Genomic DNA, 72,089 nt, shown 5'->3' with positions numbered 1-72,089 from the left:
ATTACAAGTTGAGAAATATGTATATATCATAGTCTCCATGAGGGTGCACTACCTTCTGATGCACAGTCTCTGACATTTTCCATGTGTGGTTTCTCCCTGCCTCTCTCCTTCCCTTCCCATCTCCCTGCTTTGCTCCTTTCCTCTCTCCTTCCCTTCTTTCCTTCATTCGTTCCTTACACCCTTCATTCCTTCAATACTTCTATTTTCTACTCTTTCTTTTGCTGTTGAGGCTATTTCCTGCGCTCATCTCTTATTGGTCATTTACTCTCAGTTCTTATTGAGGTCCAAAAATACACCAAACAAGAGGAAACGTTTCTCTGCTGATTGACTTAAAACTTTTAACATTTCTGGCACTGTCATTAGTTTAAGCAGTTAGATAAAAGTTGAAATGTTATTGCTTCAGAAATTTAGCTCATTCTGTTTACAATTCTAACATTATTATATATCATTAATATGTATTATAGATAGATAAATAGATATAGATACTGATCTTCCTAATAGAACAATTATCTTCCTTTAGTCTTCCTTTGCTCTTATCTACCTACAGCTACAAGGTACCTTTAAATTAAAGAGATCCACAAAGTCTCAAGTATATGCACACATGCACACACACACACACACACACACACACACACACACACACACGTGCATCCATTGCAACACTTCTTCTGGCAGTTAACTTCTCTCAGTAGAGCATAAGGATACTGAAATATATAAACTTGATGACTCAAAATCCAAATACACTTGGTTCATTTATATTTTATCTCAAAACTATGGCCCTACTTTTGTTAATATACTGCTCCACATTGTCTAGTGAGACATATGTTTGATTTACTTAAACAGAGAAATAAACAAGTATGTTCGTTATAAGAGATATAAAAGTCATCTTTATGACAGAGAATCATCTTCAAAAACTTTGAAGAGCATCTGATCTTGAAGAGCTCTTAGTTTTCCTCAAGAAAGAAATCTCTCCTCCTGCTCTGACTGTTTTTATAGTCACTCATGTTAGTCATTTTGAAAACCTTAAATAATATACAAAAATCACATGTCAATTTAATATATTTTTCCTTTTCGAATAGTTTGGCAATAGCTAAAATATAAATTTCTCTGAATTTCAAGTAGTCACATTCATTATATTTAATATGTTTATTCTTATTTAATATACTTATTATTAAGAAATGCATGCTACATAGTATGTACACCATACAATGCCCCTAAAAAGACATCTGGTAATTTCACACCTGAAACCCAATAATTATAAGGTTCTGATAGACATAGACATAGACATAGACATAGACATAGACATAGACATAGACATAGATGTAGACACGGCCTACGTCAAACAACTTAAGAAAAAGCTAAACAAACAAACAAACAGACCAAATAGGCATCAAAAATGCTTTTTAGCTTTTGTTTCATTTTAGTTTAATATTACAGAAACCTAAAGTAAATAAATGGCCAGCCTGTTTATCATCAGCCAAAAGAAATACTTTAGTCTAATTTTCTTAAAAATAACATGGGGAAGAATAATGTATTTAAAAGAGCATCAAAAAGTTAAGAGTGCTAATTCCAGGTCTGTTCCTAAAATACCTGAAAGTATTCTGCAAATAGTTCTGGAAAGATGCAAAAAATGTAAGAGTGAAACAATGTTTTGTACATTTGATGAAACAGACTATACATTATTTGATGAAGAGCAACCAACTAATAGTTCAGTTTTCAGTCAAGGGAGGCAGCTGTAACACAGAAAATGAACACTGTAGCTATCATATGGGCTTGAAACTGTGTATGGCAAATCACCCAATCAAATACTGGTAGTGAACTAGTCATACTTTCTTTTGATGTAATTGTTAGAAACTAGATAATTTGAATGTCATGGATTCTTATTTCAAACTACATGGATAAGCCAGCCCTGTGATCTTAGGTTCCTTTAGCATATGTAAATCCACCAGAGGGTATAATGCAAGGATTATTTAATCTTCCCACATTGATATTTTGCCTATAAATATCAGTGTTATCAAGGGAACCATCTCTCATTACATTTCCATAATGTTAATTGAATCACCCTCATGTTATACATATAAATCAGGCTTCCTAATGCGTAACAATAAACTCTACAACATTTTCAAGAACTTTATGGCATACTACCATTTTGTTTCTTCTCTAGAAAAAAATTACCCCATCAATAATGTTTCCTTTCCTTCCAATTAGTTGTTAATTTGAAGGGATAAGTACATTTTGATGTCATAAAGAATGAGAAGGAAGAAGATTATTAAATTTCTTTGTATTTGCATAATAGATTTTTTATCTTTATTTTTCACTCAAGTTCAAATTCTCTGAAATGGTCATCTATTGCTTTGCATCATACAGTGCACAAAAGATGAGGTGAAAAAAGTATTTTTCTTAATATATTTTTGTAGGCAACACACACAATGATACTGATGCTAAGAAATGATTTAAATTTGCCAGTTTAACCTCTTAAAACATAGAACATGAAAGCTGACTTACATTTATGTGGTTCACAATTTTATTTCCTATTTCACAAATAGGAAATTTTATTTCCTATTTCACAAATAGGAAATTTTATTTCCTATTTCACAAATAGGAAATTTTATTTCCTATTTCACAAAAGAAATAAAAGGTTTCATAGAAAACTAGTGTAGTGACCGGCGCAGTCCCCGCAATGAGACAGGAGACGCTCTTGTGGGTGATAGTTAACTGCTGCTTTATTTACGCGGGCTCTGGTTTATATATTTGGCCGTGACCAATCACAGGCTGCCACGAGGAAGCAGGGCGGGAATGGGACGCAGGCTCTGGCTAATATATCCAGCTGTGGCCAATCAGGGGTTGCCACAGAGTCGGCACGGGGCGAATACGGAGTGAGCACGAGGTGCGCACGGGTTGGCTAATTTAAAGAGGGACGTAGCGCATTGCGGAAGCTGACGTGGTCTTATCATCCCGGGCGGGGTGTGTTGAGCGCCTGCGCCCGACATGTAGGATTATATTTAAAAATCATTAAATATTTAATGTGGTTGTCATGTGACATTGCTACTTTTAAATGGACAGTGAGAAATATGTAAAAATAAGGTACTGAGTAATATACTCATGCTATATGTGATATTACAGAAATAAAATGTAAGCCAAGCTTTAGCTGAATCAAAGGAATATGAACAAAAAAGTAAATTTAGCTATATAAAACCTAAGATGCATCATATTAAGAGATAATCTCTTCTTTTTATTTGACATTATCTCCTGATTTGAAGTATTGAAATATTCTCTAATCCAGTGTTTTACTTTCTATCATTTCAAATGCAGTCTGGAAATCTTAAATGGAATACTTCACAAACAACGGTTAAATTTTAAATTGTGTGCCATTCAGAGTAGCATGGTAAAATGTCTTGACATCCCATTTCATCCAGGGTAGAATGGAAGCCAGTCCCTTATCCAGGGTGTTTGTGCTATGTGTCACATGTCCCTAGTCACTTAGTGGCCTTGTTGGTTATTAGATCCACTACTGTGGGCTTGTGGTACATGTATCCAGGGAACCTGTTTTATGTAAATTCATCCAAAAGTATAATAGTAGTGTATAAATAAAGTATAACAATAGTGTATAAATAATAGTGTATAATAGTATAAAATAATAGTGTATAAAAATTAAACTGCATTATAGGTGTCTGTTTGTAGAAAAAAATAATAGAAACTTTGTTATTATCTTAGATTCAAATATCAGCAGAGTTTTTGGATCTATTCTCTGTGCATAAGAAGAAACTAGTGCAATCTCTGATATATTGCATACTCTAAGTTTTCCCTTTCCTTTCTGACTTCTTGGGATTCTTTCCCTGATTTTACTGTTCTTCTAATTCATGCTTAGAGACTGAATTGCAGCATTAAATAATTTTATTTTGAAGTTGAATAAGTTAGTCCAGTATTTATGGTGCTACTGAGTTATAAAGAGTCATATTCAAAATATAAAAGAAATAACCAAAGTTTAGGGAAAGGCATAAAATCAAAGGGAAAGTGGGTTAAATGATGTTTTAAAAGAAGATACTCAAATGGTCAAAAAGAACACACATAGGTCCTTAAAATTTCCAGTCCCATTATAAGGGAATGACTTTAAGAGCCTACTAACATTTATACTTTTATATACATACTCAAAATTCTTAAAATACAGAAAATATATTTACAAACCTCAAACTTAATAGGGCTACAAAATGTTGGCTGCCTTGTAAAGAAAGTCTGTGCATATTGTTTATGCTTTTAAATATTTATTTGCATACTTTGGAGGGTGTTTGGTATTATTTATTATAACTGAATATCTGGGTGCCCAATGACCCAATAATTCAGTTCCCATGTAAACACCAAGCAGAAATAAGTATACTAATAAATCTGAAGACACATACTAGATCTAGGGTTTTAGTTTGCTACTAGAGAACCTGCTTAGCTTATGTGAAAACATGGATTTTGTCCTGAGAGCTGGAAAAAAAAAAGATATACAAAACATATTCAAAATATTATAACAGTGTTACGTAGAAGAACACCAAACTGGGAAGAACCCCGATACTTGTGAATGGATAAGGTGCACAAAGCCATGTAATACAGCATCACAAAATAGATCAAATTCTTGCAATAACTTGAATTAATCTCACAGGGACAAATACTTAGCTTATTAAGTCAAATAGGGAAGGATATCAGAAAGGTGGTGAAATAAGAGACCCTAGGGTTCATTTACCAACAGGAACAATGACTTGACAATAGAGGTTCAAAAAATCTTCATGAAAATTCCGGAAATCAATAAAGAAGACGATAAAGTTTGAAGTTGGCTAGAAAAGCCATTTTGTGTTTCATGGTTTCAAGTCCTTGATCAAATTGGCACAGCTTGTGCTTGTGAGGAAAAGACCAACTCAGAGCTTCTCCTCTAGGAGGGAAAGAAAGTCCTGAAACATCTTGCCAAGCATCTGGCTTTCTGCAGAATGCCCAGAGGATGAGCTTCCGTTTTACCTCCCATGGATTACTGAGGAAAGATAGACATGTACCAATGCCTCAGAACCCAGCATAGCACAGGGCCTTAGGTAAATGCTAGAGAAAGTGTGCGGCTACTGAGAGAACAGGTGTCCTGTGCACACATGGAGACCACAGAGAACACAATAGTGTGGAATGAGGCAGTGCCAGAAAATGTCCTTTATTGTGCAAAGAGGACAAGGAAGAAAAAAGAATTAAACTCTTAAAAACAAAACAGAACAAAATCAAGCACAAAGAACAGTAATAAAAAGTAAATCTTCATAGTTAAGTGATTGTATGCAGAAACTCAAAAAGACGCAACCTCAGATAATATTTGCAAGAATTTCCAGATCTCTAGCAAGGCTGATTAGTCTTTCTCTAAACAAAAGCAATCCATACACATAAGTAGAGATAAATGCTTACTCAAGTGCTTTACTTTAGATCCCAAAACAAGTTAAAAGACATGTGAAAAAATATGAAAGTTTGCCCCAACTAAAAAGCAAAAATAAAGCTTTAAAAAAATGCACTAAAAAAGTGAGAGAGTGGTGTTTGAGGAAGTATTTTTTATATTACTTGACAAAGAATTAATCATGTAGTTAAAGCCTGCATTCATAAAGATGCTCAGTCAACCCAGAAAAGCAGTGCATAGAAAAATGACATATCAAGTCTATGAAATAGAAAAAAAATTAAAATTAAAAAAAGATTTTGTAGTAGATGACCACACTGAAGTAAAAATTCACCAGAATATTTCAACACTTGATCAAATAGAAAAATATGCAAATCAGAAGAGACATCACTGAAATCAGCCAGTCACAGGAACAAAAAACATAAAGAATAAAAAAAGAATATAGAAACGAAGGGATAAATGGGACACAGTCACGTCCTTTTTAGATCCTAGAAGGAGTGAAAGTAGGAGTAAGAAGCAGAAAGCTGGTTTGAAGAAATACTTACTGAAAAATTTTAAAATCTGGAAGCAAAAACATGCATTCAAATTTAAAAAGCTCATGGACTTCAACTAAAACAGACCAGAAGCATTACATACAGAAATTTATAATAACAAATTATCCAAAGTCAAATATAGGGTTAATTTTGTAGGCTGCAAGAGATAACTGAGTCATGTAAAATGAATTTACATGGGACGGTTCTCTGAAACTAATAGCCCAAAAAGGAATGGAATGATGCATTCAAAGAAAAAAATACTATTGTCAGTCAAGAAAATTCAGTGAAATTGTCCATCCTTATCTCTCTCACTAATCCTTATCTTTATCTTTCATGAACTTGTTGCCAGATAAACAAAACATGAAGGATTTGTTAACTACTACATCTTTCTGGAAAGAAATGCTTCACGTCGGGAACAAAAAGACTAGGTAGCAACACAAGTGCCTATGAAATTATAAAGCTTGTTGGTAAAGAGAAATATTTACACAATTACAATACAAAATAAGGCAACACTGTATCAGTGGTGGTGCATAAGTCACCTCTATTTATGATGTCAGAATTAAATATAGTCAAAACTATAATGATGAAAACTGGACTGATTTTGTTTTGTGATGGCGAAGATCAAACCAGGACCTGTTATCCAATTTGAGAGAACACTATCGACTGAGCTACATTGTAGGTTTATAAAAACATGCTAATTGAGGTTGACATAAAAAAAATATAAGTTGAGTGTACTGGCACATTTCTGTAATCACAGATATTGGGAAGATTGAGGTTGCTCCGTCAATCTCATAAATTCAAGATATCCCTGGTCAGTTTAACAATATTCTTCACTCATAAAATGAAACAAAAATATGCATTTTATGATGTCATTATGTTATGACAAAGTGGGGAGGAAAAAGAAAAGAGAAGTTTTTGTGTGCAACTGAAATTAACTTATAGGTTAAAATGGATTGCTAGATGTTTTGCATAAGACCCATGCCTATCATGAATTAATATCTTTAGATCCAGTAAGAAAATGAGAAAAAAATAAAAATTTGCCACTATGAAAAAAAAAACACAGCATGTAAGTGGTAAAACATTTAAGAAAATAGGAAAATAAAGTTGAAATTCTTCAAGACAGAAAACAACAAAGTGGTCTTTGTCAATAATAACTTTAAATGTATTAAACGTTGAAAAAAGTAATTGAAAGACTATGAATTCTTTTTTTAAATTTTATTTAAAGATAAAAAAACAGAAAAAGGGTACAAGTAATACAAAATTTAAAAAATAAACAGTAAGAAATCACTAGTTATTAGATTACATATTCTCATCTCAGAAATAGTTGTTCAAGTTATATAAAGTGGACTTTCAAACGGTGAGACTGCAAACAGTTTTGTTCAATGATCCAACAAAACTCAGTAATATGGTTGTCTATCTTATACACTTAAACATATATGCAGTTATAACCTTTAGGGCACTTTCTTTTCTTTTGAAGACTGTGAATTCTTTAAAAATAGATACAAGTAAAGGATTACTTTAATCTGAGGGAACAAATGCTAAAAATAAAAGGATACAAAAACTCTTCTATGTCAAGGATGATCAAAATAAAGCAAGGTGTGTCAGATATTATGAACTTTATCTTAAAACTGTCATGTTATCAAAGACAATGATAAATGTGTCAGTGCAATAAGTAAATATAAAATTATACATATATACATCCAACATTACTGTAACCAAATATACGAACCAAACACAGACAAAACTGAATGGAAAGACAGCCGTACCATAATCACAGATGATTTCAACATACTAACTGCATTAACTGCATCTAGATGTAAGATCCCTAAGGCAAAAGATATATGAAAAGAAGTCCAATCTCACAAATCATCGGGCAATGCAAATCAAACTGTCTCATGATGGGAAAGTAAGTAATGATGGGGAGAACAGATACCTGAAACTTTCATGTGCTCCATGGAAATCTAATTGGATGAAACCACTGGGAAAATGATATGGAAATTCCTCAAAAAAATAAAATGAAATTCATTCTGATTAATGATCCTATTATTCAGAAACTCTACTTTTGGTTTTTATTCAAAGAAACTGTAATCAGTGTCTTGGTTTTAAGCTTTGTTGTATGTCTTATTTTGTACTGTATGCTTGCAATACATAAGTCACATTTCCCTGGGGAGTTTACAGCTTTATCCAACATATCCGGGTCATTTTCCTACTTACTCATGGGCCCATCTTCTGAACCCTCCTCAAGCTCAAAGAAGTCTGCTTTGTAATATTTCTCCTTTATTTTGTTAATTTATATTTTAGAGTTCATACTTGAAAAACATGCCACGTATAAATTTCTGTGTCTGATTTATTTCACTAACACTTTCATAAAAAATTCTTCTGTTTTCTTTCAACTGATATGATTTCATTTTTCTGTATTGATGAATAATATTGCATTTTGTTCATATGCCACATTTTGTTCAACTTTTGTCTGTTGGTGGAATCAGCATCTAGAAGAGACACCTACAATTCATTTTTATTGCAGCATTATTCACAATAAAGTAAGAATTGGGAAACAATCTACATGTCCATTAATGAGTAAATGGATAAAGAAAATTTGGTACACACCCTAATATATATATATATATATATATATATATATATATATATATATGTGTGTGTGTGTGTGTGTGTGAGTGTGAGTTGCTCTAATAATATATCTTACTGTAATTTTATATATATGTAATGCATATATGCATTACATGTCTATACAATGGGATAGTATTCATCCTTGAAATATATTTGGCTATATATGAACACATATAATATCATAAATAAAAAGTTAGTCATAGAAGGGCAAATATGCCATAATTTACTTACCTAAAGTGCTAAAAGACTAAAGCTCTCAGATACAGAAGGTAAATTAGTGTTTTTCAGAAACAGGAGGAGGAGAAAATGGAGTAGCGGTGCCATAGCTACACAGCTGAGCAACATGTAGTCGAATATAGTTTATTGTTTTCTTAAGATGTGAAAAGAAGGTAACTTTCATGTTAAATCTTTTCGTATTATAGTTAGTAGACGCATAAGATAACTGCACAATTCATTGATTTATAGTCAAAATATGGAAATATAAAATGTAGAGATGTATAAATCTGAATAGTGGTGTTCTTGTTTTATCTAAAGGAAAAAAAAAACAATATAAGGGTTCAAATAATACAGAATTTCAAAAAAACGGTAACAAATCACTAGTTAATAGATTACATATTGTCACCTTAGAAATACTAGTTCAAGTTACAGGATTAAAGCATACAAAGTAGACATTCAAACAATGGGACTGCAAACAGCTGTGTTCAATGATCCAACAAAAACTGAGTAATATGGTCATCTATCTTAACACACCTAAACACACTTGCAGTTGTAACCTTTAAAGCACTTTTTTTTCCTCTCTTTTTTACAACAAAATTTACACATTTTAGGTTTTATTACTACCATAGTTCTTATTGCTTTTTTTGGAAGAGAATAAAAATGAAATATAACAAAACAAAGCAGTCAGTAAAAACAAAGGATAGACACAGCACATGATGTAAAAACAGGATACAAGGTGAACAAACAGTGGTTATCATAATGCCTCTTGCTTCCTTAAAAAGAATTGCCTATATCATTAAATTGAACAAAACAGTACAGAACAAGACCAATAAAACCTAAACATGGAAATATTACAGGACTTCAAAAGAAGATAATAGTCAACCAGAATGGGCATCATAGTGAATCTTATTGCCTTCAAAGTAGTTGCCTATACCCTCAAACTTGATACTATCAAGCAGAACGGAACAGAGTAAAATCAGTCAACACAAGATAGTGGGAGTATTATAGGACTTCAAATCAAGTTAATAGGAAATCAAAAAAAGTTTCTATAATACATCCTGTTAATTTTTTTATTTTTCTCTTAATTAAAAAAATAATAAAAAATAAATAAATAAAATTTTTTTATGAAAAAAGGGGAGATTGAGATAAAAGAAGACATAACAACATAACAATACAGGTCAAAACATGACAATTTCAGCAACCTAGTGCTTCAGCACCAAATAACCCGACTTAATAGTAGTTACCATAGTGTCTCTTTCCTTGAAATATTTGAATATAACTTTGTATACTATAGCATCAAACATATCAAGACAGTGTGAAACCATTCAAGAGGATGAAAGTATTTAGAACCAGCTGATGGAAAACAAACAACGGTTTCTATGTTATCTCTTTACCTATAAAAAATTTTGTTTATACTATCACATATAATAAAATCCAGTAAGATACAACATGATAAAACCAATGGAGACAGAAGAATAATAGTTTGGTGGGACTTCAAAACATGATGATATTAAATCAGTACTAGCTATTATGATATCTTGTTTTCTTCAAAATAGCTGTTCATACCATCATAGGCAATAATGTCAAACAGCCTGAAAACAAAATATTTAATATCATGGAATGTTAGCAGCAAAAATTTTGCTAAAACTTCAAATATTTGGAGTCTGTAAGTATTTTAAATTGTTCTTGTTTTGTTGAACATAACTCATTAACATCTTATGTATAGAAATTAGTGACATATATATCAATGCAATTGCACTTGGCATACTGCATTCATTGTTACATAATTTAAGAAAGACCTAATGAGATATAATAATTTCCATATGCTACATATAAGAATAAAATGACTCAAAATAATTTTTTTTCAGTAGAGTGGGGGAACTGAACTCAGGTTGCAAAATTGTAAGAAAAAGTGGGAAATTAAGGCTAAAAGGTGCTAATATTGGCACCTTTGTCAGCTATTTGATGATAAAGAAGAATTAGCCTTCAAAATCCCCTAATTTAATAGTTTGAAAGCATACATTGTATTCTCAGAGAAAACACAGAATAAGATTTCCCCTTAGTGAGATAATGATGTGGTTTCTTAGATTTGTCACTCTGCAGCAATATTGTCTGTTTTTTGGTGCATAAGCTGTAGGATTTGACAGCATGGAGCTAAAGGAAGATTCAAGTTCTCTCTGTAATGTGTACTAAACTGGTTAACTTCATTTAACTATCTCAGAGCCAGGCATGGTGGTGTACTCCTAGCACTTGGAAGGCTGAAGCTAGAGGATCGCAATGAGTTCAAGTTCAGCCTGAACTATGTAGCAAGACATTGTCTCACAAAACAAACAACAAACTGGGTGTGGTGGCACATGCCTGTAATCCCCGAACTAAGGCAGGAGGATTGTCAAGAGTTAGAGGCCACCCTGGGCTACATTGCTCAATCTGTTGGCAAATTATGACTGTTAAAGAAAAGCAGACGACCTACAAGAACAGAATATCCTTGAAGGGCCAACTTAAGGTGGATAAAGCATTCCTCCAAATTCCTTGGAGTTTTAAAATGGCAGATAGAATTTACAGGATAAAACCAGACAGCCAAACAGACCCTTAGTCATCTATCTTCACTCACAATTGCAGGTCACTCATTGTTACTGTGTGAGTAACAGTGGAATACCCAGAAGTTTGTTTTGTTTTGTTTTTCATTTGTTTTTGTTTTACTTCCCACTCAAATAAGTCTTCCCAGGATTCAAATGGACATAAGTTTGGACATTGTTCAAATGACACCCTGCATTTGAAAAATCTAAGTCTTTCTCATATCAGCCAAAGTAGATATAAACCAAGTCAAGTCTCACCCACAAAACAAGGGCTCCCAATTAGGTTTCTTCACTTCATTTTTTAATAGTAAAGATTATAAGAAAGTAGTTGAATCGATGTATGTGAAATTTTCAAAACAAAGATTTTGAAATGCTTTCAAGATCCCACGAACATGTAAGAACACAGCGCATCAACATGTAAAATTTCAGAGCAATGAGAACAATTACTTCATTTTACATATTCATGCAGGTGGGAAGGGGTAATCAAGTCACCAGTAGAAAGTCTACACTGTTTTTAGAAGATTACACATTAGTAAGCCGAGACAGCAGCCAAGGCAGCAAGACCTTCAATGCAGTGAGGGAAAATTAAAATTAAAATTACATTCTAAAATCATCAGTCCTGTGGAATGACTAGTAAATTTTCAAACTTACCCAGTCTCATGAAAGTAAGGGGGCAAAAGGGGACTGATCTAATAAGAATATTAAACATAAATAAAGTAGAAGAAAAGTATGTGCTCTAGGAAATTCTCATAAACCTGAGGGCTGTACAGTGACCACTGTGCAATCAGCCTGTGTCGCAAATCATCCAGGTATGGAAACATAGGACCCCTAAACCCTGAATTAGCAGAGTATAGAAGGTATACAATTTAAAAAGTTGAAAATATGATGAAAGCATTTCTTTCTAAAAATATGTTACTATATTATTCTATCTACTAGGATTTGGATGAAATTTCATAAAATAGGAAGACCATCTATTTGTTTTTTTACTAGCATAATCAAAACCATGTCCACTTAAGAAAACACTATTCCCCAAATGCCTTCTTAAGGTTTGAGAGGATGCTTTAATTATACTCATAGTTATTTCTTGAAGACATTTTAGATTCAGTCTATATTGTTGCCTATTTATTAATTTTTACATGAATTCTTAAATTCTATTTATTTTTAAACTTCTAAATTTTTCTAGCTACAATATGCTTTTTCCCGTTACCTTTTATTTCCCCATAAAATAATCAATTAACATACTATTTTGCAAAATTTTCTTGTCATTGTTTGTGTTATTAATTTTCAAATATAGTATGACTTTTAATTTTTAGTATTTCATGAAGAGTCTGTAGAATCTTACTTGTTTCTCAAAGACACATGTTCATTTAAAAGAAAAGCTAAAATTAATATTCATTAGCAAAAACAAATCAACTTTTAGGACATAAGCCATTGCTTAGATGAAATACAAAAATAAGGAAATAACCAACCTCACTGTGAGGTCAATATATATTTCCTTGATCTTATATTTATATATTTTTTACACTCTTGGTGGTAATTTAAAGTACCAAAGAATTTCAAACATACACAGATTTTGTTCTGGCTGATTTTCTTAAAGTGAAGTCACAGATATCATAAATTGTTTTAAAAGGATTAGGTTTTATTTAATTTACTTAGTTTTATTTAGTTTAGTACAAGGTGTTACTTTCATTTATACAATATTTAGTCAAGTGCCATCATCCTGTCTAATATAAGAGGTTAGATGTATATGTACTTGAATTTTGTTATTTCAAAAATACATTTAAAAGATTGATATGGAGAAAAAGCTTGTCTCAGTAATATTTTAATAATTATGGGCTGCAATTGTAATTTACCTTGCGGGTGCTTTCCATTGACTTGTTTTCACTTTTGGATAAGTAAGTATGGTCAGGATACTTTTGTTTAAAGATCAAAAACAATTACAAAGCATGTGATAATTCTCCCTATTGGATTAACCAAATTGCCTATTACATTGCTTATTTATTTACACTAGGAAAAGGAAATAAACAGTGACTCTGTTACAGTAAGGGCTCATAGGAATTCACACCCTCAGAATCCATTAGTATGCAATCATACCTCTTCTTACCTGGGGTGCTGAGGAGCAGTGTATTTGGGGCCTATGTTTGTTCTAAGAACTAGGATACACTATGATGATATTATCTAGACATAAAATTAGCAGTAAACATTCACTTTAAAGTTGTCTGGTTTGTGTAACTTTTTTGTTCCTCCTACACACTTGCTGTTGTCTAATTGTTATATATACCCATTGTTAGCAGTAGTAATGGGAAAGGCAATATTACTTTATTTTTCTTCATTAAGCCCTGCTACCATGTTCTGTGTGTGTGTGTGTGTGTGTGTGTGTGTGTGTGTGTGTGTGTCTTTCAGTTTCACCAGCTGCTAGTGGACACTGACTCTCTCTATATATAACACTCTAAATCCTCCACTGAAAGAAATGTTCAGATTTACATTAATCACTTTTTCCTTGTCAGAGAAAACATTCGTTACTACTGTTGTTAGAATTTATTTTTAAATAACAAATAATAATTGTATAGCTCGAAGGAGTACAATTTAATATTTTAATATATGTATATATTGTGATGCAATCAAACATGCTAAAAAGCATGTACATTACCTCTCTAATTCATGTGAGGGAAACATTTAATTTACTTTAGTGATTCAAAATATATAATGCATTTAAAAGCTTTACAAAATCATTCAACCAACCCATAGATGACTTTTGATTGAGATTGGTAATCTTTTGTTCCTACTAGCTTCATAGTAGGAAGAAATGTGTTTGGGAATATGGGCAATGATGTATTAATAAACAATCAGAGCTCAAGCAGCCACAGGCCAACACACCCTGAAAGACATTTTATAAATAGGAGACGTTACAAATCTTGTCCTACTTTTCACAAAAGTGACTTAAACATATTTTGGCACAAAATTATCTTGCTCAATATTGATTTGAAAGCACTAATGTTTTAGTGGAAAACCATAAATATTGAATTAGCCTTTCAGAAAATTCAGATCTAGTGCACTAATATCAAAATAACTTCAGATGTCCTAGAAAATCAAAACATTATTTCACAGACAAGATGAAAATTGTTACAATTGCATATGATAATACAAAATTTTTCTTTTGTAAAGCTAATCTTTGATGGCTCCATTGGGAGAACATTTCTATTACTGTTAATATTGTTACACAAATATTATAAATTCCTTCTTGAATTTAAGCATAGTGAAAATCAATAATTCAGCACAAATAATTTAATTAAAGTTCTACATTTGCACTATTAGCTAGTGAATGTGATTTATATATTGAGATGATACCATAATTATGAAAATCTATACCAAGAAATCTAATAGAAAATGCTACACAATCTTATGTTGTAGTTTTGCCCAAATAACAACAAAACATTGGCAATATGTACAGTAACTGGTACATGCCAAAGAAAAGTACATATATAGATATAGGCTTACTTTTCAAATTTTTTAAGAAAGATGAAATTCTAAAGATATAAAAAGAGTATAGAAGTATACTCACTCAAATTCTGTGAAGATTGCTTGCAAACCTAAATTAGGAGAAGTAGTTTTATACTAAATAAATATTCCTAAACAATAAAAGGCATAGTTCAAAAATTATTTTTCAGTGTTAATCTAATAACATTGTATTCTAAATGCAGACAGAATTATAGATAATGTAAGAGTTTTAAATTCTTTCTCATGTGAAGAAACTTCAAAATTACAATGAATATGATTACCATTTTCCTTGCAGAAATGAGTGTAGTCTGATGCAAAACCACAGGGAAAAAGCAAAAAGAAAGACAATGACACAGGAAAAAATACAATAGGAACACGCTCTTTGGGGAACTTGACAAAATATTGCAGCGGGTATGGGGATTTCACACTGAGCTTCATAAAAAGTCTGTAAACAAAAAATAGCATTGTTGATTTTAAGAATATACAAAATTGTCAAAATAACAGTAATTTTAATCATTTAAAGGGAAAATAGTGCTGGAAAATTTTTACACCTGGTAAAAATGTCAAGAAGTATGAACTTTCTGACAATGTATAGAATATTTTGTGAAACTTTCATATCAAATCTGATTTGCAAGCTATGAGTAGTTGAAATGTAGTAGCTATTCTGAACATAAAAGCTTCCTTTGTAAGGGAAGCAAAATTTTAAAAATATAAGGAGATAAGATTTGAGCTATGCTATGTATGAAAGATGGAATTCTAACTATTATTCATGGAAAAGGAAACATACATATTGAATATAGTCTAATCTATGTATAGTCAATTTCTAGCTAACATACATTATATAACTATATAAGTTTAATACATTTCTTTCTGTTCTTATATATTGATGCTCAGATATTTTAAAGAAAAAAATTCCCTACAGGAAAACTAAGAAAAAACTATTATACTATCACTTTTAAAATCATGTTTCTCTTTCTTTGTATTCCATATCAATTTTTGATCACGTGTACATATAATTAATGCGTCTTAGAACTCTTATAGGGATGGACTATTAAAATTTGATGTTTTTGGTCAAAACCACTTTTCCAGGCAATGCAGATTGTTTTACCCTCAGCAGTCTTTGTGGCTCTATTAAATTATTAGAGCGTAATGTAAGTACTGTCTTCTCACTGCTTCACTTCTCTTGTCTATTGTAAGTTACACTGCAGTGAAGTTCGTGCTACCCGTGTTTTTGTACTTAACCTGCATTGCTGCCTCCTGGTACACAAAACATTCTGGAAAGAGAATTTTGGCTGTAGTAGTGGGAAAGAAGAAGGAGGAGAAAAGAATTACAAGATTTGTTCCTCCATGTTAAGTGAATTCTATTATTTCACTGCATGCTTTAATTAATATAGTTATATTTTTACATGATCATAAGTTCTAGATAGCAGAAATCCTAGATTAAATATTACACAACTGTTTATAAGACAAATGTTCTAATTTTATTCTAAAATTCTTTATCCAGCAATCAATCTGCACCTGTTCATCTTTAAATTGTTATGAGATTAGTGGCAAAATGGGAACATCAAAATTGATGAGAAATGGACTTTATTGTCAGAGAGGCTTTAAAAGAGAACAGAATAAAAAACAGGCACATTAAAAGATAAACATAAAAAATAAAACAATCAACCAATCCAAGCACAAACTTAATGCATAAAAAAACATAGTACAACCAGACAGGATTATCTTGTCCATGTTGAACCTATTTGTCTAAACAATTCATTTATCCCAAGTCAGTTTTGAGCTTGGTAAACTTTCACAGGTTAAGTCAAGTATCTAGGGTATATGTTGCTATTTTATTTTGTCTTTCTTCCTTCTAACTTCTAGTTTGTTTCTTAGTCACTTTTTCATCACTAGGACCCAATATTTGAAACCCACAAATTAAAGGAGGAAAGCTCAATTATGGTTCTCAGTTTGTAGAGGTTTCAGCCCATAGTTTACCAGCTCCATGATAGGCAAGCAAAACAGAGTATTGTCACAGAGGAGAAACAGTTCATGGAAGAGCAGTCAGGAAGCAGAGAGGGACCAAGAAGGAGAGGAGATGCATACATCCTTCCAGAACATGCGAATAGTTACCCACTTCTTCCCACAATGCTTCACCTTGCAGCATCACTTTCAGCTGTAGATTCATCAGTGGACTAATTCAGTCACTTCCCAAAAGACCCACCTATAGTGCCATAATGATTTATAGTAATACTTTTATTTCTGAGTAAAGCCTGATTTCACCATATGTGTTATAGTAGCTGTCTATTAAACATAAGTTGAGTGAATAATTTTGTTTCCAGGAGATGCAAAGGATGTATATAAAAACTCATGAAAATTTTAAAACATGCAACAGATCTTGAAAAGTTAATAGGTTCAGTGGAACAAAAAAAATTCAAGCAAGGAAACATTAAGCTGAAAAAAATTACACCAAGAACATGTTTGATGGAAGTCTGTATCTTATAGTAAGCATAGTTTTATGATATTTGTGTGCATTAAACATTTTGATAGAACTAAGGAATATGTGAGGTCAGTTCTTATGCCTTAATCCAAAAGCTATGCAATTCTTGAAAATTAGGTAAGAATTGTAAGAAGTGAGACAACCAACCAAATTCAGTTTTTCAAAGATTAGATGTGCATTGTGTTGTCAGGATTTAGGCCATAGCCAGCAAAGATATCAACAGAGTGAAAACATAAGAATTCTTGACACTTAGCTATTGAATAGATTATCAAAATGGATGTTACGGTAACTAATACTGGTAGAAAGTAATAGAATAAAAGAAAAATATAACACAACCCTTAAAGATTAGAAAAAAATTGAATTTTTTGAATTCAATTCAAAAAATTGAATAGATTATGACACAAATATATAGGCATAAATGGAAATAAATGAAATACAAAATTTCATCCCTTTTCTTCTTTGCTATCCCCATCAATCCTCAGTATTTTTTATTTTTGACATAGTAAACAGAATAATGCTTCCAAAATGCAATTCAGGTCTTAACACTGCTCTGTGCCAAACCTCCAGTGCCATGCCTTTATTTCACACGTGTACCACTGAGTCCTCACAGCATAAAATAAGTACAGAATTTGGTGAGGTTCAGATACTGATAAGACTCTGACATTCCCTCCGGATACAGTAATTCCTGCTCAGCCTACTTAGATGCAAAATCCCTTGATGCTTCTTGAAAACTCTAGCATTTAATTTGGCTCTTTTGGGTGAAATGTTCTTGCCTTGAATATCCATGAGGCTAATGCTTTATCTTTGCCCCACTTGCTTTAGCTCAGTGGAGGCTTTCCTTACCATTTTATTTTAAATGTAAATCTATCCTCCTACCTGAACCACTCTTCTGTCATTTAGTCTACTTTTAAATTACAGGTTATCAATTTAAAAATTAACCTTAATTTACTTGTTTTTATATATTTTTCTTTATGGTCAATTTACCACACCCCTTATTTTATGCTTTAAGCGTTTTATTTAAAAAATTGTTTACTTTAGAAACAAAAGCAGAAAAAAGGATACAAATAATACCAAATTTCAAAAAATACCAGTAAGAAATCAACACTAGTTAATACATTGCATATTTTTATCTTAGAAATACTTGTTTAGGTTACAAGATCTAGATATAAAAAATGACCAAAAAATGATAACACGAACTATTGTTTTTGATGAACTAACAGAGGATTAGTAGTATAGCTTTCTATCTTACACACACACACACACACACACACACACACACACACGCACGCACGCACACACACACACACAGCTATACGCGTAGGCCTACATACATATAGTCTTTTCCTTTCTTCCATTTCTTCTTTCCCCTATTCCAGTTGTTCTTTCTCTTTGAGCACATTCTTTCTCTTTCATTTTTATAATATCTATTGTATATTTTGGATCTTATTAGTCTTTCAGTTTTATATCACAATTTAATTTTTACACTAGGGAGACAGTACGATATTTACAAATGTGAGTCTGATTTATTTCACTTATGAGGATAGTCTCAAGTTGCCTTCATTTACCTATAAAAGCCTCAAGAGCATCCTTTTTAATAGCTGAGTAATATTCAACTATAAATATAACACATATTTTTATCTTTTCTGCGGTTAATGGACATTTTGATTGTTTCAAAGGTTTAGCTATTACAAATTGTGTTGCTAAAAACAGGGGTGCATATATATTGCTGTGCCATGATGTTTTTAATTTTTCTGGAAAATACCCAGTAGGGGAATAGCTGGACTGAATGGGACTTCCAATCCTAGTTTTTTGAGGAATCTCTGTACTGATTTTCAGAGTGGCTGCACCAGTCTACAATTCCACCAACAATGGAGAAGTGTTCCTTTTTCCCACAGTTCTACCAACATTTGGTATTGGTTGAATTCTTGATAGCAGCCATTCTTTCTGGAGTGAGATGGAGTCACAGTGTTGTTTTATTGCATTTCTCAAATGATCATTGATGTGAAACATTTTGTCATGTATTTATCTATTCATCTGAGAAAGCATGTTCATTTAAGATGCCCATTTTTGGATTGAGTCTTTGAATTTGGGGCCCTGATGCTTTTCAATACTTTATATATTCTAGATATAAGTCCTTTGTCTGAGGACCAGCTGGCTACAATTCTTTCCCATTTTGTGAGTTTTCTTTTCAATCTCTTGGTCAATTCTCTTGAAGTACAAAAACTTTTTAACAAGATGAGATCTCAGCTGCTGATACTTTGAAATACTTCCTGTGTTTTTGTCATGAACACTTTGCCTAAGCCTATATCTTTAAGATTTCTACCTGCCTTGGCTTCCAGTAGATTTAATGTTTGTATTTTACAATTTAGGTCTTTGATCCATTTTGACTTAGTTTAGCGCATGGGACAGGCATGGGTCTAGTTTCAGTCTTTGACATGTAGAAAGCCAATTTTTCTAGCACTATTTACTAAAGAGGCTATTTTTCTTCCAATGAATATGTTTAGCCCCTTTGTCAAAGACAAGGTGCTGAGTGTCTTTCTAGTTGTGTTTGTATCTTCTAATCTGTTCCATTGATCCTCAGGCCTGGTGTTTTTTTTTTTTTTTTTTTTTTTTTTTTTTTTTTTTTTTTTTTATGCAGGGTGCTGATTTTATCACTGTAGCTTGTAGTATAATTTCAAGTCAGGGATTGAGATGTTTCCTGCCGTGCCTTTGCTAATCTATGATGCTTCTGTTTCCAAATGAGTTTTAGGAATGTTTTTCTAGATCTGTAAGGTATGTTACGGGTATTTTGATCATCATTACACTAAATCTGTGTAACAGTTTTGAGACTATAGCCATTTTCACAATGCTGGTTCTTTCTAACCAGGAATAAAGGATTCCTTTCTATTTTGTGACATCCTCTGCAGTCTTCTTTATTAGAATAGTTTTCAGCATGGAGGCCTTTTACATCTTTTGCAGGGAAGATTCCTATTTTATTGTTTTGGATGCTATTGTGAAAGGTATCATTTCCATAATTTCTCACTCGGTGAGTTTATCATTTGTATACAAGAATGCTATTGATTTTTGAGTGCTGACTCTATCCAGCTATACTGCTGAATTTGCCTATTAACTCTAATGGTCTTTTAATGGAGTTTTTAGGATTTTCTATGTAGAGTATCATGTCATCTGCAAATAGCTATAATTTAACTTCTTTCTTTCCTATCTTTATTCCTTTTAGTCCTCTCTTTTGTTTAATTGCTCTTGCTAATGTTTTCAGCACAACGTTGATAGTGGATATCCTTGTTTTGTTCCTAATTAGAGTGAAAAATTTCAGATTTTGTCTATTTAGTATACTGTTAGCTATTGGTTTGTCATAGATGATTTTTCAGATTGAGATAGATACCTTGTATTCAGAGTTTCTGTAGTATTTTTTGAGCAAGTATTGGACTTTATAAAAAAGTTTTTCTGCATCTATTGAGATGATAGTGATGTGATTTTTGTCTTTGGCTCTGTTGATGTAGTGTATTACATTTACTAATTTTTGTATGCTAAGCCATGCCTAAATTCCTGGGGTAAATTCCACTTGAGCATGATGCAAAATCTTCTTGATGATTTGCTGCATTCTATTTGCCAGCATTTTATTGAGAATCTTTGCATTGCTGTTCATTAGTGAGATTGGTCTATAGTTCTTCTTTTTAGTTGAGTCTTTCTCTTATTTTGATGAGAGTAATACTTGCCTCCAGGAATGAGTTAGGGAGGATTGCTCTCCTTTCAATTTCATTGAAGAGTTTAAGGAGTATTGGCATTAAGTCTTCTTTAAATTTCATGTAGAATTCAGCCATGAATCCATCAGGACCTGGGCTTTTCTTTGTTGGTAAGTTTTAATCACGTTTTCAATTTCACTAGCTGATATTGGGTTATTCAAAATTGTTATATTTTCTTGAGTCAGTTTTCATACTTCATATGTTTCTAGGAATTTTTTTTATTTCCTCTCTGATTTCCACGCTATGTGAATAAATATTTTCAAATCAGATATTCACAATCTTCTGAATATCCCTGGGATCTGTATTAATTTCACCCTTTTCATTCCTTATTACATGATTGTGAGTTTTTTCTTTCTTTTTCCTGATAAGGTTAGCTAGGGGTTTATCAATTTTATTTATTCTTTCAAAGAACCAACTCTTTCATTCATTAATCTTTGTATTATTTTCTTAGTGTCAATTGCATTAATTTTGCTCTTCTCTTTATAATTTTGCTCTTCTCTTTATAATTTTGTCTCATTTATAAGTTTTGTGTTGACTGGCTCTTCTTTTCTAGAAGTTTGAGGTGAAGGATTAGTTTGTTTATCTTGCTTGTTCTGTTTTCCTGATATGATAATACATTGTTATAAATTTCTAAGGACCCCTTTCATTGTGTCCCACAGGTTTTGTTATGCTGTGTCTGTATTTTCATTGAATAGTAGATATTTTTAAATTTCTTCTTAATTTCGACTTTAATTTCAGCAATCCATTGGTTGTTTAGGAGGGTGTTATTTAATTACAAAGTGTTTATGTAGTTCGCAGGTTTTTTGCCATTAATTTCCAATTTCAGTGCAGTATAAGCGTAGTATGCATGGGATAATTTTTATCCCTTTGCATGTACTTAAGCATGTTCTATGGGTTAATATATTGCCTATGTCAGAGAATATCCCAAGTGAAGATGAGAAGAATGTATTTTCTGATATTATTGAGTGGAAACCTCTGTAAATGTCTCCTGAGTACATTTGTTCACAGGCTTGATTCGGTTCTACAATTTCTTTAGTGACTTTTTTGTCTAGCTGATCTATCCCTTGATAACAATTGCAAATTAAGTTCCCTTGGTACAATTGTGTTATTGCATATTGGGTTTTTCATGTCTGTTAGTATTTGTCTTATATATTTGGGTCCTCCTATACGTGTTGTATATATATATATATATATATATATATATATATATTTATGATTTTCAGTTCCTCTTCTTGAATTTTTCCCCTACCAAATATGTAGTGACATTCTTTATCCCTTTTGATCATTTTTGGTTTGAGGTTCACATTGTCTGCAAACAGAATAGCTGTCTCTGATTTTTTCTGGGTTCCTGTAATATGGAATATATTTCCACCCTTTGACTTTAGGTCTATGAGTTTTCTGTTGAGTCAGATGTGTTTCTTATATATAGCATATGTTGGAATTTGTTTCTTGAACTATTTATGTCAGCCTATTTCTTTTAATTGGTGAATTGAGCCCATTTAGATTGATGTGTTTAACTGATATATTTTTGTTTAATTTTGTGATTTTATTTTCCTTTCGTTGGTTTCCTGCTTTTCCCCCTTGTTTAATGGTTTGCCCTGCCTTGTGTTTCCTTTCTGTTGTTGTTCTGGGAAATGTAGTCATTTTTGTCTCTCTCTAGAATGTCTTTCAGTATTCTTTCCAGGTTGGCTTCATAGACATGAATTTCTTCAATTGTTCTTTATCATGGAAGTATCTTAGTTCTCCATCAATTTTGAAAGAAATTGTTGCAGGGTACATCAACCTGGGTTGAAAGTTGATTTTTCCATGGGTTAAAGTACTTCACTCCAAGCTCACCTTACTTAAGGTTTGTGCTGAAAAGTCTGCCATGATTCTAATGAGTTTTCCTTGATAGATGGGTTGTATCTTTTCTCTAACAGCTTCTGGTATTCTGTTTTATGCTGAATTTTTGGAATATTAATTTTTATATGTCTGGGTATAGATTTATTTTTGTTATGACTCGCATTCTATATGCCTCACTGATCTGGTTATTTTCTCATTTTTATTTTATTTTCCATAATTACTCATGTTAATAGTTTTTTTGCCATTTTCTTTGACTCTTGCATTTTCACTGATGCTTATCAATCTTATATTGCTTCTCATTGCATCATCTTGAAGCTGTAGAATTCTTATCTTATGCTCCCTTGTTTTTAAAAGTTCTTTTCTCTCATGATTGCTAGCTGAAATTTTGTCTTTGAGGTCTTAAAGTCTATCCTCAACTTTACTCAAACAGTTTTGCCAGCTTTCAATGGAGTTTTTTTTTATTTCCTGGATATCTCTTTGAATTTGTTTCATTCATTCTATTTCTTTCCTAAATTGTTCATTCAAGGATTCCATCATTTTCCTATTCTATACCTTTTAATTTATACCTTCTCTAGCTCTCCTGGGCAATTCCTTTATTAAGTTTGTCATTTCTTTATTTACCTGACAAGTTATCTGATTTTTTCAATAGCCTCGTGGATTTGTTTCTTTATTTCACTTGCTATCTTTTCAGAAATTTCAGGAGAATGAATTCTAATGTACTCTGTTTCAATGTCTCTTGTACTTGTTCCTGATGGACTGGACATTTGAGATTCCATTTTACTATTTTACTTTGTCATTTTCACCTCTCAGATTAATATTTCCATTTTTTCAACCCCACTAGTCTCAACTGATCATTGTTTGTGTCTTAAGGTCCTACTGTATGGGTGATATTTTTCCAATTGCTGGGTCCCATAATGAAGAAGATGGGCCAGTCATTTAAGGTCCCATAATGAAGAAGATGGGCCAGTCATTTAAATTCCTCCTTCAGGGCCTGATGATTGAGTCTTATATTCTCCTAGGCTTACTAGCCTAAGAGTATTGATATGAGCCAACATTAGCTCCTATTGTCACTGTGTTTTAGGAGACCGGATTTACCTGGCCATAGTGTGCACCTCAGGTGAGACCATATTGTATCACTGGGGGTCTCCTAGTCCCTTACAAGTTCTTCCAGGTTTAGGGAGGCCTTATTGGTGCTCTCCTCAACCCATCTGGTATTCTTTGTATGGAAGAAGGATTCACCTACAGTCTTGCTGGGTTCACCAAAGTCCTAGAGCTCATGAGGAGGGTTCACTGATGCTCCTACTGACACTCTGAGGTCCTCTATTTGAGGAGGAAACTCACTGCATTCTTGCAGTCCCACTGAGGTCATCTGTGTGGGTGAGATGATACTAAGGCTTTCAACAACTCACCAGAGTTCTGCAGGTGGTGGATGGGGTTGCTGGTGATCAGTGGGCTGCTGAGGTCTCTGGGGTGAGGTGGTGTGGTGACCAATGATCTGTCCATCAGAGGTCTCCAGTGTGGTGGAGGAGGTGCAACCCAGGATCTTTCTACCCCCAATGTCTCTGGGATGGAAGGGGAGGTGTTGCTGTGGAGCTCATAACTGCAAGGGACTCCAGGGTGGAGAAGGAGATGTTGCCAAGAATCCAGCAGCTGCAAGAGTCTCTGGGGTGAAGGAGGAGATCCTACCAATGATCCAACGAGCTACAGTGTCTTCCAGGATGGAGGAGGAGACCCTGCCAATGATCTGGCCAGCTACCCCCACACTTGCCTTTTAAAAAACACACACACTTATTCCATCATCTTGCCACTATCTAAAGCAGTTATGAAAGTTGACATTCATGAATGTCTTTAACTGTTCTGTCTTGGCTTTCTCTATTCAAAATACTTACCTTCCATAGTCATATTGACTTTGGAGAGAAACCCAAAGTTACAAGGTTCCAGATCTGATGAAAAGGTGGATAAAACAGCCCCCTCAAACTGTGATCTTCTTACAAACTTGCCTTAACACTGGATGTCACTGGGCCACAAGATTAACTATATTTTTTTAATCAAGCTTTGCAAAGACACCCACTAAAGAGACTTCCAGAACTGTTTCTGAAAATGAGAGGAATGAGGGGATGGATGTGTGAAGGTGGAGAGGAGTGCTTTGAGGGGAATTCTTAGCAATGTGTCTTTCACTGCAATTCAGTTTTCAAATGTAAATATTCGCTATGCTTCTCAACTGTATTAGACTGTACTGTGATACCTGTACTGTATCACACAGGTTTGTCTATTCTTTGCTGTTTCTCAAGGCCCTAGGAGACAATAAATACCTATTCATAAATTTAATAAATTAAATGAGTTTTACCTGAAATATTACGGAAATGTAGGTAAATCAGAAATTGAGATGGCATTACAGAACGTAGAGTAATATAAATAGGATGAAAAGACATGTAAGTTTCTTTAATGCATTTTGGTTAAGACAACCAAAGAATAAAGTGCGATGTAAAACTGACTTAAAATAAGATTGCTGATAATAAAGTAGAATGCATGTAGCATTAATAAGAAGAGATAAAACACTTTAGTTCGAGTTGGTAAGGTGTGAATAGATTAATTAATATATGTGTCCAAGGAGGTAGGCAAATAAATTGAGATATGCCCACTGGATGTTTCAGAGACCACTTCAAGACTTGATTCAAGATAAAGAAAATTTGTATATTTTTCTCAGAGTTATGATTTTATCTCATAAAAGACTATGAATTTTATTAAAGGATTGAGTTTATATTTGTAGTTATATTTTTTCTTTACTAAAATACTATTATGTGTCAAATACATCTCCAAACAGGTTGCACAGTTTATTAATCCTCTTGAAATTCTTTCATAAATTTCGAGATGATTCACTTTATTTCAGAATTTGATTAACTTGATTTTCATTTCAACCAAATGACATCTTGACTCTCTTTGCTGAGTTTACCAAATGCAAGCTGGGCCTGATTGCAAGTGTTCAGGATTTGAAATATCTCACTTGTCTTATTAAAATTTTCAAACCCAATTAAAAGAGGATATAAGCAATTATGAAGAAAGCATGTTTTTTGCCACATTCCAGTCTTGTTATTAGTATAACACATTTATCTCTAATTAAGATGGTTTCTAGAGAACTATATAAATTGCCATTTATTATTTCTTACCTGAACTCATCATTCTTGGTCTCACCTAAAAATACTTCATTTAAAAATATTTGTTTGTTCACATCTAATTTTTTAATTACCATATGCAGATGTATGGGACCATCGAATCAATTCTCTGAAATATACAAAGCAGATTCTATTTTTTAAAAATCCTGCTTACAAAGGAATAAGATTCTTCTATATAAAATATGTATGAAATATCTATTAGTTAAAAATTCATTCTCAAATGGATAAACATCATATAGTGCAGGCTATCTTTCCAGATATTGTATATTCAATAAGACAAGTTAGTATCTATCAATTAAATAAAAGATTCTTTATATCACTCAAACTAGATTCTGACACAAACACAGATTTAATAACCAGTAAATAAAGAGACTTGTCTTAACCTATAAAAAATGCTACATTGATAAAAAAATTGTTTGGTGACCTTTTATTACCTTCATACTTGCATCTAGGAAGAAATATGGATATTTGGAAAGTCTAATAACATTTTAATATACCAATAACATTTTAAAACAACACCTGTCCTTAGAAATGGCGTACTCATTTGACTCATATTTTCTGAATTTGAGTCATTATGAATGAGTAATTAATCAACTTGACTGTTTTTCTGATATTAAATATTTTTCTGCTCTTCACTTTAGAAACTTGAGGTTTGTATTTTGACAGTGGTTATGAGAAATTATTTTCCTCATGACACATAAGGATACAAAAATAATTATTTTAATGTCATTTTTAAACAGTGCCTCATAAAATGTTGACTGCCCTATTTCCATGTTCTTCATTCTCTAATTTTCACTTAATGCTTTTCATAAAGTCTAATATTAATTTTTTAATTTAAATCCATTGAAGACAAGAAACCGTATAGTATATTAACAATAATTCATGAAAGACCTGATATAATAGCATATAATATAAGCATACCCATCAATTTAAAAGGTTCTGATTCTTTTCATCATTTAGTGGTTATTGCAAATTTACTCAATTCTCCACTCTAATCCTGCAGACAAATTTTCATTCAACTATTTACTCTATTATCTTCAATGAATTAGGTCCTTTTAAGACTGCTTTAAAATATTGGAAGTATCTGCCGTATACGCACAAAACCCCTTTTTTCTCACAATGTGCAGGCATTGATCTGCTCATTTCTGCTCAGATGAAGACTGTACCGACACCCAGCTGTGTCTTCATTCACGTAGCCAACATTTACTGAGTGCTACTATGCACCACACAGAATCAGGGGTCACGGATGCAGATTTTGAGATGCACCCTTCCTCAACTTGTAGTCAACACAGTGGAAAATACTAATAGGTCAGTCTATGTGCTTTGATAAATGGGCTCAAAGGAATTCAAACAGGCATTTTTGTGGTCCTAGAATGTTGCTAAACTCAGCTTGGAAAAAAAAAAAACAGTAGAACAAAACAAAACAAATAAACCTTCCATATCTGCAGGCCTTGCTGTGCTTCACCTAGGACTAGAGGCACAGGGGCACCTGGCACTGCCATCATGCGAGTTTGGCAATAGCAGTGAGCTGATTTCTGGGATTCCACTTCCTACCTATAAAATATCTGTCAACAAGGAAGCACAAATCACTAAAATGATTCTACCCCTCCATTATGGAGTGTTTTTTCTTCAGTCTTGTTTTTCTTATTTTGGATCTTGTTTCTTGGATATTACCTCTTCAATAGAGCTATTTATTGTTCCTTTATATCTGCCTTTTATGTTCTTTAGTCAGTTATCTCCCGTTCACTTAGGATTTTGTAATTTCATAATAACAAGGTCCACTTTATTGACACTCTTCTTATGTTTTGAATAGATTCCCCCCAATCCTCTATACTGTTTTCTGCTTAGCTTTATTAAACTGCCACAAGTCCATGTCCAGGGCCCTCTTCCTTACCCTCAAACTTCTCCTAGACGATACGACCTCCTATTGAGGGCTCAAAACCAGTTTTTGTGTTGGAAAAGTTGTTGTGATGTTCTACCTTTACGCCAGGCCTACACTTTTGCTTTCTTTTTTAATAAAATTGCATATCTGACGTAATGTATGGCTGTCCTAGCAGCGTCAGGAATTTGGGAGGCCCAAATAGTAAACCTCATCTTTGATAATGTTTTAAACTCCATGTCAATCCTTGCAATTTTAAATTCAAAATATGAATTTCTGCTATCTGCATATCACATCTTCGTCTTCACTGACTCCTCTTTAGTTCAAACCGCCACCATCTCAGGACTGCATTGTTGCAATAAGGTTCCTCTCAAGTTATCTCCTTGTCTATCTTCTTATAAATCCTCGGAAAGTTACTTTAATAGAACTCAGTTACTTGCTTCCTTACAAATCATTAGTTACTTTCCCCTGTATTTTGGATGAAATTTATATGTTTAATAATAGAGCCTTTAAGAACACGAAGTGTTACCATCTCTGCATAACTAACTTCTTCCTGGCCTCACTCGTATTCATTCTGTTTTACTCATCAAAGTCTCAGGGTTTTCCTGAGCTGCACACATCTTTATCACACTTCCACCGTGGGCGGCTGGCTGCTTCTCCTCCTCCTCCGCAGCTCAGTCAGGCCGCACATCTTCTGAGTTTCCCTGACACTCCTCTCGTTCGATTGTCACTCTCTCCCATTTATCAGTTTTAAAAATTATTCTTACAATCACGTTTCATTTACTTAATGATTATCTTCCCAAGAAAATTTGAGGATACAGTATGGTCAAAGACTGATGAATTTTAAGCAAGACAAACATTCTGTTTTTAAAAATAACAGGTTGCAGTTTTTGTATTAAATGAGGCATAACACTTGCCAACAAAATCAATGTTACTGCTTTATTTTGCCAGATTTTTTAGCAATATTGGACAAGTATGCTCAAAATTTAGGTTGCTAGCTATCTCCAAGTAGAGTTCTAGTAAATATTTGTTGTATTAATAGGTAAATGAAATAATGTTTATGGAAAATAAAAATTAGACTACAGAACAAAAAAGTATATCACAGTATCAAAATAATTTTTGAGAATCTATTTAGGTATTTGTGTTCTCAGGCTATTGACCTTTCCCCATAAAGTTTTAAATGTTTAATATAACTGTTTTTTTTTAACAGTTTTGATTCCAGTGTGGAGTACAATGTGATTTCAGAAACAAACTGGACCTATTCATACCTGTGTAACTAACCAATTAGCAATCTTTTCCATTGAGCCTTACTTTTTTGTTTATAAAATGTGGATGCTGCCTAACAAAGAGCAAATGTTTGTTCTGCAAGGAGTTAGGAAATACTTGAGCAAATTTGAAAACACACTTCCTTGACAGGGTAAGAGTGAATGGACCCCGGGCTCCTGGACAACAGGATTCAGCTGGCATTTTAGGGCAGATAACTACACTAATTAAATGAGCTTAGGTGAACAATACATCTGAAAAGGACCCACTACTTAGACGCTAAACAAAGGATGAATTTCCTTTCCTTTCCATTTTTACCATTGTTGCATTGTCTTCATCTTCTAAGTGATAGTAAAAAAGAAAGTGCACTATAAGTTAACCTACCCTATCTCTCAGCTGTCCATGCCTCCAAACACTCTCTGTCCTTCCTAATGTTTATCCCCATGAGTCTACTTTGTCTGATACAGATATAGTCTTGCCATTTTCTTTTTACTTGCTCTTTCCATGATGTATCTTTTTTCCCATCGTTTTTGTATTCACTCTTTTAGTGTTGTTCAGTGACTCCTTCGGTTATCAAAAGGCTCCAAGTTCAAACTTTCCACTACTTGACAGCAAAGTTCAGAAAATGTCTGTTCAGTGTGTGCAACTATTCTCAGTTGTCAAACTGAAGGTCTCGTTTGGAAGCATGTATGGCGGGGAGAGTGAGTCACCCAGACAATGGATAACATATCGGTGTATTACACTTTTATCATTGTACTTTTTGTGTGTGCAATTTATTTGGTAAAATATAGTGACCGTGATTTCAAAGAAAGTGACAACAGCAGAAAGGTAAGATGAAAACTGAGAACCGCAGTAGAGTTAAAAAATCATTGTGAAATTTGTTAAAGTTGTGGAAAAATAAATTTATAAATGGGAGTTTGGGACTTCAGAAGCAATAATTTGGTTTCCCATTATTTTTCTGAGAGAAGTACAGTTATCTTCTGTGTTTTAATATGAATTTGGAACAAATTCAGATTGAGAACTGAAGAATCAGGGTATGTGCAGTCTTTTATTGTATTTAACCTAATTATGGATGTAATTTGAGTTTAAGTCTGCCATCTTTTGTTTGTTTCAAACTTTATTGACTTGCACTATTTTTCTTTTTGGCTATAATAAATTTATAATTATTTTATCTCTTTAGTTAATATTAACGTTCCCTTTAGATATTGCCTAAGTTTTTGGGTTATTCAAATCTAGTATAAAATTTGAACTCTATTAATTTTAGACAAAAGATATTTTAGAAATTTAATTGTATTTACTTTGATCATATGTCTGGTGTTGATTTTTTAAAAATTTTATTAGTATATGTTTGGGTACACTGATTATATTCAACATGGGGAGTTAATATATATATATATATATATATATATATATATATGAAATATGTCTTAAACTTTGTATATTTTAAATGCTGACATATATTAAGCAATATTTCACAAATTAAAATGCCATAAATTCTTTTTATCCCTCTACAAAATACAAAAATAATTCCCCAAATTAAAAAATATCCACAAAATAATTCAAGTTATTTTTAGTTGTTTTTAATTTTTCTTAACATGATTGCTTTGGTTAAGCAATTTAGTCAGATCATAATCTAAAATTATGTTATCTTTAAAGTCATTTTAAAACAACTAATAATGGATAAACTTCTAATGATACATACATAAAAAACATGATATCATTATGAAATGGTGGTTTTAATATACCAAGATAATGACCTAGATCTAAATAAAACATGCTATTTGTTCATTACAGCTCGAGTCCTTAACACCAGAATACTCTCCCAGTAAATTCTCTTTCCATCTTGAGTCCTTGATACTAGAATATTCTCCTTAAAATGATTAAAGCCAGGCATAGTGGTGCACAGCTATAATCCCAGCACTTGAGAGGCTGAGGCAGGAGAATCTCTGTGAATTTGAGGCCAGCCTGGGCTACAAAATAATTTTGAGGCCAGCCTGAACTACATAGTGAGATCCTTTTTCCAAACAAAGAAACAATAACAACAAACTCCCAACAAATAAAACAGATTGAAGCATATGAGAATTTTCAATTTCTTGGAATGTAAGCTCATTTTATTATTTTATTTTTATTATCACAAATATTAGGTGCATATAATTTGCAAGCAGATTTATATTGTAAAAAACGTTTATGTTGTTTCATATGATCCAACATTTTCTAAGTCTCTGTATTCATTTATATTAAAATAGCAACAAATTTTCATTTTGTTTCACATTTTCTTTTTTTATATAAAGCTGAGTCACAAAAATACAAAATTTCCTATAATATATATCAGAATATCTGAGCATTTCCCAAGCCTCTTCATTATTTAGCATATTAGAGGAGTCTACTGTTGCATAATATATTAGTTAAAGCATTTAGCTATAAACCCAAGATTATAAGGTTTAAGGAATATAACACAAGAATCATGAGCTTTTAAGTATTAAGGAGTAAATACTAACATAATTCACTTGCTTTATCTTTCAAAATTTTGATATGAAAACATTCTAATAAAATCATAGTAAAATTCTCTAGTTCGGACAGCCAGCCAATGAACCGTGACAAAAGTTGAAAGTGGTGACATTTAAGGATATAAGTCATGATGCGATTTTCAGTCAGTTTAGTCTAAACAAGTAAAATAGGGGAAGTAAAATGTGGGAAGTAAACAAGTAAAATGTGGGAAGAGCTCTTCCTGTAGCCAACTATGTGGTAACAGTGGCTAAGAGTTTAACTATCGGAGATATCTGAGAATTAAAAGCAAAGCTATTTAAAATATCTGAACATAGATCTTCTTTGAACATCAAGTTCTCAATGTCTTGTAATACTATCAAAAAAGGATTATAGAAAGGTCAATCAATAGTGCAATTTAAACTTAAACACCATGAAATGTCTTGAGAGTTATGGAGTTATAAAGAAGAATGCCTTATTTTAGACTTTCCCAAAGGGGTATATATTTTGGAAATCAAGCACCACCATGATTAATAATAAAATATAAAAGAACATATGAGAGACCCTAATGAGTTTTGAGGTATTTGAGGGTATTTCCCCTATCTTCCTATGCCTACCATTATTTCATGGTGCTCCCCATCTCCTATTAGTATTTGGATCAAACCTTGCCACTAGTCACCTCTCCAACTCTGAGCCAGAAAGACAATGTTCAAGGTAAAGACCTCCTCTGTGTCCCTTCAGTCACTGCACTGTGCCTCCTGACTCAGAGGGTGAACTCCAGGCTGCACATGGTTCACTTCTGCGGGCTTCTGGCCAGAAGAAAAGCTGAAGCATTGGTTGCTCTAGTATACAAAAGAAAGTAGAAGTGATTGTTGCCAGTGCCTGGAACAACAGAGCATTGAATATTGAGTATTAGAAAGGCTAAAGAGATTCAGGTCTTTATGTGAATGTGATATACAACAAACAGGCAGTTAACTATTCTTGATTATATTGAACCATGATTATATTCATTATAAAAATTAGTTGACATGTATCCTCAAAACAAGGCATGTAACACATGAAAAAATATTTTATGAAATTTAAAACATTTAAATATCTTTTTTAAAGAATCACCAAAATGGGTAAAAAAAAAAAAAAAAACTCCAAGAACATAAGCATTTTATTTACAAAATTTTGCACATAATTAGCCAATAATATGAAACTATGTTCAGTCATTAGGTTCTAGATGTGGAAATGGATCCAAAATGACTTATTATTCACTCATCAATTTGTCAGAATTTTATAATGTGTGATAACACAGTAAATTGATAATAACATAGGGCAAAGAGAATTTTATTAGTGCTAGCAAAAAAATATAAAATATCTCACATTAAAAACCATGTGTACATCACGTTTTTTATTATATTTGTTGTGAAACACTCTACTTGGTTGAATGATAAGTTTGTAAGAATGTTTGTTATAGTTGTTGTTGATAAGAAAAAAGTTATGTGAATATCACACATATTCACAGGTGATATAATGGAGACATTTATCATAAATTAAAAATATGATTTTCTATTTTAAGATCATGTTTGAGGCATCTGGAGTTATACTTCTTGGATTTGAATTCCACCTCTACAGCTAATTTTCCTATATCTAACATTTGGGGTGTAAATATTATTAATTTTGCTGTAATTTCTGCCTGTAGTCCAATTTCTCAGCTATAAAACAGTGATAATGAGAATTTCTACCCTTCTTGATTCTTATCAATGTAAAAGAATTTAAATATAAGAAGTGCAAAGAATAGTTTCTGAATGTAATGAACACTATATAATCATGTATTATTTTAATTAGCTTCTTGCAGTGGTGAAAATGAGTAAATATTCTCCATGAATGACCATGTGGCAAAGTAAAGTCCTGTAAATAATGCTGAATCATAAAAACAGAAAAATTATGTATGGCACATTACTGTTTTTATGATGTTCCAAGCTACTGATAATCAATATAATACTTTGATAAACTTAAATTTGTGATAGTAGTATTTAAAAGGAGAGCAGGAAGAAGTGTTATCACAGGGATAACTTGTGCTTGAACCAGGAGGAGCAGAAACAAGAAGCATCCCTGAAAGATCAAAGAGAGTGGAGACTCCAGATCTTTTCACTGGATAACAGATATACCACTGCCATTCATTAGAAACAATTGATGGGTTACATGTTATTTTAGGGTGAAATATTTATGAATAAAAGTGGAAAAGCTGATTCATAACTATCTATAGCACATTCATTTGTAGGGTTATCTAAAATCCTGAGTGGGAAGGAATCCTGGTTTGCTTTATGCTGAAGAATTTCCCAAAACACTGAGCTGTCAGTGATAAAATAGATTATCTCAGGCACACAAGAATGCTTATTCATCCTGAAAACTTATGCACATATTTATAAGCAAGTGAAAACCTCACTAAAGAAAAGTACTACTAATAAATTTTGCATATATAGTAATAAACATACCTTAAAATTTGGGCTATTTCAGAGTTCCTCCTCTTATATGCATGGACTTCTGTTTACATCACATTCCTTTGTTTTCATAGCTGTCTTGGTTTTTAAAAATATATATATATATATTTTTATTTTTGGCAATTCTGAAAGTTTTACTAATGAAGATTAAACTCAGTCTAAATCTTCAAGTCTCTTAATAAAAACATATATCTGAAAGGAGCTTCAGCATAGCACAAGGCTGGGCAACCAACCCACCCATTCTGTGCCCCCACAGTCCTGCTGCCTGCCTCAGGACACGGGACCTCCTGCAGTGCACAGGCCCAGGAAGAGCAAGCCTCTTCTGTGCCACCGCTGTCCCGCTGCTGATATCTGGGATCCTCCACCTCCTGGACCTAGTATTACTGTTGATTTTCAGCTCCCACTCCTTGCCCTGAATGTTGGATTGCAGTGAATTAACTGTGCTGTGTTGATGGGAGACTCAGTAACCACTCATTCAAACGGAAGACTTCAGGAGGCTTGCATCAGTGTGATGTGTTTGCCCCTAAAGTAGGAATACAGTTTGTCACCTTCAGTGGGTAAACAAGAGCATTAGCCACGTCCCTTCCAGAAGTAGAACCTTGGCAAGCTTGGCAAGAGTGCGGGTGAGTCCATCCACACAGAGAACATCAGATAGGTTGAGGTGGGTGCCATTAAGGCTTCCCCCATCGTGGAGAAAATCAAAAGGGCTTATGAGACACAGTGACACAGCAGGGTCCCAGAGGAGAAAAAAAAAAAACTATATAGGGAGATCTGGTGACTTAGAACAACCCCAAAGACATAATAACAGCAGGAACTAAGGTTGAATTACATCAATATTCCTAGGCTTGTCAGCCCGGGAAAATATAGGACTCACCCAACAGGCTGTGCAGGAGAAATTCAGATGACTGTCTCACCTCTTCATTGTGGCAGCCAGCAATTGGACAAACATCAACCACACAGTAGGATCCTAAGATACATACTACCATAGTTGAGACTACTGGGGTTGAAACACTAAACATTAGCCCAAAAAGTGAAAATGACAAAATGAAAAAGCAAAATACAATCTCAAATATCTAGTCCATTAGGAAAAAGCAAAGGAGACATTAAAATAGAAGACTTCAAAAATCATACACTTCAAAAGTCACACACAACCTCTAAAAAGATGGCAAATGAAATAAAAAGGCAAATCAATGAGGCTAGAGAGGAAATCAAATTAGAAATAATCTCTCATGTAAAGACATAAATAACAACCTTAGCAAAGGAATTGCTCAGCATAACTAGAGAAGAAATAGACAAAAAAAAAAGTACAGGAGTGTGAGAAACTGACTAAAATCTTTAAGGAACAATATAGAAAACAGGAGAATCCATGAAACAAACTCAAAGAGATATCCAAGAAAAAAATTCTTTGAAAACTGGAAAAACTGTTTAAATGAAGCTGAGGATAGAATTTTGAACCTTGAGAATGGGATCACAATGAGTGCTGATGAAAGGCTAGAACCTTTAAAAATAACAAAGCAGCATAAAATGACAATTCAACAGCTTCAAGATGATGCCAAGAGAAACAGTATAGACAAATAGGCATCAGTGAAGATGCAGGAGTCAAAGTAAATAACAAAGTAAACTATTCACGGAAATGAAAGCAGAAAATTTACCAAACATGGGGAAAAATCTGATATACATATAAGTGAGGCATGTAGAACATCACATAGTCACAATCAACATAAATCTACAACTAGTCATTAAGATCCCAGACTTACAGCATAAAAACAGAATACTAATAGCTGTTAGATAAAAGACACAACTCACCTATCATTAGAATCAGGGCACACTTTTCAGCACAAACCCTCAAGTCAGACAAGCTTGGAGTGAGGTGTTTCAAAGTCCTGAAACAAAACAGCTTTTAACCCAGATTGATGTACCCAGAAAAACTTTCATTCAAATTTAATGAAGAAACAAGATACTTCCAACAGAAAGAACAACTGAAGAAATTCATGTCCCCCAAACCAATCCTAGAAAGAGTACTGAATGACGTACTAAATAGAGATAAAAATGACAACAATTTCCAGAAAAAAACAACATAAAAAAACACCAGGCAGGAAAAGCAATTAAATCAGGGGGGAAAGCAGAAAACAACTAGAACATAACATGGCAAAGTCAAGCCAGTACATATCAGTTATATCCAAAAATGTAAATGGCCTAAGTTCACCTATCTAAAGAAATAGGTTGACAGACTGTGTCAAAAAACAGGATCTCACAATATGCTGTATATCAGAAATACATCTGACTCACAAAGAAACTCATTAAAAGTCAAAGGATGGAAAACAGTATTCTATGCAAAAGGAACCCAGGAAAAGAAGCAGGAGCAACTATTCTGTTTGCAGACAATGTGAAATTCAAACCCAAAATGATACAAAGATATAAAGGTCACTATATACTTGTTAGGAGACAAATTATAGAGGAAGAACTAACAATCATAAATATATATGCACCAAATACAGGAACACCCAACTATATAGGACAAATACTAATGGACATGAAAAACCAAATACATAAGAACACAATTTTAACAGGGGACTTTAACAACCCATTGTCACAAAGAGATAGATCCACTAGACAAAAAAGTCAGCAAAGGAAAGATAGAACTAAATCATACCTGTGAGAAACTGGTATGATGTTTAGAGATTATTCCACCAAACCACATCAGAATACACATTCATCTCAGGTATACATGGGACATTCTCCAAAACAGACCATATAATAACCCATAAAATATTCTTAAGTAATTGAAAAGAGATTGAAATTATCCCAGACATATTATCTGACCATAGTGCACTGAAATTGGAAATTAATGGCAAAAAAATTGGAAAATCTGTATAAATACATGCGAGTTAAATAACAACCTTCTGAACAACCAGTGGGTTACAGATGAAATTAAAGTAATGAAACAATACTTAAAACCTAATGAAAATATGGAATAACATACTGTAGTCTTTGGGATGTAATGAATGTGGTCTTAAGAGAAAATTCATAGCAATAAGCTGTCATATCAAGAAAACAAAACAAGCACAAATAAACAACCTAATACTACATCTCAAGCTTCTAGAAAAAGAAGAGCAAGTTAAACCCAAAACTCATAGAAGAAAGGAAATTGTAAAGATCAGAGCAGAAATCAAAGCAATTGAAACTAAAAAAAATACAAAAAAGTTAGTGAATCAAAAAGCTGGTTTTTGAGAGAATAAACAAAATTGGTAAACCTGTGGCTAACCTTATGAAGAAAAAGATTTAAAAAACACACATTCATGCAATAAGGTCTGAAAAGAGGGAAATTACAACAGATCCCATGGAAATGCAAAAGATCATGAATACCTACCTTGAAAATCTCTACTCACTTAGCATCATGGTTTATGTTGGTGGCCCCTAGCCCTCAAGCCTTTGCATTGTTCATTTGTGATTAGTTCATAGTCTAGTGCTTGGATTGATGCTGTCAGTGCTACAGCCATCCAGAGGTTGAGCCAGCATACAATGTAATGACAGGAAGAAAGTGTGTCTGTCTCTCTTGCTTGTTTCTGCTGGCTGTTTGCAGCCACCATGAACTGGGGTCCCACCATGCCACCATGCCTTGCAGCCAACTGAGTATGGACTGAAACCTCCAAAAACTATAAGAAATAAACCTCTCCTTTCCCAACTTTAGGCATCAGGTATTTTCTCTTAGCAACCATTAAAAACTAAGACACATAGAGTGGAAAACACAGAGGAAATGGGCAGATTTCTAGAAACGTATGAACTACCAAAACTCAATCAGGAAGATAGCAATTTTGAACAACTTAATATCAGCTATTAAAATTGAAAATGTGATTTAAAATGTACCAGCAAAGAAAAGTCCAGGTCATTAGAGATTGATAGCTGAATTCTACAAGAAATTTAGAGATGTAATACCAATACTCCTTAAACTTCAATGAAATTGAAAGGGAAGCAGTCCTCCCTAAATAACTCCTGAAGGCAAGTATTATTCTGATACCAAAACCAGAGAAAGACCTAACCAAAACGGAGAACTATACGTCAGTCTCAGTAATGAACCAAAAGGCAAAGATTCTCAATAAAATACTGGCAAATAGAATGCAACAAATCATCAAGAAGATTATACATCACAGGGATTCATTCCAGGAATTCAGGGATGGTTTAACATATGCAAATAAATACATGTGATACACTACATCAAAAAAGCCAAAAACGAAAACCACATTGTCATCTCAATAGATACACAAAAAGTTTTTGATAAAGCCCAACATGTGTTCATGATTAGGAAAAAAAAAAAAAAACCTTCAGAAACTCCGAATACATGGTGTCTACCTCAATCTCATAAAGGTCATCTATGACAAACAAACAGCCAACATTATACTACATAGTCAAAAACTGAAAGCATTCACTCAAAAATCAGGAACTAGACAAGAATGTCCCTTATCACCACTCGTATTCAACATAATTCTGGAAATGTTAGCCAAATGTTTGATAAGAGAGAGAAATAAAAGGAATAAACATAGGGAAGAAAGAAGTTAAATTATCACTATTTGAAGATAACATGATAGTCTATATAGAAGACCCAAAAAAACTCCTTTAAAAGACTACTAGAGGTAATAAACAAATTCAGCAGTGTAGCTGGATACAAAGTCAACACTCAAAAATCAATAGCATTCGTGTACACAAACAAAAAACTCACTGAGAGAGAAAGTATGGAAATATCGCCTTTCACAATAGGATCTGAAAAAATGAAATATTTAAGAACCAACCTAACTAAGAATGTAAAAGACCTATATGTTGAAAATTATACTGCGCTTAAAAAGGAGATTGAAGAGGATATTAGAAAATGGAAGGATATTCCTTGCTCTAGGCTAGGAAGAACCACCAATGTGAAAATGGCCATACTCCCAAAATGGTTATGTAGGTTTAATGCAGTCCCAATCAAAACACCAATAATATACCTCACAGATGTAGACAAAACACCCTAAAATTCATTTGGATCCAAAATAAACCTAGAATATCAAAGGAAATTCTGAGCAACAAAGACAAGGCAGGAGGCATCTCAATTCCAGACTTGAAACTCTACTAAAAAGCCACAGTGATAAAATCAGCATGGTACTGGCAAAGAAATAGACCTGAGAATCAATGGAACAGATTAGAAGATGCAAGCACAATTACAGACACTCAGCCAACTGATATTTGACAAAGTTGCTAAACATGTTCACTGGAAGGATAGCCTCTTTAATAAATGATGTTCAAAAAATTGGCTCTCCCCATATTGAAGACTAAAAGTAGACTCATGCATGTTACCATGCACTAAACTAAAATCAAAATGGATTCAAGATCTGAACATTAAAGTAGAAACACTAATTCTACTGGAAGACAAGCTAAGTAGAAGTCTTGGAGATATGGGGATAGACAGAGAATTCATGCACAAAATACAAATGGCCAGGGAAATTTGTTAAAGAGTAAACAACTGACACCTCATATTATTAAAAAGTTTTTTCACTTCAAAAGAAATCACCAACAGAGTGAAAAGAAGACCCACAGAAAGGGAAGAATTTTTAGCCAATTGTCCCTCAGGCAAAGGAATTATATCCAGAACATATAAGGAATTGAAAAACACCAGGCCCCCAAATTCAAAGACCCTCTCTTAAAATGGGCATGTGAGATGAACACACATTTCTCAGATGAAGATATACAAATGGCAAATAAATACATGAAGAAATGTTCACAGTCACTGGTCATTTGAGAAATGTTAATTAAACCAGCACTGAGATTTCATCTTACTCCAGAAAGAATGGCTGCTATCAAGAAATCAACCAATAACAAATGTTGGAGAGGCTACAGGGAAAAAGGAACACTGTTCCACTGTTGATGGGGGTGTAGACTGGTGCAGCCATTGTGAAAATCAGTATGGAGATTTGTCAGAAGACTAAGATTGGAAGTTCCATTCAATCCAGCTATTCTTCTCCTGTGTATTTTCCCGTAAAACTGAAAAGGTAATGTCACAATTATATATGTGAACCCATGTTTATAGCAGCACAATTGTAATAGCTAAATCTTGGAAACAACCAAAATGCCCATCAACCACAGGGTGGATAAAAAAGATGTGGCATTTTTATGCAATGGAATATTACTCAGCTATAAAAAGGATTATCTTGAGGCCTTTATACATAAATGGAGGTAACTGGATAGTATCCTCATAAGTGAAATAAATAAGAATCATATTTACAAATATCACATTGTCTCTGTGGTATAAAAATAATAAAAACTGTAGGAGTAAGAAGATCTCAAATGTGTAATAGCTATTGTATAAAAGAAAAGGAAGGAAAGTGCTCTATGGATATAACTGCATGTATGTTTAAGTATTGATGATAGATGACCATTTTACAAAGGTTTTTTGGATCACTGACCAGAACAGTTTTCACACTCATCGTTTGATTGTACACTTTCTATGCTTTAACGTCTTTAACGTGTTTTTCAAAGATGACAATATATAGTCAACTAGTGATTTCTTAGGATTAATTTTTTTGAAATTGTGTATTATTTCTACCCTTTTTTCTGTTTGCTTTTTTTATTTAAATAAAAAAAGAAAAAAATTAAATAATAATATATACCCTCCAAACTGTATATTTTGTCACTTTTGGTCAAGAGGTTAAATTGCTAATCCTGGGGGTTTATGTATGCTCCTTGGAATTTTACATATTATCTGCGATTAAACAATGCATTCTTATTACTGAAGTCAGTAATAGATGCCATGTATTTTTCTTGATGTTTTTTTCCCTACCATCATTCACTCTGAGGCTTAGCATCCTAGAACCGTGAGATAAAGGTGAGCAGTCTGTAGTCTAGAGAGTCACATCTCAGGAAAGACTGCTCATTGCCCCATTTATACTTCTGTCCCTGGAATGTTTGTTCTACTCACATTTAGACCAGTGAATACTTGAATGTACATTGCATTTATATTTCTACAAAGAATGGTCTGGCCCCAGCTTCTTACTCTATGACTCTGTATTCTATCTCATTACAGCTTCTGCCCAAACCAATTTTGGTCACACAAGCCTCCTACTTGCAGAATAAGCCAGGCCTGTCTCCATCTCTGGGTCTTAATTCTTTTCCATGTGCATGTGCTTCTGCCTGGAGTGCTGCATTCTGAGATGTTCTTCCTTGGTGAGTCCTGTCTCCCCTGTATTCCAATGTTGGGTACTATCCCCTTTATTAAATGCAAATCTCAGTATTAGAATCGACAAATCATATTCTCTATGAAGTTTTAAAAGATCAAATGGAAGTGTCTTCGAGTAGTTCATGATTTATTTTTCCAGGTAACGTTATTTCATAAACTAATTTCTTCAAAAGAGGCTTTCAGTGTTAGAATTTCTTTTATGATCTTTGGGTTTAGATGATACAGTATCTTGTTGCCACTTGTTGACATAGCTCAATGGAAGATAAATTGTGTGGCCACGGACCCCAGTGGGTTAAAGTCTCTTCCTCTCTTTCTGCTTATGTACACTCGGGTAAATAAGCTAAATGAGTCACTTAGATCTTCTGGACTCAGCTCCCTCTTTAAAAAAACAGGAATTTTACTAATATTTTGTACCAGTAAATACCAGTGAGCAAATAGGACATCTCTGGAGGCTCTATTTAATATCTGGCTCATTTTTCACTTTTGTTTGTCTAATTATGCTCTTTGGGATATGATCAGGTTGAGACAAAGAGCAGCTTGAGACTTTGTACCAATTAGGATTAGATGTTTTCTTATACTCGCAGTTTGACTGAGACATAATTGTAGCATAATAAATTGGAAAATTTATAGTATGAAATTTGATGAATTTACTTGCATGTATTTCTGTTTATACAACACACAATCATGATAATAAATAGTTCCATCTCTTCCCTTTGTAAAACACCCCTTCATCAACTACCTCCTACTCAAGTGCTCACGGCTTTAATTTTAATGTAGATTAATTAGCATTTTCTAAAATGAAATATAAATAGAATAATAATATGTACTTTGATTTATTTGGCTTTTATCCTTAAGAATAATTACTCTATTTGCTATTGATTCATGTTGTTGTACCTCTCCAACATTTTCAATATCCTAATTCTATATAATTATATGACTATCTGACAACTTACATACACCTTTTGCTTATTCATTGATATTGAATTTTTTCAGTTTGTTGTTATAACAAGGAAACCTTCTTTGAATATTCATGTAAAAATACACACACAGACATATACCTTCATTTCTCTTGTCATAAATGCAATCGTATTTCCTAATTAAACTCTTCATAGCTGTATAATACAGAATATTCACTGGTATACCTTTGCTTCTCCCTGTTATTGGTAATTTTTGTCTTCTTCCTTCTTTTTATTGGGTAGCTCAGCTAGGATTGTGTCATTTTATAATTTCAGAAAACAGTTTTGTGCACATTCTTTTTTGTTGCATTAGTTGTTTTTTTCCTTGGCACTATTTTTATTATTATATTTTCCACCTTTTTAGGTTTTGATGTGCCTTTCTTTGTTTTTTAATTTGTTTAAAAAGTTTCATAATTATTTGTAATAGCTATGTAGTGCTTGAGAATAATTGTACATGAATCCACTGACCAGCGATTAGTTGAAGACTTGGGGAAGACACTGAGTTCACAGAATCTCTTTCTCTGTCTCTGTCTCTGTCTCTCTCTCTCTCTCTCTCTCTCTCTCTCTCTCTCTCTGTCTCTGTCTGTCTGCCTGTCTCTCTCTCTCTCTTTCTCTCTCTTCTCGCTTTCTATTTTCCTTCTATTTCCTCCACACTTTGTACTTTATGCTGTCCAGTCTTTTCATCATATGAATTTTATTTAGCCTGAAGGTTTTGCTAACCTTGCCCTCTGGATCTCTGTGTGCTATTTCTCCATTTAAGGAGATCATCACGACCTATTTCAGTTTCCATTGCCTGTACTGTTGCCTAGAAATTCTCTTTAGATAGTACAGGAAGGCCTTACGTTTGTCTGTATTTTCTTAGAAAATTGATTGCATAAAAATTTGAACGCTGTTGTTTCTTCTATTTCCAGTCTTCCATCTGCTTTTATGGAAAGATTACTCTGGTTCTTACAAGCCAATATGCCCAAAAGCAGATATGATTATTAGCTTTTAAATGTAAGCACATAGCCTAACATTAAGAACTGATCGCATACTGATTTCATTGGCTGGATGTCAAATTCATTTAGAAATTTGTCACTGCCTCAATTACAACAGTAAAGTCATCACAATTATTGATAATATAACATTTAAGCTTAAATTAATAAAAAATGACCCAAAAGATAGTAAGATTTTTAGCTCTCTTTATATTGAAATAATGTGACCACGCTGAGTGACCATTTCAAGCATGTACTATTCTAATGATTGTTCATACAGCTGACTGACTTATCCAATTCCTGAACAATTTTTACCTCATTGAGATCGGTTTAATGATGTATTTAAATTTGGCTATTTATAGTATGTGGCTTTGTATTTATTTTGCTTTTGTAAGACAAACACAATCTAACTCTTTTTACAATATTGCATTCTAAGTCCTTAGAATTTACATCTTACCTCTACAATTACTATTATCAACTTTTCAAAATACATTCAGGTCCTTCAAACTCCAGATTCTTTGAATTCCGCTGAACTCTGTGTGGTTCAACATAATGTCCAAAGACTGAATCTGAGAATTTTTACCTAAGTGACCAGAAACAGAGCATTGGTTACATTTCCTTAAAAATGATTCTGAAAACATGGACCCTACATACAATATATTGTTACAATAGTTTCTCAGATAGGGAGAAATTAGTTGGTGAAAAATAAACTTATTAAAAATATGACATTTAAATATTTTGAGATATAGGAGCACTGTCCTTGTCCATGTTTATAAAAAGGATAACAAATATTAGTGCATAAAAATATAATTAGAAATATTCTGTCAGCGTCATAACATGGAGAAAACTATGTCTGCCACACCATTATTATCTTTGATGTATCAATAGGAGAAGGGAGCTCCATTTTATCAACTCCAAATAATGTTAATTCATCCTATAAATATATTAGGTGTTTATGAAATAATGTAACAATATCACAACTATACAGTATACAAATATAGGTTGAAATACATGTCTAAGTATGTATGTATTCTTATATATATTTTCTAAAGATATAATTTAAGTAAGTAAATGTATACATCAATCAAAATACTGAATAAAGGACCTTGTAGTTCTAACTTAATGGAGAACTACTAGTCACTGCATGAATTAAAATTTTTCATTATGTAACCATTTGAATGAGATGACTTACAGTTGGAGGAGCATGGATAAGGAAAAGCAAGTTTACTAGCATCAAGAAAATAAAAGTCTCCTTCAATACGCTGCCCAGAAATTTTAGTATTTCCTAGAAATTGTACTAATTCCCGATAGGATAGCAATAATTTTCATTCACTGTAAATTCTGGTAATCACTCTTGTCAGCAAGAGAAAGCAATAGAATTGTCCTATTTATTCAATAAAATTGTACAAACTGAAAAAATTCATCTAAGATACTTATTATTCCTCATAGAATTTCTAGTACTTCTGGTTAGTATATTTGAAAGAATAAGCCATTTTTGACAGATTCTAAATCTTCAATTATTAACTATTAAAGCAAATCATAAATAAAAGAGATCAAAATTTTAATGACTATGTTTCTCAGTGATGAAAGACAATTGTCCAAATAAAACAAGGCAGAATCAAAGTTTATTATGGGGTTGATACAATGTCTTTTCTTATTGAGATACTTTATATGACCTTTCCGCCTATTCAGCAAAAATCCACTTTTAAAAAATATTTTATATAATGTGTTGTACAAGAGATTTACAAAATCTTACAAAAACTACTCAGGACAAAAAGCTCTTGGAATTTCAGATCTGCAAGGAATGAAATAACCTTCTCTACTTCTACATCTCCTTTTCCACAGTTGATAAAATTGGATTCAGTTACAATTCTTCAGTTTCCTTTTTTTCTCATTCTACTGTACTAATCACATTCATACATTTATCATGTGTATCATCTATTGGTTTAAGAAAGATATATTGTCTCACATCTTATAAATTGTGGCTTGAACTATGGGCCTCCTCACCCTGGAAAGAAGGACTATTATAAAGAAATTAACCAATTATAAATGATGGAGGAGCAGTGGGGTAAAACTAATCCTTCTCCACTGTTAGTGGGAATATATACTGATATAACCACTATGGAAATCAGGTAATTTTTTTTCAAAAAAAGTAGGACTAGAGGTACCATTTGAATTAAAAATATCATACCATAGTGATATATGTGCACCCATGTTTACATAGAAGCACAATTTGTAACAGCTAAATCTTGAAACAACCCAAATGCACACAACTGAAGAATGAATCAAAAAGATTTTTTATACAATGAAATACTACTCAGCTATTTTAAAAAGATAAACTGAACACATTTATAAGTTAATGGATGCAACTCAACTCCATACTCATAAGTGAAATGAAGCACACTCGTAGGTATTGGTATCATATTGTCTCCCTAGTGTAAGAAGCTGAAAGACTAAATAAAATATTATAAACATATATGAATTCTATAAATAATCATGTTAGCCTTCCAAAGTTTTTCTCCCTTCTCAAAACTGCTTTACCAATTTCAAATCTTTTGAATTTTTATATCAATTTTAGAAAAATTTAACACTTTAAAAAATGGATTTTTCTTCTTTTTTGTAGTTTTTATTTTAAGGAAAATAAACTCAAGCAAAATAAAACAGAATAAAGCCAATCAAAACAAAAGTGTAAGTGATACGGGATTTCAAAACAAGATAATAGGACATCTACAGTCATTATCACAATGCCTCTTGTTGTCTTCAAAATAGCTGCCCATACCATCAGATATAGTAAAAATCAAACAAAAAAGAACAGTATAAAACCAATAAATACAAAACAATGTGTACAATAAAGGAATTCAAAACAAGATAATAGTAAATCCAAAATGGCTACAATGGTGTATCTTGTTATCTTTGAAATAGCTGCCCATGCCATTGGATACAATAAAATCAAACAATAAAAAGCAGAATAAAACCCAATCAAAAGAAAAAAAACAGTGAAAATGATACAGGTCTTCAAAACTAGACAATAGGGAATGAACAATGGCTACCACCCTCAGAAGGAGGGCCCCATACATGCTACATTGTATATTATTATCCTCTGAATAGTTGATCAGACTACCAGCTTTGGACCTGCAAAGTCAGTAAAACACTAAACACTACAAGAATTACTTTGCCTCTCTATAAATAAATGACAGGTGTGTTACAATGGCCACTATAAAAGGATGTACCAAGTCACCTCACTAAAGAATGCTGTCAATGTAGACTGTTCTAGTTTGGTTATGACCCACTTTGCCTACATGTAAAGTCACCTGATTATTGTATTTTACCTCAATAGCTATCATCACAGACTTTGTTTCTCTGGATCATCTGGTTGCTTACAGTGGCGGAAGGGGGCCATGGTTCTTTTTGTCTCTTAGCCCGCACGAGAAGGGGCTGGCATCTGGTTCTCCCCGCAGTGGCCAGCACATGGCTCCAGCTTGCAGGGAAGACTTGCTTCTTGTTGACTTCTTGTTCTCGTCCCTTACAGTCAGCAAATGGTGCAGACTCAAAACAAGCAAAAAAAAAAAAAAAAAAAAAACAACAACAGACAAAAAACTCTTAAATTTCTATTAAAATTAGATTATCAGATTATTTTTTGGAAAATTGTTATCTTCAGTGTTTGACCTTAAAATGTTTCTTAAAAGCTTTAATTTCTCTGTAATGTTTTCTATTTTTCTGTATACAGGTCTTGCTGATTTTGTAGTGAGATTTATCACTATTTTATACTTTAATGCTTTTGTAAACAATGTGTTTTCTTTCTATTTGCTGCAATGAAATGGAAGTACATTTGCTTCTCAATAAACATTTATTAAAAATATACCACTTCAAAAATTGCTAAGAGACTTGATTCTACACATAAAACAGGGAAGAGGGAACCATGGGAACAGATGCATGTAGGCAAGATGCTTGCATGAAATGTATTGACTTGTTATATGTCAATTATGCCTCAATAAAATAGCTTAAAAATAAACATTTAAATTATTGGATGTTATAAATTTCATATGTGTATTCTTGCAAAATCTGAAAACTCAGTTAAGTCCTCAGATGGAATTAGGTTTAGTTTTTCTTTTTTATAGCCACAAAAAATAATTTATTTTTACTAACACACAAACTAAAATTTGGTTCCCCTTGTATTTAAAAATCTGTTGTTTTAATGATTTATTTTGATTCCTTCCCTATAAGTTGTTATAAGAAGGATCATTTTTTCAGTTTTACAACAACAAAGCGAAAGAAAAGGTACAATGATAATTTCCTACTTGATGAGAATTGAAAGAATTACTTAGCCTCTCCATAAATAAATGGCAGGTGTGTTAAAATGGCCAATATAAAGGGATGTACCAAGTCATCTCATTAAATAATGCTGCCAACGTAAAGACTATTCTAGTTTGGTTATGACCCTCTTTATCTACGTGTAAAGCCACCTGCTTATAAATGGAGGAAATCAATTCCATTGCAAAAATTATTGTAACAGATTTGAGTTTTACTGAAATGCATTCCAATGGACATGGAATTACTTTTCTTCTATCTTCAAATGCTTTGATATGGCATGCTGTCATTCTTTATCAGTCACTATTTCCTTGATATTTTTCTCTAATAACAAACTGATGAGCTTACAATTTTCCCTGTGCCTGTAAAACCAGCGCTATAACCTATGGAGATTTGTTTTAAAATTTTTGATATAAAGGAATACATAGCTCAAGGTTTATTATGAAACAATCATACTGTTTCATATCTTATGCCTGTTCAGAAGAGGAAATACGATCATGCACTTTAGTTAAGTCAGAGAACTGTTCTTAGTATGAAACCTTAGATTGCTAATCTTTTCATTTAATAACATAAACATGCATCTTCGGCATTCAGTTCCATTACGTTTAAATGCCCTCTTTATAAACTAATTCTCTGAACATAACTCCTAGTGTCTGAATTGAGAGCAGGGCTCTAATGAAGACACTGGATGCAGGGCTGTGTGGCACACTACATTCTACTCCCCAATGATTTGTGCTGCTTTCTTTGAGTAGATACTTCTGTCACTTTTAATCTCATCTTAGCTGAAAACAAAATGGTGTGAAAGCTAAGCAGATGGTTGTCACAAACAAAGGAACACAATAAAATATGGGGGAAATTTTCCAGTCTGGTAGTAGAAAAGTGTATTAGTCACCAAACTCACTTTATTGTTCATGAATATTATGTATCAAAAATCCTTCTTGTAACAGAGAAAATAACCCTATTTGCAAATTGAAACAATTTACAAAACATTTGACAGAACGGCTAGTACATCTGTAATCAATTAGTAAATGTCAGTGTAGTGCAATGGTTTTCTTAAGAGTAGGTAAGAAGAAAAATAGAATGATTAAGAAATGAGCATTTGGCCTTATTAGTATGCTGTTCATCAAGTTTTGCTTTAAACTGAACTGTGGTTCATTCAAACAAATTTCAGAAGGAAAACAGTGCATATTTGTATAAGAATATGAAAGACTGGTGAGAAATACTTGAGTGCTCCCTATTCTTTGATTTATTAATGAAATTATTTCTAGTGTAAATAGATTCATCTTGAATTTGTCTTACAGAATGAAGACAATATGGGAAGTATCAAATGTTTTTAAAGTATGGTAAGGAAGTAGAAGATGCCAATTTTGGTTTATATTTCATGAGTAAATGACAATTAGTGTAGAAGGGTGAAGACAAATTGGATTAATTCAGATTTTTGTACTTTAAATTATACCAAGTTAATTCTAGAAAATATTTCAGTTCTCAAGATATCCTAAAGTAAAACTACTTTTCTTACTCTCACACAGTATGTTAAATAAGACCCAAACATAAAACAGATATACTAGTATGAAGCTAAACCAAGAATCAAGCGTCAGTCAAATACCAGCAAGTCGTGCGGATTATCTCAATGTTAAAAAGAACCTCAGTCGTTTGCCTCCCCTCTGCTCAAGATAAAACTAAGTGGACAAATGCAGTTCTACCTCATTTAATTTAAGAAAAGTTATGCTGCAAAGCAGTGAATCCTTAAGGACTTTCATTAAATACATTCATCTAAGTAAAAGAGATGACCCTGTGCATAAACTTCATACTTGTAGCAAGTATGAAGCTCTTCTAAGATACAGTAGCAAACATACTATTTATATATTAGAAATTCCAACATATTGATTAATTTTTGCAATAGTACAGTTCATAATTAACGTTTCTTATGAAATATGAAAAGCTACATATACCTAGAAATTAAGGCTGAGATGGACACTATCTAGAAATGTTTTTGGACTGCATTTTATTGGTTTCAACATAAGGCAGCACTAACTTCTGCTTTTCAGCAGGATGAAGTCATTTACAGTACACAAACACCTCTATCATGCATAATTTTTAAAACTGGTGACTTTAAAACTACTGTAGTTGCCTTTCTATCAGCATCTTAAGGCTGTTGCAACAGCCAGAACTAGAAAAGCCATGATTACTGAGAGTGGAAGACAAGAACTGATCTCAAATTCTTCAGCTGTTTTTCCTATGGTGGAGGCTGTGGATCACTCAGGGGTAGGCAAAGAAGCCATGATTCAGGCTTTGCAAGCAGAGCTGCTGTTATACAACAAGGCATCCAACTTCTGGCAGAATTGCAGGGATAGGAGTATAAAGGTGGAGATGTAAGAGACTGGTCAAGTCTCTTCTGGTGAGGCTTTTCCACAGAGACTGAAAGCACTAGATTCAGGTGATATTTTACTGAACCCTGTGCCTTTGCTCATAAACTGCAGCCTGCAGATCTCCCTCCTTAGTCAGAACCTCTTCTTAGAACTGCCCACTTGTACCCTTTTTATAAATTTACTGTATCAACAAAACATCACAAACAAGATCAACTTGCAGGCTCTGGAAACTAGAATTCTGGACTTAGTGGGTGGCCAAGGTTGGTGCCTTCTGGGGACTGTAAGGGAGACACTATTCCACATTGCAGTCTGGTGGGCTCCTGGTGCTCGTGGGTGATCTTTGGTGTCCTTGGCTCATGTATGAATGACCTTCACCTCTGCCTGGTGTTTACATGGCTTTCTCCCTGTGCGTGTGCTCTGTGTATCAATGTCCTTTTTGTAAGGACACTAGTCATTTCATTATTGCTATAATGGGCTCATTTTAGCTTGATACCTCATAAGGAGTTTATTTCAAGTATTTTGTAGGATTTCAAGTTACCTTTTTGAAGGAACACGTTTCAGTAAGAGATGAAATCTCCCAGATTTTCTCCATTTTTTCTTACATAGCGACTGACACTGTGGTGTACTTGCTAATGCAGGTAGCACAGCACAGCACTCCCCACTTTTTGACACTGACTATTACACGGTATCTTAGCATCTGTGGGAGAGGCTCTAGCACGGTGTTATGTCTACCTACTCTCCCTGTTTTTATAGTTTTTATCTTCTTAAAGTCACTGTAATCATACTGATCAATTTTTTATTTTGAGAATTGTATTCTTTGTCTCTAGAAGTGCTGTCATTTTATTTTAATCCCCTTTTTTGTTCTCCTCCCGTCTCTCTGTATTTTCGTTGGCAAACCTGCAGACCACCAAGTTGGAGATGGTTGGACTTTCTTCCATCTGCTCCTTTTTTCCTGTTTTCCCTTTCTTCATTTCTCTTTGTTGCAAACAGATAAATTTGAAATTTTCTATCTTTTAAGTTAGCACCCTTTTTCTGTTTTTAAAGACTGTATTTGAATATAACATTTCAGTTACTACATTTTTAGAATCCACAATTCTTTTAAACTTAAGTCCTTTTCAATTCAAAGCCTGTAATGTAAGGATTTTAATCATAATTTAAGTTCCTTTTCAGATATTATATTCTTGGTTCTTTTGAATGTATTATCCCCTGTTCTTTTACCTTGGATTTACATTGCACAACATGTTTCCTAAGAATTTTATAATTTTTATTTGACATTCAGGCTTGTGTGAAGAGTTTACTATTCTCTGTTTGTTTTTATCAGTTACTTCATCCCAAAGTTGTGCCAACAGCTATATAGGTCAGAGGATGCCTCCATGTCTAATCTTTAATAAATACATTTTTTCCCAGGATATCATCAACTGCTATGATTCTCTACAGTCTGATCAAAGGTCCATGTGTGAAAAGTCCAGTTCCCTAGAGGCACTATTAGAAGGTTACGGAACCTCTGCAAGATGGTGCCCAGTGGGACATCCTAGGTAACTGGGTTGTTGCTTGAGCACTTGTGGGAGCCTGGTCTTTTCCTATGTCACTTTCATCCCTCAGCTATGAGGTGGAGGTTTTACCATGAGCTGTGGGGTGTTCCCTGATCACGGATCCAAACTCAGGAAAACAACCAAACACAAACCAGACTTCTACAGAAGTCGAAATAACACTTTTATTTTTATGAACATTATCCAGATAATTGTTACAGCATTGGAAAGTTAGCAGGTTTGTCATAAATTTCTGTTGAATCCTAGGAGAATTGATGGAAACACAGTCTCTCCCTTTTAATGATTCAGAAAACTTGTCCTACTCTCCCTTAAACAGGGAGTTCACGGTCACACTTCTGGTGTCAGTGATACATATTTATACAGATCAACCTAGGTCTAAAAACACTAGCTCTTGAAATTTAAATCCAATATCAGCTTTTATGCACCTGTGTCTTTAGTGCCAATTTAGACACTTGGTTTTCCTTTTAGTATTTGATTATGGGTATGTTTCTTGTGTTTATTGAGATACAAGTATTTTCTTAGGTTTTTTTTTTTTTTTTTTTTTTTTAGTATGCTTCTCCTGAATGTGTTTGAAGCAGACCATTAATGCTACCACCTTATCTCAAAATTACAGTACTTAGGGGGTTAGAAAGACATTCCCAAGTGAGTAAGTGAGCACAGGATTCTCCTCTTAGAAACCAGACCAGTTAATTGAGCTCTCTTGTTCATCCCAAGATGAACTAAAACAGATTAATTTCTTACACATAAAGGACTCTTAAATTATGGCCTGATGTCCGAGCATTTATCTGTCTCAGGAAAATTTCAGAAGAGTGATGGTATTTTTCCAGTAACTCTCAACATGAAATTGTTGTGGGTTTTTTTCTTTCTTTCAGGAGACAATGAGTCTGTGAAGACAGAGATAAAACAATCTGCTTCCCAAGTAGACACTGCAGAGATGAGAAAATTTCTTTCTTCTTCAGGTCACTTGCCCAGATGGATCACCACAAGGATTCTAAATATTTCCCTATGATTAATGAGTCACTCAGTGCAACCACACACAGCTTAGTCATGCTTTCAGGAACAACACCCCTGGGAGACCATTATTTTACTTGGGCATGAAAAAGGTCACAGCTCAGAAATCTGATTTCAAGTGAAATTTCACTAATAATTATTTTGTAAATGTGATGGAGCTATTAAATGCATGAATGTCTTAATTTGTCCTAAGATGTTGAATTATAAATCATAAAATAGTTTCATGATTTTAAACAACATGATATTTAAGTAAGATAAATTAAGAAAATCCTTAACCACCACGTTATCTAAAATGAATAGGAATATAAGACTATCAGCTTTGTCAACATACAAACATATTTTTCATATTATTTTTATTCTTGGAACCAAACTTTGCATGGAAAATAAAAGCTTCAAAATCATTTCTCCTAATATTGCATAGTGGTAAATCAATGGCAAGGTAATCAAAAATGTCAGGTTTAATTACAACATGCTTGAAGCATTTTTAACACCATCTGCCTACCTCCCTTAGATATATAGAAAACACACACACATTCATGCACAAAATCATACAGATATCAGTGAGTCACACAGATAAGGTTAGACACTCCACAAATCACTAGTTTATTGCTTCAAAAATATACTATAGGCTAACCTTACTCTAAATAAGGGAAGTACAGAATTGTAGGAACTCATAAGCAATAAACATACTAATATTGACTGTAATTCATGGCACATATATTAGAATCATTGTTTGAAAAGCAATATTTGATTGTTTAGTTTATATTTTAACCTTCCAAAACTACTAAATTAAATCATAAACTCTTGAAACAGTATCTTGCAAATTTACCTCAGTCATAAAGGAAACCAGATTTTCACAACTTTTATGAAAATAAGTATTTTGGCAATTCTTTCATTCTTATACCAAATATGTTTGTGTGCTAAAACAGTATTTTTAGCATGTTGACAGTCATTGCAAAAGCAATGCCTTGTCTAAATGATACTGTCAATGAAAAAGGCAATTTAAATGATTCTATTTAGAAAATATAATTTAATTAGACAGTAAATAACTTTAATATTTTGCTTTATATTTACCTTATAAAATAAAAATGGAACTATGAATCAGGAGTATTCATAGTTTTGTTATTAACAATAACAAAATTCAGCCTTGCATTACAATGTGTTAATTTTAGAAAACCAATTTGTTTTTGCAGTTTGTTTAGCAATAGTATCAAATAGTATAACACATCCTGAACCTCACACATGAACTTTAAAAAATTTGTGAAAATTTTTATTTGCAAAACATCAAAAAGTTAATTCAGTTGGGTAATGGATGCTTAGTATTTTGATATTCAAATCAGTTATTGTAACATTTACAACAATTTTATTTTTTTATAACAACTGCACAGTCCTTGCTTCGTCTGGGTATACAGCACAACCAGCCATAGACAGTGCCATTTCTATGCTAGCTGCTTATTTGTTGTTCCTAGATGGCTGGGCAGAATCTCAAACATATTGCCAAGGTTTCTCAGGACACCATCAGGAGCAAACAGTAGTAAGTAATCTTAAGGAGAAAAGAGGAAAGAAACATCGTCTGATGGGTTGTTGCAGTTTGCCTGTTCTATGAGACAATAATGGTTTCCTGCAGCCTGAGCAAACAAAATCTTGTCCTCAAGGTCAGCACCAGTTACTGCTGCATTCTTGGGTGGATCCAAACACAATGTGACATTTTCTCCAAAACCAGGCAGAAAGAATTATGATCCATGGACTCTAGAACAGGAATGGTGGTAGTTTCGCGAAATTTTTCTGTTTTGCTCTTCCAAAATTTACCTTTGGTCTTGCAGTCCTCTTAAATTTGAGAAAGAAAAGTTTCCTCAGGGATAAATTCTACTGATCTGAAATGAACAGAGCTCTTCACGTTCTGAACTACAGGTTTTATCACGGACATATGGAGCAAATGGCTGGTCATGATGAACAGGCATCAGTTCTCACGTTATGCATGTCAGACAGGCAGTTGAATTATACACTAACTTTGAAGTAAAAAAATACTTTGTTTTAAGAATTACTTTTGTTTCCCTAGCAACAAGGTGCCTTGGTGACTTACATGAAAATTCTTAATACAGTGACAGCTTTTAATATGAATGAAGCTTATTATAATCAAATTATGTTGGGAAAAGTGGGTGCTGTGAACTGAACTGTGTCTCTCTAAATCATATGTTAAGCTCTGACCACAGGCAATTCAAAATGTGGCTACATTTGAAGATAGAACTTTAATGAGGTATTTTCAGTTAAGTGAAATCATAACTATGGGCTTTAGTCCTGGTGCTCTCATAAGAAAAAGAGAGAGGCTGAGGCATAAATAAATGGCCACATGAAAATACAGCAAGAAGGTTAAATGCAAGCCAGGAGAAAAACTTCAAGAAAAATCTGACCTGAAAAATCCTAGATTTTGGACTCGTAGCTATCAGAACTGTGAAAAAATAAATATGTTGTTTAAGTCACTCTGTGTGGCAATCCATTATGGCAGCCCTGGTGTTAACTGTTCAGTGGCCACTAGTCCTTTTCAGGTTCTTACTGTCAGGTTCAAAGAACTGAATGGAACAACTGACATATGTGAAAGTTTAAAATTTATTTAAAAGTAAAAACGGTAAAAGCAGAAAAAAAAGCTCAAAAATAAGTTATCCAAAGGCAAGAGAAGCTGCAACCTACACACAGTATTGACCACTGCAGGAAGGAGAGAACAGTGAAGATGAAGTCATGAGACACTGTCCTTTACGTCTTTTGGTTATGTCAGATCTGGGATGTGGCATGCAGGACACCAAAGCTGCTCTGTGCATAAGTCCTGGTCATGATTTGCCAAGTCTCCTTGTTTCACAAGTCATACCCAATTGTCCAGCCAGCTTTCATGCCCTAATCTCTGCCTCACTAGCCGTCTAAAACAGTAGGATAAAGTAAGATAACTACTTCCTTACAAATGTTATTGTGATTTCTTTAGTTCTATTTTGCTGTATGTTTTCCAAATTATTCCTCCTCATTTTTCTCTCATAATCTATCCTATTAACCTCATACATTTAGCATGTTCTTTCCAAATGCTGCCAATCCTTAGTTCAAGTGGATATAATGGATGTCATAAACTGAATGACATAAATAACAAATTGGTTCTCATAAATCTGGAGACTAAAAATTTCAGAGTGCCAATATGATCAGATTTTGTTGACGGTCTTCTCCTAGATTTTTAGATTGTTGTTTACTTGTGTGTCTTCATGAGGTAGAGAAAAGAGGAAAAAATGTGCTCTCTAATATCTTTGTTTATAAGGCCACTAAGGGAAGGAAGGATCTAGCATCAAGACATAGCTAGCCCTAGAAGTTTCACCTCCTAATGCTATCCCAAAGAGGGTTAGGAATTCAAACAAGAATTTCAGGGAGAAAAAAAGACTGTGCTCCATAAATAACACTGCCTTGCTCATTTTAACTTTTTCTCTCATATTTTCTTCCTTTGTATGTTCTTTATTTTTATGACATTTAAGATTTATATCAATGTTTTCATAATGTAGCTGTAGACATTCTCTTGAAAGTCATAATGCACAATTCCCAGACAACTTCTATACCAGTTCCTTCTCAATGGTGGCTTTTCATAGGTGAGCACAACATTATGATTCCTTTTATTTCTCATAATCACTAAATATACATTTTGAAAAAATCATTAATTAATAAAAAATCAGAAAGAAGCTAATGCAGACTTAACATTATCGAAACTCAAAAGTTAGTATTTTCCAATCTATAAATATCCTCATAGATTTAGAAGATTCATTTCTTCTGCTCTTTCATTAGATTAGGCTATTAATTTCTTCTTACTCTAACAAATGACTCCAAATTGTATTAACCAATAACCCCTAAATGCTTTGTGCTTAAAGCAACTAACATTTTTTTATAAATAAGCAAGAAAATTAGAAGTAGCTTAAGTGATGATTAGCACTTAGAGTTTCTATTTGTGTTTTATTTCAGATATTTGCAAATACCACAAACTTCAGGAGTCTTCCAAAAGGCTGAAGGATGTACACCCTAACCTATTTACATCATTGACTGTTCTGCAGAAAACTTGGTTCCACACAATATGGACTTATCATAGGAAATCGAACTTTCTAACACTGAGGAAAAAAGTACAGTATGTTAAAACAACCTGTCCTCCAACATGACATATCAACACTCTGGCATATTCTTTAGCTCACAGAAATCAGAGCTGATACACTCACTGTGAGAGCGCACTGATTGTATTAAGATATGGATGCCAAGAGGCCAAGATTAATGAACCATCTAGAAAGCTCCTTACCACAAGTAGAGAATTGCACAATAAATTGTTAAATTGTTGAATGCCAGTTACTCATATTTTCCATAACTTTATGTTTCAAATTCCCTTTCAGTATTTCTTGTTTGTGAGGGATTTTTAACTCTGGCTCTTGATAAAGTCAGTTTTTGAGTAGATCCAATAACATTATGCTAACTACAAAGACACAAGTAGTATGATAAAAAGGTTGTATTCTGGGGTTGGGGATTTGGCTCAGCGGCATAAGTGCCTGCCTTGCAAGCAGGCAGTCATGAGTTCGATCCTCGGTACCGATAAAAACGAAAAAGACCAAAAAAAAAAAAAAAAAAATGTTGTATTCTGATTTGTGGAAAAAAAGAAGGTAAATGTAAACCAGTTGTAAGGCAGGTAAGAATTTGTATTATGATATTCAATTTCACACACATATAACATTTTTTCATGTTTCTATCTTTTATAGAGTGAATAATGAACAATAAATTTCACTATCAGATAATGAATATTAAGGTATTTGTGATGAATGAAAAAATTAAATACCTACAACAAAAGAAGAGTATCTCCTGTGATGCATAGTGATCAGGTAACTTCAGTCTGTAAACTTCAATTATTATAGGATATATGTCCCCATGCTCAGGAAATGCTTCCTCATCCATGCAATTGTTTGAGGTGGAATCTAAGCTATTCTTGATTTTTTCTTTCTTTCCATTTTTCCTATCCAATTCATCAACAAATTCTTTGATTCTGCTTCCAAATTATATGGCAAATTTATTCATATTTGTCACTTTGTTATTCCAGCTCCATGATATTTGTATTTCTATTTTATGTAGCAAATTCTTGTTCCTTGTTTACTATTTTCCTTTCAGTTCAACTAAGCCTTTTCTCAAGAATCAGATTTCTAATTTCAAATGGAGACTCACAGGTGAAAATTGTCAGTGGCTTCCTGTTGCATTTAGATGCATAACCACTCTTACAGTGGCCCTTGAGTCCCTATGTGGTGTTTTCAGGATATGCTAGTCTCATTTGAGTTCTAAAAATTCTCCACACATACATTACTCTCTTTGCAAAAGCTTATATCCCTTGCCTTCCAATGACTGATTATTCAAATTTCAAGTTTCAGTTTAAATTTCATGTTTTCAGAAAGGGTGTTTTTTTTTAAACTTTGTTTTGATAAAAAGAGGAGAATTCTTTTTCCAGAAACATTGTTCAGTCAACAGTTTCTCTATTTTCTTCTTCTTCATTGTAATAACCCCAGTCCACTGCTTTTTTATTCATTAGCCCATTTTCCAGTTATCACACATAGCTTTGAAACACTTTGATTGCCCTACAACATCATTGCTGTCGCAGGTATCTGTCAGCATACATGTGAGTATATGCACAGCCAAAACTTATTACAAAGAATTACTCAGACTTAGTATTTGGAGTCACTGATCCTCAACAAATCCATTAAAAGCCCCACGCTTTGTTGATCTGACTCATTTTTTTTCTTCCCCAGTTGGCAATACTTTAAGTAAACTAAGAGTTTTTCATATCTAAACAAGATTCTTTCCATTTTCACTGTCATAACAGATTTTTTTAAGTATAGAAAATAACTTTCAACAGCTGAATAGTATTTCAAGTAATCAAAATACTTTACTGTGCATTTAATATTGTATAAGTCTAAAAACGTTAAGGCTGACTAGCCTGTCTAGCCAAAAATAAAATATATCCTTACCTTATAAAGATGAAGGTGGAACTATTCCCTTGTCACCTGAAGGTCAGATAATCACCTTGATTTATTTTGTCCCTTGGCACGAAAGCAACATTTGTGCCACTAAAACATTTACTGATAACAGGGAGTCAAACAAATAGAGTCAAATAAAAAGTAATGCTTTAGTCTACCATTTGTATTCCCTTGTCCAAGCCTTTAAGGTCTTTTAAGGCTCATAAAAGGCCAAAACTCACACATGCTTTCAATACCTCAGAAACAGCAGTCCCAGGAGGGTGAGAAAATGCATGCCTGGTGGTGATTTTAGTCACATCAGTTGGTGACACTTCTCATCCAACTGTTGCCAGATTTAGACAAAATGAGAATCTCATAGTTGATACATAGGAAGTGATGCAGGTCAATGATTAAGACTAAAAGTCACAAGTCCAAAAACATTTCAATCATTTGACTACTTAACGTGACTTTGTGAATTCTGATCATTATAGAAAAGTAAAAGTAATAAATGTATGCCACGGTAGAAAGAGAAATTTCCTTTTTCTAATCCCACATTTTATGATGATTAGAAATTTGTGCATATACAGCACTCATTTATTCTCATTCTACACAGAAACACAATTTTAAATTCTTTAAATGTAGCTTCCAGTGAATAGTCTATAGCTCTCATAATCTCACAAATAATGTACTCTTAATGATATTACAATAGCTTCTTTTCTAGTGATTTTTATTTTTATTAGACACGGGGCATGTAATAATCGTATGATGACTTAATTTATTCAGTTAAAAAATGGCCTAAAACATTTACAAAAAATAAAAATAGTAAGGAGATCAAGAGATAGGTGGAAAAAGGAAGGCTACAAGAAGAGATGAAAAGAGGAATGGAGGTGTGTGATGTCTACTTGGCAACTCCACACAATGAATGCAAATATGATGCATTGCAAACATGCATTAATGAAAACCTTTTTACAAAGAAGAAGGGTTGGCTGTTGGTCAATCACGTCCTATTAACTGCATGTCTTTTATGTTTATTGCACTTTATTAAGCTCTGAGTAAATTTCAGTCAGGTTTATGTCCCTTTCTCTACCTTCTAGAAATGAATGGAGCAGGGCATAAATCTGAGTCTCTTGAGATTTACGTTTTTTTTACCCAAGAGGTCCCAAGAAAATCTCTTTTCCTTTGAAAATAAATGCTTCCTTCTGGGTTTGTTTCAGAGATGACTCATATTAGTGACACAGTCTCTCCTCTCTGTTCCTTCCAGAGTTCTTCTAGGCAGAAGGTTCTGGTGTTTATGCCTCAAGAAAGCACATGTGATGACCCACAGCATGCCGTGCATGTAGTCTCCATACAATTTAACCTTAAATCCTCCAGTCACGCATGACCAACGGCTTCCTCTACAGATTTGACCACAAGAAAAAACTGACTGGACAATAGAAAGGTTAGGGCTAAAAAGTATGGTAATGAGTTGAACCAGACAGAAAATTTGAACCAGACTGACTCAAATGTTCATTTTATATGCTCCTTAACATTATGATTTGCATTGTAATAAGAAAGATGTTCCCTGATTTTAAGGATGCTGACACCAAATATTACTCACTGGTTTAAGGGAGCCATTTCTAAGTTATAAAATCTTTTTCTCCACTACTATTTCAGCTTTTTTTTTTTTTAGCACTGAGATTTTTGTCAGCTTTTTTTAGAAGTTAATGAAACGCCAAATATCACAAAAAAGATGCTCTCCTCATCAGTGTCAGAAATTAGTAGGAAGACTTGACCCATTTAAAACAGAAAAAGCTACCCACACTCAGCTTTCATTTCTCTTAGAGGCTTATTAAGATGACAACAGAAGTATTTGTTTACAATTGAAATACTAGGAGTGTAATGAAATGCACTCCCAAGGATGCAATCAGTCAGGAAATATCTTGCACAACGCATCTCCATGGGACCCTCTGACACCGTTGTGGATCCTTCTGATTTGTCTGAAGCCTGAAAACAATGAAATCTGTGTTAGGGAGACACTTCCTGATTTAAGTGGCATTGCTGAGCTAAACCCTCTCACTCAACAATTTGCTCGGCATGGCTGTTTTAGATAAGCAATTTCACACGTACAAAGTATTAGCTTATGTGAATATTCTTTTGAAATGCTTATCTTGTAGAACAAATGATAAGAATATTTTATGCCTAAAATAAGAATTTACTTAAAAGAAGGCCTTTCCTGTATTTTAAGGGAAAATTCAGAATTTGTGGATTTTCATTAGCATAAATCTAAATTTTAATGCTTTTTTTTTCTTCATTAGTGTTGTAGACAAAACTGAAAAACTGATCTTCCTGGATTTCCCACTCTGGCACTACCCACTGTGAATATATTTCATGCTAGTGTCCTCTATCTTACTTCTATGTTCCCAGAAAATATGTTTAATTACCCACCTACAATGATTTTTTTTCATTAAAAAGCCCTAGGATAAGACATGAAAGGCCTACAGTGTATTATATATCTCAACTATAAATTTACTAAAAAACAGTAATTTCAGAGCCATGCACATGTGGCACCACTACAGTTATTGCACACTGTTGTATCAGAGTTTGCAAAAAAAAAAAACACCCAATTTATTTATTTTGTATTTCATATTGTTAATTTAGAAATAGTTGCTCTGGTTGTATGACCCAGTCTTAAAAAATAACGAATCAAAAAATGACAGCACAAACTGTTCTTTTTGATGAGCTAATGGAGAATTAGTAGTATAGCTTTCTGTCTTGCACACATATACATACATACAATTATATGTATATACCTACATATGATCTTTCTCCTTTGATGCATTTCCACTCTCCCATCTTAGTTTTTTTTCCTTTTGAGCACTTTCTTTCACTTTCATTATTACAATATCTATTGTATATTTTGGATCTTATTACTCTTTAAGTTTTCTGTTATTATTATTTATTTTGAACACTAGGGAGACAATACTATATTTATAAATGTGAGCCTGATTTGTTTCAGTTATTAGTAGAATCTCAAGTTGCCTTCATTTACCTACAACAGCCTCAAGTTTATCCTCTTTATAGATGAGTAATATTCCCATGTATAAAATACCACATCGGGAAGCCTGCCACATGGTGGGCCTAGAGCGTGTTTCAGTCCCATGCAGTGTTTCTCCTCAGAGTGCATGCAATGTGGAGGAATCCACCCTGCAAAGTGAAAAAAATGGTTCATTTTTTTGAGAAAGGTCAGTTTCCCTCTGCTGGAACCAGCAGATTTCTGCTTGTCCTCACTTAAGTTTATCTTTGCCATCAGGAGAAGGAACACACATGCACAACTAGGAGACTCTTATCTACTTCTGAAAATAGCCTCAGCCCCCCTCCTCAGGCCATCACTGCACTGAGGATGACCACCGAGCTCTGCCCCAGCTCTGGCCTCTGGGCGTGTCTGCTGCCTCAGTGCCTCCCCACCGCTGCACAGAGGATGACTGCCATGCTCCTTCCAGTCTCAGGCTGCTGAGCCATGCCTGCGACCCAGCATGCTCCTCCCATATGCTGACCAAGAGGAGCACTGCACCCACCCTGGCTTGGCCCACTGCCCTTGGATACCCTCCTCATCTCTTAGACCAAGCACTGTTGTGATTCTTTGGCACCCACTCTTTCTCCCAGAACCTTGAACTGCAGTGGACTGGCAGTGCTGGTTTCGCTAGAGACTTGGGGGCCTATCGCTCAGAAAGAGGATCCCAGAAGATATCAGGCGGACATTAACTACATAGTGGACACTAGGAGATATACTGCTGACAGTTGTGACTATTGGGATTAGATAACCAAATTTTGCCCAAAAGGTAAAAATCACAAAATGAAAAAACAAAATGCAATCTCAAACATCTAATACATCAGGTGCAAGAACAGGTGACAGGGAAATCGAGGACTTTAAAAGTCATACAGCAGAATTCTCTGAAAAGATAACAAACAAAGTAAAAATCAAATCAATGAGGCTATAGACAAAATGAAATTAGAAATAATCTCTCATGTAAAAATAGCAATGACAACCTTAGGAAAGGATTTGCTCAACATAGCTAGGGAAGAAATAGATTAAATACAGGAGCATGGGAAATTGATTGAGACTTTGAATGAACAATGTAGACAACTAGCAGAATCCATGAAACAAATTTAAGGAGCTATCCAAGAATCTAAAAATTCTGTTGAAAGCTGGCAAGACCATTTAAATGAAGCTGAGGACAGAATTTCAGACCTTGAGGACAAGATCACAGATAATGACCCTGAAAAGCTAGAACTTAATAAAAGCTACAAAGCAGCATGAAATGACAATCCAGCATCTTCAAGATGATGCCATAAGAAACAATTTAAGACTAATAGGCATCAGTGATGATGCAGGAGACAACACAAAGGGCATACCTAAGCTGTTCACAGAAGTAATGACAGAAAATTTCCCAAACATGGGAGGAGGGAATCTGACATGCAAATAAGTGAGGCATATAGGATACCAAACAGTCTTAACCAACATAAATCTACACCCAACATATAATAATTAAGATCCCAGACATACAGCATAAAAAGAGAATACTAAATGCTGTTAGAGAAAGGACTCAACTCATCTATCAAGGAAAGCCAATTAGAATCACAGCAGACTTCTCAGCACAAACCTTTAGATTCAGACAAGCTTGGAGTGAAGTATTTCAAGCCGTAAAAGAAAACAATTTTCAACCCAGACTGATGTACCCAGAAAAACTGTCTTTCAAATTTAATGGAAAAACAAGATACTTCTATGACAAAGAACAACTGAAGAAATTCATATCTACAAAACAAACCCTAGAAAGAGTATTGCAAGACATACTAAAAACAAATATAAAAAGACCACAATCTCCAGAGCAATAACAGAAATGATGACCAGGATGGGCAAGAAATTAAACAAAGAAGGAAAGTGGGAAACCAACAACAGAAATACAATATGGCAAAGTCCAGCCAGTACATATCAGTGATACACATAAATGTAAGTGGGCTCAGTTCACCTGTCAAAAGAAATAGGTTGACAGAATGGATCAAGAAACAGGACCCCACAATATGCTGTATAGTAGAAACTCATCTGACTCAAAAAGAAACTCAGAGACTAAAAGTCAAAGGATGGAAAACAGTATTCCATGCAACAGGAACCAGGAAAAAGCAGGTGTACCTATTCTGTTTGCAGACAAAGTGAACTCCAAACCTAAAATGATTAAAACAGATCAAGAAAGCCACTACATACTTGTAAGTGGAAAACTACAAGAGGAAGAACTAACAATTATAAATATATATGCACCAAATACAGGGGCACCCAACTATATGACAAACACTAATGAACATGAAAAACCAAATACACAAGAACACAATTGTAATTGGAGACCTTAACACCCACTGTCACAAAGATACAGATCAAGCAGACAAAAAGTCAGCAAAGAAATAAGAAAACTAAATTACACTTGTGAATGAAAGGACTTAATGGATATTTTCAGAGTGTTCCACCCAACCACATCAGAATATACGTACTTCTCCATTGCACATGGGACATTCTCCAAAATAGACCATATAGTAATTCATAAAATATTCTTAAGTAAATGCAAAGGGAATGAGGTTATCTCATGCATAATATCTGATCATTGTGCACTAAAATTGGAAATCAATGTCAAAATAACCTGCAAAACCTGCATAAACACATGGAAATTAAATAACAACCTTCTGGACAACCAGTGGGTTACAAATGAAATTAAAGAAAAAAGAAATAAAACATTACCTACAATACAATGAAAATGCAGACACAACATACTGTAACTATGGGATGCAATGAAAAGAGTTCTCATAAGAAAAGAAATAGCAATAAACAGTCACATCAAGAAAACATAACAAACACAAATAAGTAATCAAATGCTACATCTCCAGCTTCTAGAAAAGGAAGAACAAGTCAAACCCAAAGCTCATAGAAGAGAGGAAATTATAAAGTTTAGAGCAGAAATTAATGCCATTGAAACTAAAAAAATACAAAGAATTAATGAATCAAAGAGCTGCCTTTTTGAGAGAATAAGCAAAATTGATAAACCTGTAGCCAACCTTATCAACAAAAAGAAAGAAAAATGCAAATCCTTGCAATAAACACTGAAAATAGGGAAATTACAACAGATCCCATGGAAATTCAAAAGATCATGAATAACTACTTTGAAAATCTCTGCTCACATAGCATGGGAAACACAGAGGAAATGGACAGACTTATAGAAACACATGAACTTCCAAAACTCAATCAAGAAGATACAACAAATTTGAATAACCCAATATCAGCTACTGAAATAAAAAACATGACTAAAAACTTACCAACAAAGAAAATCCATGGTCCTGATAGAATCATGGCTGAATTCTATAAGAAATTTACAGCAGATTTAATGCCAGCACTTCTTAAACTCTTCAATGAAATTGAAAGTAAATCTGGCCTCCCTAAATCCTTCTTGGAGGCAAGTATTACCGTGTTACCTAAACCAGACAAAAACCCAACCAAAGAGGAGAACTACAGACCAATCTCAATAGTGAACATTGATGATAAGATTCTCAATAAAATACTGGCAACCAGAATGCAGCAATCATCAAGAAGATTATATACATCATGAACAAGTGGGATTTATTCTAAGAATGCAAGAATGATTCAACATACACAAATCAATAAATGTAATACACCACATCAACAGAGCCAAAAATAAAAATCACAAGATCATCTCAATAGATGCAGAAAAAGCTTTTGATAAAGTCCAATACCTGTTCATGATAAAAACTCTACAGAAATGCGGAATAGACAGTATGTACATCAATTGCATAAAGGCCATTTATGAGGATCCAACAGACAACATTATACAAAATGGACAAAAACTGAAAGCCTTTACTCTAAAATTAGGAACAAGACAAGGATGAGCACTATCACCACTCCTATTCAATATAGTACTGGAAATATTAGCCAGAGCAATCTGACAAGAGAGAGAAATAAAAAGAAGATAAATTATCATTATTTGCAGATGTCATGATACAGTACCTAGAAGACCCCCAAAATTCCATTAAAAGACTACTAAAAGTATAAACGAATTCAGAAGCCTATCTGGATACAAAGTAAACAATCAAAAATCAATAGCATTCCTGTACACAAACAAAAAACTCACAGAGAGCAATTCTGAAAATATCACTTTTCACAATAGCATCTAAAAACATAACCTACTTAGGAGTCAACCTAAGCAAGACTGTAAAACATCTATATGCTGAAAATTATACTACTTTTATAAAGAAGATTGAAGAGGATATTAGAAACTGGAGGGACATTCCTTGCTCTTGGTTAGGAAGAACCAACATTGTGAAAATGGCCATCCTCTCAAAACTGTGATACAGATTCAATGCAATCCCAATCAAAATACAATCAACATACCTTACAGATCTAGAGAAAATATTCCAAAATTCACTTGGAAACAGAAAAAAAAAAAAACCTAGAATAGCAAAAGCAATTCTGGGCAACAAAGGCAAGACAGAAGGAATTTCAATTCCTGACTTGAAACTGTAATACAAAGCCACAGAAATAAAATCAGCATGATACTGGAAAAGAAATAGTCCTGAGCATCAATGGAATAAATTAGAAGATACAAACACTACTACAAAGACACTCTGCCACCTTATGTTTGACAAAGGGGCTAAACATGTTTACTGGAAAAAAGATAGCCTCATTAATAAATGGTGTCGGAAAAAATGGCTTTCCACTTGCCAAAGACTGAAACTAGACCCATGTATATCATCATACACTAAACTAAAGTCAAAATGGATTAAGGACCTAAACATTAAATCAGAAACACTAAATCTACTGGAGGACAAGGTAGGTAGAAATCTTAAAGACATAGGGGTAGGCAAAAAATTCATGAATAAAACATAACCTGCATGGAAAATACTTCAAAGAATCAACAACTTGGATCTAATATTATTGAAAAGTTTCTGTACTTCAAAAGAAATCACCAATAAAGTGAGTAGAAAACCAACAGAATGGGAAAAGATTTTAGTCTATAATTCCTCCAATGAAGGACGTATATTCAGAACATATAAAGAACTGAAAAACATCAACCCCCCAATTTAAAGACCCCCAAAAAATGGGCATTGGAGATGAACACACAGTTCTCAGACGAAGATATACAAATGGCAAATAAATAAATGAAGAAATGTTCATCATCATTGGTCATTCAAGAAATGTAAATTAAAATAGCATTGAGATTTCATCTTACCCTGGAAAGGACAGCTGCCATCAAGAAAACTACTGATGACAAATGTTGGCAAGGATGCAGGGTAAAAGGGACATTTCTCTACTGTTGATGGGAGTGAAGACTGGTGCAATCACCGTGGAAATCAGTATGCATATTCCTCAAAAAACTAGGTTTGGAAGTCCCATTCAGTCCAGCTATTCCTCTCCTGGGTATTTTCCCAGAAAAATTGAAAATGCATATCACAGAGATATATGTGCACCCATGTTCACAGCAGCACAATGTGTGATAGCTAAATCTTGGAATAAACCTAAATGCCCATCAACTGCAGAGTGGATGAAAACAAAGTGGTATTTTTATACAATGGAATATTACTCAGCTATAAAAAAGATGATCTTGAGGCCTTCGTAGGTAAATAGAGGCAACTTGAAAATGTTCTTTTAGTGAAATAAGCAAGATTCACATTAAATATCACATTGTCTCTCTAGTGTAAAAAAATAATAAAAACTGACAGAATAATGTGATTAAAAAAGTATAATAGATATTGTGAAAGTAAAATGGAAAGAAAGTGCTCTAAAGTGTATGTGTAGTGTGTAAGATAGATGACCATATTACTGAATTTCTGTTGGAACACTGAACAGAAGGATTTACACTGTCAGTGTTTCAGTGTCTATCCACTATTTATGCTTTAATTTTGTGACTATGGCAACTATTTTTTAAGATGACAATGGATAGTGTAACAACTAGAGATCGTATGATGTTAATTTTTTAATTTGGTATTGTTCTACCCTTTTGTTTTCTTCCTTTTCTTTCTCTGAAAAAAGAGAACAATATGCAATATAACAACCATTATTAATTTTTTTCATTCTGTTTTGAAAACTTATATTGTTTCTGTTGCTGTTTATATCTTTTGCTTTTTGTTTTTCTTTTCTGACTTTTCTCTTTTTAAAATGCCACACCATTTTCATCCACTCTGAGGTTGATGGGCATTTTGATTGTCTCCAAGATTTAGCTATTACAAATTATGTTGCTACAAACATGAGTGCGCACATATCACTGTGACATAATGTTTTCAGTTTTTTCTGGAAAATACACAGTAGGGGAATAGCTGGATTGAATGGGACTTCTCATGCTAGTCTTCTGAGTAATATACATACTGATTTCCATAGTGGCTGCACCAGTCTACACTCCCACCAACATGAGAGAAGTGTTCCATTCTCCCCACAGTCCTTACAACATTTGGTATTGGTTTAATTCTTGATGGCAGCTATTCTTTCTGGAGTGAGATGGAATCACAAGTTTGTTTCAATTTTCATTTCTTGAATGACTAGTGATGTAGAACACTTTTTCATGTATTTATTTACTATTTTCATTTCTTCATCTGAGAAATGTGTGTTTATCTCAGATGTCCATATTTGGATTGGGTTTTTGAATTTGGGGGGCCTGATGATTTTCAATACTTTATATGTTCTAGATATAAGTCCTTTGTCCGAGAGCCAGCTGGCTACAATTCTTCTCCAGTTTATGGGTTTTCTTTTCACTCTCTTGGTCATTTCTTTTGAAATGCAAAAACTTTTTAATTAGATGAGATCTCAGTTGTTAATTCTTTGAAGTACTTCCCATGCAGTTTGTGTTTTGTTCATGAACTGTTTGCCTATCCCTATATTTTCAAGATTTCTATCTACTTTGTCTTCCAGAAGATTTAATATTAATATTTTAATATTTATATTTTTCACCTTAAAAGGTGAAAAATATAAATATTAAGGTGAAAAATATTTTTCAATATTTTATATTTTGACTTCAGTTTAGTGCATGGTGATGGGCATAGGTCTAGTTTCAGTTTTTGGCATGTGGAAAGCCAATTTTTCCAGCACAATTTATTAAAGGGGCTATCTTTCTTCCAGTGAAAATGTTTAGCTCCTTTGTCAAATATAAGGTGGTTGAGTGTCTTTGTAGTTTTTTTGCATCTTTTAATCTGTTCCATTGATGCTCAGGTATGTTTCTTTTTTTTTTTTTTTTCAGTATCATGCTGACTTTATCTCTGTAGCTTTGTAGCATAATTTCAATTCAGAAATTGTGATACCTCCTGCCTTGTCTCTGTTGTCCAGAATTACTATTGCTATTCTAGATTTCTTCTGTCTCCAAATGAATTTTATGAATGCCTTCTCTATATCTGTAAGATATGTTACTTTTATTTTGATCAGCATTGCATTAAATCTATATAACAGTTTTGGGAGTATAGCCATTTTCCAAATGTTGAGTCTTCCTAAACAAGACCAAGGGATACCTTTTCATTTTGTGACATTCTCTTCAAACCCCTTTTAAAGAGTACTTTAGTTTCCAGCATGTAGGTCTTTTACATCCTTTTTTGGGTGCTATTGTGAAAGGTGTCATTTCAATCATGTCTCTCTCAATTATTTTATTGTTTATGCACAGAAATGCTATTGATTTTTGAGTGTTGACTTTGTATCCAGCTATACTTCTGAATTTGCTTATTAGCTCTAGTGGTCTTTTGATGGAGTTTTTAAGATCTTCTATGTAGAGTATCACATCATTTGCAAATAGTGATAACTTAACTTCTTCCTTTCCTGTCCTTATTCCTTTTAATTTTATCTCTTGTCTTGACTTTATCAAAAGACTTTCTGCATCTATTGAGATGATCTTGTAAATTTGGTCTTTGCCTCTGTTGATGTGATGTACCACATTTATTGATTCATGTATGTTAAGCCATCCCTACAATCCTACATTCCCACTACGATCCTACATTCCCATCATTATGTACAAACTTCTTGATGAGTTGTTGCATTCTATTGGCCAGTATTTTATTGAGAATCTTTGCATTGATGTCCATTAGGGAAATTTACTTATAGTTCTCCTTTATGGTTGGGTTTTTCTCTCATTTTGGTATAAGAGTAATACTGTCCTCCAGGAATGAATTGGGGAAGATTGCTTCCCTTTCAATTTCATTGAAGATAGAGAAGTTTTGATGTTAAATCTTCTCTAAGTTTCATATAGAATTTAGCTATGATTACAACAGGACTGGGCTGTTCTTAGTAGGTAAGTTTTTTTATCACAATTTCAATTTCAGTAGCTGATACTGGGTTATTCAAATTGTTATATCTTCTTGAGTCAGCATTGGTAGTTCATACTTTTCTAGGTATCTGTCCATTTCCTCTGTGTTTTCCACCCTATGTGAGTAAAGATTTTCAAAGCAAGTATTCATGATCTTCTTAATTTCCATGAGTTCTGTAGTCATTTCATCCTTTTCATTCCTTTTTCTATGAATTTGCATTATTTCTTTCTTTTTCTTTTAAGGTTGGCTAAGGGTTTATCAATTTTATTTATTCTCTCAAAGAACAAACTGTTTCATTCATTAATTCTTTTTATTGTTTTATTAGTCTCAATTGCATTAATTTCTGTTCTGAGCTTTGGACTTGAGTGGCTCTTTTTCTAGAAGCATGAGATGTAGTATTAAGTTGTTTATTTGTGCTCATTCTGTTTTTCTTATGTAATAATTCATTGCTATATATTTCCTTTTAGCACAGCTTTCATTATACCCCACGAGATTTGGTATATTTTGTCTGCATTTTCATTGAATTTTAGGTATGGTTTAATTTTGTTTATACTTTCATCTGTAACCCATTGGATTTTCAGGCGTATGTTTATGTAGGTTTTGAAGTTTCTTTTGCCATTGATTTCCATTTTCAGTGCACTATGATCAGATAGTATGCATGGGATAATTTCAATTCCTTTGCACTTGCTTAAACTTGTTCTACAAGCTAACATATGGTCTATTTTATGGAACATCCCATTCACAGCTGAGATAAAATGTGTATTCTGACTTTTTTGTGGAACATTCTGTAAATGTCTCTAAGTCTGTTTGTTCAAAAGTTTGATTTCGTTCTATTATTTCTTTACCAATTTGTCTAGTTGATCTGTCTCTTGTTGACAATGGGGTATTAACATCCCCTGTTAACAATTGTGTTATTGTGTATTTGATTTTTAATGTGTATTAGTATTGTCTTATATAGTTGGATGCTCCTGTATTTGGTGCATAAATATTTATGATTGTTAGCTCTTCCTCTTGAATTTTTTCCTTAACAAGTATGTAGTGACCTTCTTTATTTATTTTGATCATTTTTCCTTTGAAGTTTATATTACCTGCAAACAGAATAGCTGCTCCTGCTTTTTTCTGGTTTCCTGTAACATGATATCTTGGTTTTTATCCTTTGACATTTAGTCTATGAGTTTTCTTTTAAGTCATATATATTCCTTATATAGAGCATATTGTTGGTTCCTGTTTCATGATCTATTCTGTCAACCTATTTTTTTTAAATTGGTGACTTGAGGTCATTTATATTGATGGATATATCTGATATGCACCGGCTTAACTTTGTCATGTTATTTTCCTGTTGTTGATTTCTTGCTTTTTCTCCTTGTTTAATTGCTTGCCTTGACTGGTGGTTTGTTTTTGTTGTTGTTCTGGGAATTGTAGTCATTCTTGTCTTTCTAGTATGTCTTTCAGTAATCTTTCCAGGGTTGGCTTCATAGACATGAATTTCTTTAGTTGTTCTTTATCATGGAAGTATCTTAGTTCTCTATCAACTTTGAAAGAAATTTTTTAAGGGTACATCAATCTGGGTTGAAAATTGATTTCTTTTGGGGCTTGAAGTACTTCACTCCAAGCTTGTCTTAACTTGGTTTCTGATAAAAAGTCTGCTGTGTCTTTAATGGGCTTTCTTTGATAGGTGAATTTTGTCTTTTCTGTAGCAGTTTTTAATATTCTGTTTTTATGCTGAATTCCTGGGATCTTGATTATGTCTGGCTATAGATTATTTTGGTTATGACTTTTTTTGACATTCTATATGCCCCACTTATCATATATCTGATTCTTTTTCCATGTTTGGAAATTTTTCTGCTATTCTGTGAATAGTTGTCATTTGCTTTGAGTCCTGCATTTTCAATGATGTCTATCAATCTTATATTGCTTCCCATCACATTGTCTTGAGGTCTCTGGGGTGATGTGGAGATGCAACCAATAATTCTCCCATTCAGAGGTCTCTGGAGTGGAGAAGAAGTGGCAACTGATGATCCTGTTACCCCCAACGTCTCTGCAGTTGAAGAGGAGGAGCTGACAGCTATTTTTCTGGCTGTAGATGTCTCAAGGGTACAGGGAGAAGGTGCTGCCAATGATCCCCTCAGCTGCAGAAGTCTCAGGGATAGAAGGGGAGGTGATTCTGATTATTCTGGCAGCTGCAGAGGTTTTGGGAG

This window comes from Cavia porcellus, unplaced genomic scaffold (genome assembly GCF_034190915.1).
Source record: "Cavia porcellus strain 051 isolate PalLab524CR breed Dunkin Hartley unplaced genomic scaffold, mCavPor4.1 scaffold_4, whole genome shotgun sequence".
In the NCBI taxonomy this organism is placed as follows: Eukaryota; Metazoa; Chordata; class Mammalia; order Rodentia; family Caviidae; genus Cavia; species Cavia porcellus.
This window is presented reverse-complemented; position numbering follows the sequence as displayed.